This window comes from Ruditapes philippinarum, unplaced genomic scaffold, assembly GCF_026571515.1.
Source record: "Ruditapes philippinarum isolate M1 unplaced genomic scaffold, ASM2657151v2 ctg1049_1_1_1_1, whole genome shotgun sequence".
NCBI lineage: Eukaryota > Metazoa > Mollusca > Bivalvia > Venerida > Veneridae > Ruditapes > Ruditapes philippinarum.
Genome location: NW_026864092.1, coordinates 184,657 through 256,745, shown reverse-complemented (window position 1 = coordinate 256,745; position 72,089 = coordinate 184,657). Strand labels below are relative to the sequence as shown.

The 72,089-nt window shown below is 31.8% G+C and overlaps 2 protein-coding genes and 1 long non-coding RNA gene across 8 annotated transcripts; 1 reads left to right on the top strand and 2 right to left on the bottom strand.

The window, feature by feature from the left end:
- Positions 1–42,445: 42,445 nt before the first annotated feature.
- LOC132724409 (uncharacterized) lies at positions 42,446–50,189 on the bottom strand. Its single transcript, XR_009624902.1, has 3 exons — positions 50,067–50,189; positions 43,191–43,241; positions 42,446–42,986 (listed from the first exon to the last, which is right to left on the bottom strand). It is a non-coding gene; the product is annotated as an uncharacterized LOC132724409 (long non-coding RNA).
- A 4,547-nt stretch (positions 50,190–54,736) lies between these two features.
- LOC132724406 (putative nuclease HARBI1) lies at positions 54,737–61,613 on the top strand. Of its 4 annotated transcripts, none has more exons than XM_060709262.1 (7): positions 54,748–55,089; positions 56,256–56,395; positions 57,524–57,600; positions 57,809–57,927; positions 58,266–58,338; positions 58,566–58,747; positions 59,039–61,613. In XM_060709262.1, the coding sequence occupies exons 4-7, from the start codon at positions 57,818–57,820 to the stop codon at positions 59,256–59,258; spliced, it is 585 nt and encodes a 194-aa protein (XP_060565245.1). In that variant the 5' UTR covers positions 54,748–55,089; positions 56,256–56,395; positions 57,524–57,600; positions 57,809–57,817; the 3' UTR covers positions 59,259–61,613. The 4 variants fall into 4 exon arrangements, 3 of the variants coding, with proteins under 3 accessions (XP_060565245.1, XP_060565244.1, XP_060565242.1); XM_060709261.1 differs by having other exon boundaries at positions 54,748–55,684; XM_060709259.1 differs by having other exon boundaries at positions 54,748–56,395.
- On the bottom strand, positions 60,625–66,460 carry LOC132724407 (nuclear apoptosis-inducing factor 1-like). 3 transcript variants are annotated; one of them, XM_060709263.1, is made up of 7 exons: positions 66,067–66,460; positions 64,461–64,527; positions 63,777–63,875; positions 62,255–62,311; positions 61,630–61,671; positions 61,257–61,295; positions 60,625–60,765 (listed from the first exon to the last, which is right to left on the bottom strand). In XM_060709263.1, the coding sequence occupies exons 1-7, from the start codon at positions 66,255–66,257 to the stop codon at positions 60,712–60,714; spliced, it is 549 nt and encodes a 182-aa protein (XP_060565246.1). In that variant the 5' UTR covers positions 66,258–66,460; the 3' UTR covers positions 60,625–60,711. The 3 variants fall into 3 exon arrangements, with proteins under 3 accessions (XP_060565246.1, XP_060565248.1, XP_060565247.1); XM_060709265.1 differs by lacking the exon at positions 61,630–61,671; XM_060709264.1 differs by lacking the exon at positions 61,257–61,295 and having other exon boundaries at positions 60,627–60,765.
- Between the last annotated feature and the right edge of the window lie 5,629 nt (positions 66,461–72,089).

Genomic DNA, 72,089 nt, shown 5'->3' with positions numbered 1-72,089 from the left:
GAAAAAACTGGGTCACAGGTCGGAGTTAAACATGGAGAAATCTTGTTAACACCCTAGTGACTACTGTTTTGATCAAAATATCCTGAAAATTGGTCACACAGTTCATTTTGTAATAATATGGGTGACCTGGGGTCAAAAACCTGGCCCAAATATGAAAAATAACTTGTTTTTGACTCAATTGTCATCAAACTTGGTCAGGATGCTTGTGAAGATAATTGCTAAGCTGAGTTAAACATGGGTCATCTCGAATGGAAAAATAGGTCGAAGGAGCTAAAAACAGAAAAATCTTGTTAACTCTCTAGTGCTCCTGTTTTTATCCAAATATCCTGGGAAGTCAACTGAAAGTATGTTGGTCAAATTTGAATGTGGAATACGTGGGATCAGAAACTTGGTCACGCTGCCCAAATATGAAAAAAAAACTTTGGTAAGACTCAAATGGTCACATTTTAACTCAATTGACATTAAACTTGGTCAGGATGTTTATCTAAGTAATTGCTCAAGTGAGCAATCTACGACCATCTTAGCCCTTTTGATATTAAATGTGATGTGATAACGAGGAATCAAAAAGCAAATTATTCTACATATAAAAAGAAACGCATTAGACATGAAGATATAAAAACTTTTATATGTATACAACGTGGACATTTCCAAAGTTGCAGATGCAATCTTCACAAAAAAGCGCCTTAAAATATTTCCAAAAAGTAAGAAGTTATTCATTGTTCACATTCAATAATTTTCAATAATCAAATGTTGCAGTCGTTATGTCGTTTTTCTTTACTTTTGTGCATATTATCATTCAAAATGTATTGTCTTTACATATGTTCAATTCATATTAAGCATACCATCTTTTAGTTTGTCTATGTCATGTTGATTTTCTGAAATTATGTTTTCTACAAAGATATCATAAAGTTTAACTTGTTTCAATACCTGCGGAAATATATATAAAATGCATTTTTTTTCATTTTCTTTTTAATTTTATTAAAATTAGTGTGTTAAGCCGGAACTTGCGAACCAAAATAGCAGAAAGATTAATAAAAAAAGTTGTAAACTAAAAACAACTGATACTCTTTTACTTTAACACTTTCATATCAAAAATGCGTATATTGCCCATATGTATTCAACAGAATGCGACAGGATCTCCGTGTAAAGGAAATAAGGAATTTAACAAGCTAATGTAACTGTTTTCAATTGTTTGATGTTTTAGGAATTAAAACAATTTTGAGAAATTATCGATTGCACAGTTTGATAAATTGCCTAAGTTTTTTTTCTGTGATATACCAGTCCGTAGAAAAAGGATACATGATATTTCAATACATATATAATATCATATCATTTTGAAGCGAATGAACATCACAAAACCTGTTGTTGAATAGTTAAAGAGGCAACATAAAATTTTGTCCTGGAACATTTTTTGTGCATATGTATAATGTCAATGTCCGTAGTAAATAACACAACCTTCTATGGTACTGTTATGGCTAAATTTTGACTTTACCATTATTAAAATTGTATATATACATACATTCTTTTCTAAGATAAAGCTTTGTATTGAGATCGTGATCAGACACGAAAAGCCTGCTTGCAGAGCGATTTACAGAAGTTTATTTAAAAGGATTATTGTTGTATGCATTTTATTTTCCGAATCACGCATTAAAACATATTTGCAACATTATTCGTTTTCAGATTTGTTTAGTACATAAACAAGCAATCGAGAAGATGCCTTACTTTACGTCTCTTAATATAGTTGATACTCAAGTCTATTTTCTATGAATATAGGATTAATTTTCAATGGGAGTATGACATATAAGGATTTTCATACAATACGGTGAATTTAAATCCCGCATTTATAGCAAATAGTAAAAATGTCTGTTGATTATACATATTTTTTCTTGTTTATACATTTAACATGGAAAGGTTTCCTTTATTTGTTTTATTACTCTAGCCGATCCTATACTAAATTTGACTATGCAATGATTCCCAGAACACAAGGTAAAAATAAATCAATTATAATTATATTGTTGTACTTTTCTTCTCCATTTTCACATGACAATTTGAAAAATTTCCTCTGAAATGTTGAGTACTGCCTTTATGTAGAAGAAAACAGTCCGGCAACACACCAGTTAATATAGTGATAAAATACTTCACTGTAGAAAACAATCAATCTCTTCAGCACAAATACGAATAAAGAAAATACACCTTTTTGTCTAGCAGATCATATGTTTAAACATTTTAAACATTATAAAAGCTTATGTTTACCTTCAGTCAAACCGTGTTACCTAAAAGAATCTGGAATACCAATTGACTATAAATATTGTAAACGCTTAACAAGCAATTTAAAAGAATATGTGAATGTTTAAATATACAATGCATTGTACTTACCCAGTAATGATATTTTTCCAGCTTTGCTTATTTTGTGTTCTCCAAAATGCTCTTTCAACATACAATCTGCAAATCAATTTGTTTTATTTTCATCCAATTTCATTTAACGTTAAAGTAATCTTCAGTTGTATGTACTTATTTTACAATTTATTTCCGAAATGTAAATTCTGCTCGCGTATGTACATCTTATTGCTATCATAAGAAATTTGCAATTATCTGGATTGTTAGATATTTCCAGATTTGTTTTTACAACATAAAAAAAACGATTGAGAAAAGGCACATCATAATATGTCTCAATATAGTTAAAAGACCTTTTTTAAGGAGATCAGGCATCTACACATTATATTTTTGTTTTTCGTGACTGCTGCCCTGGTCAACCTTATTTTTTTATTGAATTGTGCAATGTTTTGTTTACCATAAGGTGAAAATAAAATCTTATTTTCTTAAAAACAAAACAAAAAAGACAAATTCTGTTGATTCTATAAATAGTTCTTTCTACCATTTTTGAAATTGCAATTTGCAGGACTCCCACTATTATATTGTCTGTTGCCTGAATGTAGAAATAAGAAATCTAGCAAGACTTCAGTGAAAATATTGAATATATGTTTCACAGCATTGAAACATTTTTAGTAGTGAAAATACGGAAAACGATGAATTGCATTTTATGATATCAATATGTATAGGCATTTCATTTATAAGTGTATCATAAGGTAAAAATACATATTTCTAGATAGCAGATCATATGTTAAATCAATTTATCCTATTATAGATTGTGTTTGCTTTACCTTGTTATATTAAATTATCTATTATACCGATTGATTTCAAATATTGTAAACTCTGAGCAACCCATTTGAAAGCATATGTTAAGGTTTAAATATGCAATGCATTGTACTTACATGGTAATAATAGCCTTTTAGGTTAAGGAGCCTGCAACATTTTCAATTTTGCCGTGTTGGGCTTTCTTTAGGGATTCTTATTTTCTCTATTTTATTGCTTATTATGCCATTTTCGACAAGGTTTTGCATAATTTGTAATATTGTATATTTTATTATCATTATCCAATTTCATTAAACCTTCAAGTGTTCTTTAGTTGTCTGTATTTATTCTATTTACTTATTGTCATCATAAGAAATTACCACATATCTGCATTGTTAAATGTGTTTCCTGATGTGTTTTAAAATAAACGATTGAGAATAGACACATTATGTTCTTTGTCTAAATAAAGTGAAAATACATTTCTTAAGTAGATCATGTATTTAATTATTATATTCTATCTACTAAAACGTTATTGCTACTCTCGTCAACCTAAATTTTCATTAGACTCTGCAATGATGTTCATACCACAAAATGAAAATAAATTATTTAATAAAAAAAACAACTGAATTTTCTGTTTATTATATACACATATATTTCTTACTTTAACGACATTACATTTTGCAAGACTTCCACAATGATATTGTGTATTGACTGGATTCAGGAAAAAAGTCCAATAAGACATTAATGAAAATACTGAATATAAAATTCACATCATTACTACAGTGAAAATACAAAAAAATGAACATTTGGATTTTATTCAATCAAAATGTTTCAGTATATCATTTATAAAGTTATAATGAAGTAAAATACAACGTTCTAGCCGATAATATGTTAAATCATTTTACATCTTATTGTCATCATAAGAAATTTACACATATCTGCATTGTTAAATGTTCCAGATTTGTTTTATGACATAAAAATAAACGATCGAGAAAAGACACATCATGATATGTCTGAATATAGATAAAATACATTTGTATGCAGAGCATGTATTTACACATTATATATATATATATATATATATATATATATATATATATATATATATATATATATATATATATATATATATATATATATATATATATATATATATATATATATATATATATATATATATATATATATATATGTCACAGCATTGTTGTACAATAAGTTTTACAGGAATAAAAAACGGAAAATGAAAATTTTTTGTTATCAATGTTTCTAAGTACGAGTATCTAATTTATTAGTGTATACTACTTAATAAAATAAATTAGTTTTTTCCAGCAGATCATATGTTAAACTATTTTATTTAGTATCATAGATTATGTTTGCCTTTGTCAATCTTGTTTCTGAAAAAATGTAAAATAAAGATTGACTATAAATTTTATAGACTTTTACATTTTTACATTGCTCCAGTTAAGATAGCTTTTAAGCTTTGCTTATTTTTTTCTTCTCCGACAAGGTCTTCCCACATATCATCTGCAAACTTATTTTTCATCCAGTTCTGTTTAACCATCAAATTTTCTTAAATTACATGTATTTGTATTTATTTGACAATGTTATTCTTAAATGATAAGTGCTGGTTATGCGTGTACATCTTATTGTCATTATAAGAATTATAAGAAATAAACACATATCTGCATTGTAATGTAATTTAATTCAAGATTTGTTTTGAGAACATAAAAATGAACGATTAAAAGAAGACATATTTTTTTTTTCCAAATATACTTAAAATACATTTGTCCAGCAGGTCATGTATTTAAACAGTATTTATATATTATATTAAATGATTGTGGTCAACCTTATTTTTCATTGGACTATGTAATGGCAAGCTAATTAGCGTTGCACAATATATAAAATCAAAGCGTAAAATCGAATACTAGTATATAAAAAATATCATTTTGTTACCGTGTCTTAATGGTAATTATACAATCTATTTCCTGTAAAAATGTCTTTAAATATCAAAATAGTTAGGGGAAACTATGTCAAATCTTACAAAATTTAGACTATATTTGTTCTTTTTAGATATGAAATATTAATTTCACAAATATCAGTTATTGAAATTACCATTTTCTATTTCTTCCAAGTACTTCTTATCTTTATCACTTAAAAAATCGCTGGCTTCGATGATTTTTCTTATAAATTCATATGCATGCTCTTTATATCCTCCGGGTTCAATTTTATCTCCAGACACACATATTCGTGATAAGCCTTCCAAGGGTTCTGAAATTAATATTTCCTAATTCCTAATTAAGTGACATATAATTCATTATCCAACTACATTATATCTGTTTTATACGCTTGAAATAAATTAAAGCCACTTTTATCAAGGCCATGCGTATAATAAGTTTTGACGTTTTTGAGCAATTTGTGATATTTTAATGACTAGTTGCTCTTTCCATACTAAATTATCTTAATGGTAATTATATAATCTATTTTCTGTTAAAAATGCCATTAAATATAAAAAGAGTTAGGGGAAACTATGTCAAATCTTACAAAATTTAGACTTGTCATTATATTTGTTCTTTTTAGATATGAAATATTAATTTCACAAATATCAGTTATTGAAATTACCATTTTCTAATTTTTCCAAGTACTTCTTATCTTTATCACTAAAAAAATCGCTGGCTTCGATGATTTTTCTTATAAATTCATATGCATGCTCTTTATATCCTCCGGGTTCAATTTTATCTCCAGACACACATATTCGTGATAAGCCGTCCAAGGGTTCTGCAATTAATATTTCCTAATTCCTAATTAAGTGACATATAATTCATTATCCAACTACATTTTATCAGTTTTATACGCTTGAAATAAATTAAAGCCACTTTTATCAAGGTAATGCGTATAACAAGTTTTGACGCTTTTGAGCAATTTGTGATATTTTAATGACTAGTTGCTCTTTCCACACTAAATTATCTTAATGGTAATTATACAATCTATTTTCTGTAAAAATGCCTTTAAATATAAAAAGGGTAAGGGAAACTATGTCAAATCTTACAAAATTTAGACTATATTTGTTCTTTTTAGATATGAAATATTAATTTCACAAATATCAGTTATTGAAATTACCATTTTCTATTTCTTCCAAGTACTTCTTATCTTTATCACTAAAAAAATCGCTGGCTTCGATGATTTTTCTTATAAATTCATATGCATGCTCTTTATATCCTCCTGGTTCAAATTTATCTCCAGACACCCATATTCGTGATAAGCCTTCCAAGGGTTCTGAAATTAATATTTCTTAATTCCTAATTAAGTGACATATAATTCATTATCCAACTACATTTTATCTGTTTTATACGCTTGAAATAAATTTAAGCCACTTTTATCAAGGCCATGCATATAATAAGTTTTGACGTTTTTGAGCAATTTATGATATTTTAATGACTAGTTGCTCTTTCCACACTAAATTATCTTAATGGTAATTATACAATCTATTTTCTGTAAAAATGCCTTTAAATATAAAAAGAGTAAAGGGAAACTATGTCAAATCTTACAAAATTTAGACTATATTTGTTCTTTTTAGATATGAAATATTAATTTCACAAATATCAGTTATTGAAATTACCATTTTCTATTTCTTCCAAGTACTTCTTATCTTTATCACTAAAAAAATCGCTGGCTTCGATGATTTTTCTTATAAATTCATATGCATGCTCTTTATATCCTCCGGGTTCAATTTTATCTCCAGACACACATATTCGTGATAAGCCGTCCAAGGGTTCTGAAATTAATATTTCCTAATTCCTAATTAAGTGACATATAATTCATTATCCAACTACATTTTATCAGTTTTATACGCTGGAAATAAATTAAAGCCACTTTTATCAAGGTAATGCGTATAACAAGTTTTGACGTTTTTGAGCAATTTGTGATATTTTAATGACTAGTTGCTCTTTCCACACTAAATTATCTTAATGGTAATTATACAATCTATTTTCTGTAAAAATGCCTTTAAATATAAAAAGAGTAAAGGGAAACTATGTCAAATCTTACAAAATTTAGACTATATTTGTTCTTTTTAGATATGAAATATTAATTTCACAAATATCAGTTATTGAAATTACCATTTTCTATTTCTTCCAAGTACTTCTTATCTTTATCACTAAAAAAATCGCTGGCTTCGATGATTTTTCTTATAAATTCATATGCATGCTCTTTATATCCTCCGGGTTTAATTTTATCTCCAGACACACATATTCGTGATAAGCCTTCCAAGGGTTCTGAAATTAATATTTCCTAATTCCTAATTAAGTGACATATAATTCATTATCCAACTACATTTTATCAGTTTTATACACTTTAAATAAATTAAAGCCACTTTTATCAAGGTAATGCGTATAACAAGTTTTGACGTTTTTGAGCAATTTGTGATATTTTAATGACTAGTTGCTCTTTCCATACTAAATTACCTTAATGGTTATTATACAATCTATTTTCTGTAAAAATGCCTTTAAATATAAAAAAGTAAAGGGAAACTATGTCAAATCTTACAAAATTTTGACTATATTTGTTCTTTTAAGATATGAAATATTAATTTCACAAATATCAGTTATTGAAATTACCATTTTCTATTTCTTCCAAGTACTTCTTATCTTTATCACTTAAAAAATCGCTGGCTTCGATGATTTTTCTTATAAATTCATATGCATGCTCTTTATATCCTCCGTGTTCAATTTTATCTCCAGACACCCATATTCGTGATAAGCCTTCCAAGGGTTCTGAAATTAACATTTCCTAATTAAGTGACATATAGTTTTTCTAATTACAGTTATCTATTAATGCTTATCTTGTTGTCAACTCAAAGTTTTGTATTATAATTGCATTATTTTAATGATGAAAACTAATAATTCAAAAAACATAAAATTATTCCGCTTTGCTTCGAGTTGCAAACATTCCTATTCAAATCACAGTGTTCTAAATGCGAATTTTACATGTGTCTGAATACCATATCAAATTAACATATTAATATTCTGAATTTCGACTAAATTGCATCGATTCTTTCAAAGAATGATTGAATTTATAGCGCCACAGAAAGTATATTTGAAGCATATATGAATATCTGTGTTTTCTGTAATAATATTTTCTGTAGAAAAAAGGATACAAACAATATACAATGTATATATTTTCATATTCTTTATATCAAATGACCCATGCAAAATCTTGACTGGTTGAATCTTCTTAAGTGGCAACATAATATTTTGCCCTGTTATATTTTCTCTGTTTCCGTATTGTAATGTTCATGTGCACTTAGTAATAGAACCTTCTATGTTACTGCTTTTTCGAAAGGTCATACAGTTATGGCTAAAGTATAATTTTATCATCAATAGTGTTCTAGAAATACATGTATTTCATACGTTAAAGCTTTATGGCAAGTTCGGGGATCAGACCTGAAAGACCTGCTTGCAGATCGATTTACGGATACGGAAGTACATAATACATATATATCTAATTTGACATCACACTTTGAAACACTTCCCCTAGTATTGTGTAAATGAGCTGAATTTAGAAGAAAGTAGTCCGGCTGGACATGTGTGAAAATGTAGAAAATATCTTTAAATTCTGAATCAGTGGACAATAAATATTTACAGTGAAAATACGGACGATAAAAATATGAATTTCATTTTATCAATATTTCTTAGTACTTCATTTATAAGTGAATGATAAAGTTGACACACATATTTCAAACAGATCATATGCTTAAACCTTTTAAATTTCATAATAGATTAAGTATTGTAATGACCGTATATTGATGATTTAAATATTTTTTTAGTTTAAATTTCAGCTGTACAAAAAAGGTGATCAAAACGAAACATAGTAATGATAGCAGATTTTTAAAAAGAGAACAAAGGCACTTATATAAAAAAACTGTAACAAATTTTCAGCAAGGTAATACCTCAACTAGGTATGCGTAATTGCAGAAATGATCTCGGAACACCATTTACTTAAAACAAACGCTTTGAAAAGAACGCTTATCAGATTTATGTGTTCTCACCCACTTTAATTTCTATTGAAGTGTAATAAAATTGTATAATGTATTGTTTTAATAACTTCCACAACCCATTTTATCATTATGGTAACAATGAGTAATGTAAGCGTTATCGTGTCCGAATTTTATTTGAGTATTGTGTGCAATGTTCGTCATAGTTCGACAATATTGATTTATCCTTATATGGCTCTACATGAAATTAGAGAAAACCCTGCTGACGAAGTGATTCACATTCAGTGTACCAATTTTATCATTACAGCCGAGGCACTTGCTATATTTTAAAGTCAGTGCCTGTTTTAAATGTATTAACAATATTTTAATGTTATATGTATCATAATTTACTACAGTTAAAAATGTCGTTTCATGTAGTTTGAAGTTATTTTCTTACTTATATCACACAACATGTAGCATTAACAATTCGATGGATGATTCCATTTAATTTATTTTAGACACTTTCTAAATAAAAAGAAACAAGTTAATGTATAAATCATTTCAATGTCACGTCACAATTATTCAGTACTATTCAAACATTTAGATGGTTTTAATTTAATTTTTATTTACCTTTTTTAACTTAATTAAAACATGACTCAATGAATTTAATATGTGTTTAAGGACAAACATTGTTTATATCAGAATATACTTACGATAACTGGCTTGAACCGGGCAATCCAGAGTAGTATGTTTAACGTTCGATGGGGCCTACAAAATACTTAAAATATTTCAATGATAATATTTAACATAGGAAAATAAGTTTTGGGAATTTCAAATTCTCATGCACATGTTGAACTAGTATAAAGAGATGTCGTTGTAAAGAAAATTAATTGCAACATGCATAAATGAGCGTGTTTTTTTTTGTTTTATTTTTAATTCTTAACAAACATAATTTTTCACATAAAATATAAATAAACATTTAAGGCAATGTCTATGAAATGATTTTTATAACTTAAATTTCGTAAAAGGCCAAATACAGGACTGCTGTTTGGTATAGTTAAATTATTCTCAGGATATACATTTCCATTTCCTAAACTGTTAACTCTATTCTCAGTCCACGTTCTAATCTTTTGCAACATTTTTACCTTTTTATTAGTATGCTCATATATTGTATATTGTTGGTAGCAATGTCCAAAAGCTATCACTATAGATCTTATACCGAGCTAACTAAATAAACCAAATAATAGTACTCATGCAGATTGGACTGCGTAAACTTACTAGCACTGCTATTTTTGCAATGACAGTGATATCCTACGCATTCCAAATGATAACTTAAATATATGTTGAAAAAATAATTAAAAAATAATAGGAAATGATATCGGTGAAAACTTTTATGACTTTTTTATGTTAAGTGCATATCTACGGAGCCCTTAATATGACATTTTCTACACTTTTTGCCCAGAACTCATTTCTTTATTACGAAATATAAATTCGTTTTTACGAAGTCTCATTTCACTTGTACGAAATTTTTTTCTTTTTTACAAACATTAATTGGAGAAATGTGTTGTGTCTACGATGTAAATTCAAAAAAAATATTCCAATGTCTTTCATAACACATTATTGTTAATTTGTTAAGAAACAATAAGTTGCTATTCATAAGTATCTTTTTAATCATGAGAAATGCTTACAAATCCCATATGTTGTGATCGAAAATATTTTTGTATATGGAACATGTATAATTTAAAGACTGTAATATCCAGAGACAAAAGTTGTCGTGTGATCAGAAAAAAGACAAAAGGGCAATGACATAAATCCTTTAAAGCGTGTTTTCATAAACGTTTCATTTTAGGCATCATGTTAAGGTTTTTTAAAAAAAATAAATTCATTGGCCACATAGCTGAGACATCTTTCGTTTCTTTTGAGTTTTAGTAATTAGTGCATTTAGTATTTTGAAGTCAAAATACTACTTTGTTTACATTTAGCTAAGTATATGAGCAATTATTGCACATTCAGTACTAATTTCCTCAAGTTGTGGGCACCTTCTTATTTTATCATTACATTTTAAATCTGAAGTCATTTCGTGGAGGGGAAAATATTATTGACGCATTATGTGCTTTTAAAGTCTGTATCAAAATTTTTTGCTGCCATTAAGTGAGGGAAAAAATAATACGAAAAGGTTGCGGTAAGGTTAATATCAACTTAAAAAGAATAAAATATGGAGCGTAATATGTAGGCAATTGTCATGACAATGACATAAATGAACTTCTGAATTTTGGTTTCGCTCTTGTTGCTGCCATTCCGTTTCCAAGACATGTAGAAGATACTTTAATGTAAATAAATTAGAAACCTATAGGAGTCAAAGATAAGTTATACGACTAAAAAATAGCAATAGCTCAAATGTGAACAGAAAGATATCATCGTCCGTAGCGGTTATAATTTCAATTCTAAGCTGAAATGCTACACAGTTGGCAAGAAGCATTTAATTTGTAAGAGAGAAACCGTTTTGAAATACAAGGACAATATGGGGTAGAAAAAGAACTTACTTTCGGGGGATCTCCGGGTTTTATGTTTAAAACATTTTATTATGACAGTTTATGTCATGACATTTTTATTGAAATCGGTAATCGGAACAAAATTTTATGATGCTATGTAGTATAACTATTAAGCTATGCAGTATAACTATTACAAGTACACTCGTTATGACAATTTCGTAAATTTTCAGGTGTTACAAAGGGTTAAATTCGCTATCTCTAGAGCATTATACGGGGTGTTCAATTGAATTACATGGAGATTCGCGCCATAATCCGCCACGCCTGTTCGAAGTTTGGATCCATACTAGCCATTCACTTTTTTTGCAATAATTTTTCTTAATTCATACTATGGTTGAATTCTTAGCTTTGTAGTATTTTCTGCCATGCATTTTAGAGATTTCAAGCATGTTATAAAAAGAATTGTACGTAAACTATTTACAATCTACTGTATTTACTATTTATAAACTTCAATATGATTGGGATATCTTAAGAACTTAAGAATGGGGATTATAACAAAACTGAAATATTAAGAATTCATTATTTTGGTCAATTTGCAAAGTGTATGAAGAGTAGAAAATGATTTCTGTACTAAAGGAGATAAATAGTTTGCCATAATTATGATCTCTGTTAGGGAATATATGTATATAATATGACTATGTAAGGAAAACCTATGACCCCCGAAGCGAGGTTAATTTTAACACTAGAGGCAACATTTAAACAACTTTGGTAGAGTACCTTTAGATGATATCATATACCAAATATCAAATCTCTAAGCCTTGTATCTTCTGACAATAAGACTTTTTTCTTCACTATATGTACATAATGAAAATCAATGACCTTCGGGACGGGGCCATTTTTGACCCTAGGGCTATAATTTGAACAATCTAGGTAGGGAAAATAGAGAGAAATAAGAAACCCTAAAGAAAGCCTAGCACGGCACAAATATAAATGTTGCAGGCTCGGTTTGATGGAGCCTGTTCATGGGCGGTACTGTAAAGTGCAAACTCCGTCCACGCCCCCTAGCACCGGCTTAAGCAGAATTCAACATTTAACATGTACTGGTAAACTACAGGGTGTTTCATGCAAAATATCTAACCTCTAACTTTTTGCAATTAAAAGAAGATGATTTTTTAAAGATTTTACTAAATACATAAAAGGAAAACCTATGACACCCTGTGCGGGGCTTATTTTGACACTAAAGGCTAAATATCATAACTTTGGAAGAGTACATAAAGATGATATCATATACCAAATATCAAAGCTCTAAGTCTTGTACCTTTAGACAAGAAGGTATTTTAAGTTTTTACTATATGTAAATATAGTGAAAATCAATGACCCCCGGGGCGGGGCCAATTTTGAACCTAGGGCTTTAATTTGAATAATCTTGGTAGAGGTCTACCAGACAATGCCTTATGTAAAATATCTGTGCTTAAGGCCTTGTAGCTCTTCACAAGATGATTTTCAAACTTATTTTTATAATTCCTTTTGGTTGACATTGCAACCAGATTTCTGCATGGAATGAAATTCTTTGAACAAATTAGGAAGCCCTTCACCCAAAGATCAATCCTGCCAAGGTTGATTGATACTGAACTGGTGGTTTTTCACAAGAATATAAGTTCACTATTTAACTTATATAACGCATAAACATGCGCACAAACATACGCACAAACATACGTACAAACATACACACAAACCTCGCTGGGTATAGGCAGCAAACGCACACACAAACACACAAAGCACGCACTCACCAACACACACGTACATGCGCAGATGAATCGCATATGCCACCAAATCGCTGATGCTCCGGTGGCATAATTAAATGCAGCATAAATTGTTTTCCATATATAAAAATGTTCACTACATTAAAGATGTTTTCCGGAGTTTTAATATAGACATATAGGCAAAATTAAAACTGTTCTAAACTTGGCATGTTTTTATAATATGACAACAAAAACATTTTAAACGGTCACCGTTCCCAATTTCCAGTTATCTGCCCTTGAATTGAACTTTTTTTGTTAAATCCAAGGGCAAATTATTTACAATGAAGCGAAACAATACATTATTTTTCTAATTTTCATAAAGCTTACTTTCGTCTTAATGCAAAATTTCAAGAACAAGTTTAGAGTGGCTAGTTTTTTTTATCCCAATTCTTCTCTTAACCTGTGAATTATTTCTTAAAAATTGGCCTATTTTTATGAATTTAAAGTACCTTTTTTCATTGAAAAAAAAACAACAACAAAAAAACAAACAGAAACGACATAAGGAATTGAGTGTAATTATGTTTTTATTCAACAATAAAAGAAGAAACATTATCCAGAAGTTAATACTAGAATTCATTTACGTATGTTTAAGTTATTTTTTTTACCTGCCCTTTTAATGACCTAAAATAAGTAGAACATTCTGATTCAGGGGCAGATAACTCAAACACGAGAAGGGTTTTGTTTTTCGTTTACAATATTTCTGTTATCATATTCTAACAACATGCCAAGTTTAAAGAAATTATATACTACAGTGTAACTTCTGAAAACCGAACACCCATGGGACTTGTCAAAAAGTTCGGATTTTAGAGGTTTCCGGAATTCAGAGGTTCAGAATAATGTGGACAAGACTAAGCCACTAGATGTCACTGAATGTCAAGAAAAATGTAGCCATTACTGTAATATCATATATAATAGTCTTTTCATCAAGATAAAGATTTGAAGGAAAAGAAAACATTTATATTTGACACTTTATTTGATACTTAATAATAATGCAAGTTTCTAAAAAGACCATTATTTAAAGATTGTTCTGTCTTCATTTTAATCAATTAAATTAATTAAATTAATCAATTAAAGTTTGCTCATTTTATCTGGCTTCCAAATGCCTTTGAATTTCTATCAGTTTGTAGAAATGTTGTTAATTTCATAAACTTACATATTGTCCGATGCTAGTTTATTCATTAGTACAACAAATGCAATAAAATCCCTAAAGACGTTTGATGCATACATTGTCCCAACTAATTGTCATTTAATCTGCTAATAAACACTTCAAATTCACTGACCGCCATAAATTACTTTAATTGATCACATCACTTCAAACATACCATTTCACAGTTTGTGATTTTAACGCGTGTCAAATTACACAATCACCGCTAAAAAGTAAACAATCGATAGGAGATTAAATCCCCCTGCAGGGTAAACATTCTCGATTTACAATGTATTTCACACCTTTGGATATTTCCGGATTTTGGAGGTAAAATTGCATTGATTTGACTCTAATTTTACGAAAATATTGTCCGGAATTCAGAATTTAGAAGTTCCGGAATTCAGAAGTATTATATTAATAGAAAATAGAAGGGGAAAAATCGGGACCGAAATAATTGTTCGGTTTTTAGAAGTTTCCGGATTTCAGAAGTGCCGGAATTCGGAAGTTACACTGTATTAGACAAATTTTAATTTTGCCTATATGTCTATATGAAAACGTTCGAAAACGTCCTTAAGGGATTATGCAACAAGAACCAGTGGCAAGGATCCCAGGCGAACCCCAAACAAAAACAAGACAGGGCACCAGGCAGAGCACAGACAGGCTAATCACTTAAATGATAAATAAATTGTAACTGACAAGAATCTCAAAGAAAACAACAATTGATCAAATAATAGGAAATAATTTTGTACTTAATAAGGAATTCAATGATCGAAAAACAGACCCACAAAGTCAAAGGGCAAAGGGGAAGGGGACAGTGAACCTAGGGAAGGGGGATTGGGGTAAATTAAAAAAAAAAGACTAGGGGATGATACTTACCGTAGACGAGAAAACAACAAGGGACACCACAAGCAAAAGTGTCACCAAATCAGTATGAAACAACATAGACATACATCTGAGGAACACAGAGGGGCGCGCGCCTTGGAACGGTTAGCAGCATAATATTGACTGCTGGGGAGTTTAAACTTGTTAATGGTGCACCAATTCACTCTTAGCCCCACCATGTTCCTATAAACGAGACAGTGTAAATAAAATGAATCCTTGCCAAGTGGAATTCTAACAGTTTATATGATTACAAAAGTACAAATAAGTAAAGTACCAAATTGATCATGTAGAAACATATAAAAGTAAACCCAATAACCATAACAAAAGTACTCAATGCCCTAAAGGAAGACAGAGCCACAAGAAAATCACATACAAGGGCCCGACGAAGCAAGGCAGAAGACGAACATTAAGACAATTCAGTCCCAAAGGGCTTTAAGAACTGTCCATCATACAGTCTCCCACTTGGTCCGTCAGATGTAATCAAAAGAGGAAAGCGTAGTGTCCAACTGTAATAAGGTTGAACACTAAGCATGCAGTATGTCTTTAAATAGTAGGGTCATAAACTCTTTTAATAAAACGTTTAATGATTTTAGTAAACACAGCAGAAAAGTTACCATGACCCAAAATCTTACGAAGTTTGTAAATCACATCGCCATAAAAATCTGGCTGGCTAATCCATCGTCGCAGAAGAGTTTTTAAATCACATTATAGAATTTTGAAATTAAATCAAAATTACGATTGTAAAATTTTGTAAAATATTTTCTTAATTTATGATAGCGGTAGCCCTGTTTTAGAAGCTTGCTGGTAATAAAAATATTCCGCTCGTCAAAATCCTTTACATTGCTACAAGCTCTAGCGAATCTAATTAACTGAGAAACATATACCCCGTAAAATGTTGCATGGGGTACGTCTCCATCTAAATGTGGATAATTAACTATACAAAAGTTAAAGTCATCTCTTTTATCATATATTTTCGTGCGAATAGAATTGTTGTTGATAGTAATATGAAGATCCGAAAATGATGTACTAAAATTTCAAGAGTTCGTTTTATTAAGTTGTAGTTCATGGGGATAAATGTCAGACAAAATTTGATCAAAATAAGAATTATCTAAATTAAAAATTTCATCAAGGTATCTGAAAGTATTATTAAATGCAACTATAACATCTTGTTGTTTCTCTTCAGGGATCATGTAAGCTGAATGTGGGATCACTGGAATGCACATTCTCTCTAATTCACCTAGAAAATATATCAAGATATCATGCCCCCTTCATACATGTTCCATTAACAAGAGTATAATTGTGTACATTTACATGTTCCCCTAGATGCCTTACGTGAACCCCTAAATAACAAAGTATTTGTGTCACGGTTCAGAACTTTCAATATTTAGGAGAGATAATGTGTAAGCGGCCGGATAGCTCAGTTGGTAAAACCAAGGTACGGTATTTCGAGGATTTGAGGTCGAGACCTGGTCAGGTTACACATTTTTCTCACCCTGTGATATTTATTGCCCAAAGTATGCGTGACTGCATATAGCTTAGAATTAGTAATGCTATGTAACCTGAGAAATTCGGGGACGAATTTCAATAAAGCGGGAAAGTATGTCACGGTTCAGAACTTTCAATATTCAGGAGTGATAATTGGTTAGTGCCTATATAGGTAAGTCGGTAGAGCCGAAGTACGGTATTTCGAGGATTTGAGGTCGAGACCTGGTCAGGTTACACATTTTTCTCACCCTGTGATATTTATTGCCCAAAGTATGCGTGACTGCATATAGCTTAGAATTAGTAATGCTATGTAACCTGAGAAATTCGGGGACGAATTTCAATAAAGCGGGAAAGTATGTCACGGTTCAGAACTTTCAATATTCAGGAGTGATAATTGGTTAGTGCCTATATAGGTAAGTCGGTAGAGCCGAAGTACGGTATTTCGAGGAGGGTCCCAGGTTCGAGTCTCGGTCAGACTGCAAAATTTTCCTGTGACATATGTACATTTAGATGATCTACTGGTCGTCTAATGTGATTTTCTCATGTAAGCTCCATAATAATTAAAGTATATGTACATATTCGTGATTCCCTAGCCGTCTTATATGATTCGCTCATACGAGCTCGTACATGTTTCATAAACAACAGATTATATAAGTACATCTACACGATCCACATGTCGCCTTCGGTCATCCCCTTTTTTCAGGCTCCATAATAAACAAAGTATATGTACACCTTGAAGTTCATGACCCACTTTCGACTAAGTGATCTCTCATACGGGCTTTAAATTAATGGGGTAATGTAAATTTGCATATGGGGCTGTTCGTTACATGATACCTCAGAATTCCAAAAAACAGCTTTTTTCAGGGACAGATCATCGGTCGCTTTTCAGTATCAACTAATCTCCCGTCATCTCAATGATCACTCATAATGTTCCGAAACGAAACAATTTTTATGACCAAAATGTAAAACAAGATCCCCTCATATATATATTATATCAGAACTAGAGCATAGGAACATTTTTATGGTCCTTTGGTCATTTTAATTGATCGTCTTAAACGTGTTCTTTTAAGGACCAGAAAATATCTACATACAGACTAACATATGGGCATAACGTGTCCCTTCATCTATGTTTAAAAAAAAACTAGAGTATATAAACATCTCAAAGACTTCTGGTCATCTTACGTGATCCCCATAATTATATGTTTAACAAATAAAAAGCGTATGTTTACATCAACAGGATCTCCTGTTCTTTACACGTGTTCCCTTATACATGTTTCAAAACACTTGTGTATATGGATATCTTGGAGATCCCATGGTCAATTTACGTGACCTTCTTATATCAGTTTCATAATATAAATGGTTATCTTAGTGGTCTTCTAATATCTGTTCAATGAAAACTATAGCGTAATGATGTGCATTTAGATTATTCCCTGGTCATCTTACCTAAATAAATCCCCTCGTTCTATTAAAACTAGTGTGTTTATACATCTAAAAGAACGCCTGGTCATCTAAAATGACCCCTCATATATGTTCCATAACAACATGAGTACATCTTTCATTATCTTGTCATACATCTTTTATAAAACATAGAGTATATGTTCATGTAGATGATATATTGGTCCTCTTATGCGATTCCTCGTTTATCATTCATATGAACAAGAGTATATGTACATTTAGATGATCTTTTAGTCATTTTGTAAACGTGATTTCGTCACACAGATTCATACTGTGATGAAATTTTTAAGTATATGAACGAAATACCATTATAATACGAGTGTATGTCCTGGAGACTTTAGGTCATTTTCCATTTTTACTCATACGTATATATTTATATTAAAGATTAAGCGTATGCATTGTTTACCAGTGACATTCACAGTCCATTATTTTATATAATCTACTTGAATCAGGAAGAATTTAAATATCAAAAATGGTGGTTTTACAAAGAAGAGATCTAAAATATTATTTTCGATTTTGAAACACATATCTTCAGCCAGAAATTTGGCTTACTTTTGGCTCATTTGTATGCATCAGTGAAAGCACGTAAACATTAACAATCAAAAACTGTCCGACAATAAATAGTCCTAACATATAAACTACTCTATGCTTTATATAAATGGATCAATATCATTTCCCCTAAACTAGTTGATGTTTTTATTATATGTATTATTACTTTACATCTTTTATAGCTGTTTATATTATATAAAAACTTGTTTTTGTAGTTATAGGTCTTATATGTATAATGCAGTGAAAGAAGTAAGATATTTTTAAAAATAAAATATGTCTCTTTGAAATGACAAATTTGTCAAGATATCAGATATTTACAAGGTACATACACGATTTACGTTTCCAATGGCACATTTATCTAATAACACAGGTAGTGTTTCACGTCTGCAACAAGATAAGATTGTAAAAAGAGTTATTTCATAAAGAAGAAAGCAAACCAACATATCCTTAATTCCTGTCATAAATGATTATAAAATCAACTACCGGTATTAATAATTTTTAATTAATACACCATTCATCAGAATGTTTCAATACATCTGCATCTTTCGATTTTTATCTGCACGTGCCATTTTCCGAAAATAAATATCATCATGAAGTATTTGTTTTCCTTGCACGTTTTTTTAATGAAAGGAATTCAATTGTGATTGTTTTATTGAAACTTTTTCTTTACCTTGAAGTTCATATTTCACATCATACAATCACATCATGTAGATAAGATTTCTTTCGAACAAATGTATAAGCGGAACAAAAAAGGGTGTCAAGCTATGTACAGTAGATGATGCAGTTTCCATAATCGTATTGTCAATCCTCGAAGAAGTTATATGTTATTTTTTGCACATGACAACTGTGCGTAAACAGAATAAAATGTTCTTAAACATAAACGAGTGTGATATTTCCAATAAGTTTTGCAAAGATTATAGTAGTTTGGTGCATGAACCATTCGCTCAAAGAGAAATATACTGACACAATTCTTTCGTACAACCATTTCGAAATTATTCCTTACAAATATTGAATGAAACTTTAGTTTTTATACACTTTACGAAGCGGATTATGCTACTTATAGATTGCAATTACCATGTATCTTTTTCTAAAAAAATATTGACATGTTCAGGCCATACCCACTCTCTATCAGGATACATATGCAATATCATTTTACATATAATTTAACATTACTAAATTTAAGTATGCTATCTTTTCTTCAGGTATACTGTACTTTTTAGGTAACGTTTAAGTATAAACAGTAAGTTATTCTCAGAAATAGCGGGGGGGGGGTAGATTTTTATCCCCCGATGCCTTTTTGCGGAAATAGTCTCCGTCCGTCCGTTTGTCCTTCCGTCCGTCCGTCCGTCAATCCTTCCGTCCGACATTTTTATCCGGAGCATATCTCAAAAAGTATTTGAGGTATCAAATTGAAACGTCATAGGTTGATAGATCATATTAAGGAGGAGTACATAAGAATGATAACTCTACCCTGCATAATTTCTCAGTTATTGCCCTTAATTTTGTCCGGAGCATAACTCAAAAAGCCTTTGAGATATCAACATGAAACTTCATAGGTGGATAGATCTTACTCAGGAAGTGTGCAGTGCTTAAGAATGATAAGTCTATCCTTCATATTTTTTAAGTTATTTTCCTTAGTTATTTCTCATACTTAACTTTTCATCCGAGTTGAGCATCACTCAAATAGTCTTTGAGATGTCAGCATGAAATTTAATAGATGGATAGATCTTAATGAGAAGGAATGCTGTGCGCAAGAATGATAACTATTCCGTTAATAATTTTTAAGTTATTGCCGTTTGTTAATTTTCATACTTTTTGTCCGGAGCTTATGTCAAAAAGTGTTAAAGGTATCAACTTTAAACTTCATAGGTGGATACATCTCATTAAGAAGGATTGCAGCACACAAGAATGAATGATAACTATACCCTGCATTATATTTCAGTTATTGCCCTTTGTTATTTTCATGCTTAATTCTTGTCCAGAGCATATTTTTAAAAGCCTTAAGCTTTGAGATATCAACTTGAAACTTCGTAGGTGGATAGATCTAATTGAGGAGGAATGCTGCGCAAAAAAAAAATGATATCGCTACCATGCATATTTTTTCAGTTATTGCCCTTTGTTATTTTTCATGCTTATTTTTGTCAAGACAGTAACTCATTAAGTATTTACTTTTATTTACTCAAATTATAACTAAGTCTCCATCTGTTTGTCTGTCCTTCCGTCTGTCCTTCCGCCCGACACTTTTGTCCGGAGCATATCTCAAAAAAGTATTTGAGATAACATCTTGAAACTTCATAGGTCGGTAGATCATATTGAGGAGGAGTGCAGTGCACAGGAATGATAACTCCATCCTGCATAATGAAACTTGATAGGTGGATATATCTCACTCAGGATGTGTGCAGTGCACAAGAGTGATAACTATACCCTTTATAATTTTTGAGTTATTGTCCTATTTTTTTCATACCTAATTTTTTCACCTGAGTGGAGCATTTCTCAAAAGTCTTTGAGATGTCAACATGAAACTTCATAGGTTGATTTATCTTATTGAGGAGGAATGCTGTGCGCAAGAATGATAACTCCACCCTCTAAAATTGTTGAGTTATTTCCCGTTGTTATTTTTCATACTTTTTGTCTGGAGCTAATCTCAAAAAGTGTGTGTGGCGGCGTGGCCGAGTGGTTAACGCGTCGGACTAGTAATCTTAGGATTGCTGACCGCGTGGGTTCAAACCCTGTCAGGGGCAAGCTGTTGTTTCCTAGAGCAAGAAACCTTACATACATTGCTTAGTACTGGTTGGTTCCAGGAACGGATTCGAGAGTATTTCAATAAGCTTATAGCTTCCAACACAATCAAACATAAAATAAATTTGTATAAACTAAAAAGTGTTAGAGGTATCAACTTTAAACTTCATAGGTGGATAGATCTATTTGAGAATGAGTGCAGCACACAAGAATGATAAACTACCTTGCATCATTTTTCAGTTATTGCCCTTTGTTATTTTTCAGCCATCAGTATTCACATAGGTTTCAAATCTGTAACCACTTCAGCCATCAGTTTTAATTACCAAAAGACCTCTAAAAACTGAACTATTCTGCTGTACTACATATACATTCTTCCTATGAGCAAAAACATTGGCGGGGATGGTCATGTGATCAAGGCTCTTGTTGAATTGGACTCTGACCCAAGAGTTATTCGAATAAACATGTATCTTGTTATCAAAATGTTTTTATTTTGCCATGACATATGACCAGATTATGAAAATATTTTGAAGTTTAATAAAACTATATGGTATTTGTCAGAACACACAAGACTCCATAGAATACAGCATGACCAACAACTGTTATATGTTTAATAACACATTTAATAAGGATTATCCGCAAAAGATATATAATTATAAATCTTGTATAACTCACTTAGTAATGGTTATAATATATTGTGACATTTCGATCAATAAATTAAGTCTGACCTTCAACTTCAAGGTTTAACATGTTATTTTTAGATAAATAGTTACGTATAATTGTCAAATCTGGAATTTGCCGTCGTAAGAGCACAATAATTATAAGAAAATCCCCTGATAACTCTAATTTACCAGTCATCTCTCTATTTGTTAATTGTTCGTTTACGGATCTTCTATTTTTACAAACGAACGTCACCGTCGTGATAAAAATAGCTCTCAGAATGCTGCGTTGAAGCAGGATTTAAAATAATATGATGCATTTTCCCAAGATAAGTTATTGACAAACTTAATCTTAAACAATACAGAATTGTTTTCCCAACATAAAAATCAAAGCTGAAAGCCGAATTAAAATATAATGTGCATCTATTGTTGGAAAAGACGAAACAAATGAATATCCTGAAAAAATATTTTATATCGAATCTTATATCCGAATTATCAGACTGATAAATTAATAACATGCAAAATAACAGTAACGTGTCATTACATTTGTATCTGTTAATGTTGAAATATCCTAAAATTATTAACAGGATAATTGTACAAACATGAGATACAGTTAACTATGGAAAAGTGAAAATTGGCTTGTCGAAAAGGAATAAACCTACCTAAACTAAGAGTGCAAAAATGAATGTTACTTGCAATGGTCGTCATCATATATAAGTGCATACACTTTGAAGTAATAAGTTAAAAAAGAAAACTTTACTCAGTTTAAAAAAAGAAAAAAACAACAACATTACGACTGTCAAACGTCAGATCAAGCAAACTAATATTCTTTCTGTATTTTTCAACACAAAATCGACCTCTGAGTTACCAATTATCACTCTTTTGTTGATCCATAAGTACTCCGATTCATACTTTTTTCAAACATAGAAAAAGATACAGATTGCGAGTACAATCGGTGCAACATAACGGTTTCGAAACATAACCATTGATTGCATGTTGCGGCGGAAACTCTGTCGATTTGCAAATATAAAACAGATGACATTGATAGGAGTGAACTGTCTTGCCATGATCATGGCTTGTGTTGGCAAATGTATATACATATGGTTTGACTATTAGTAAACTCTTCTTGACAATCACGTAATTTGTTTACAGTGTAGAAAGAGGTAAGAGTTGCTATCTCCAGACATCATAAGAGGTGTTTGATTGAATGGGGCCACACCTTTAGAGATCTATACTGGCCATTAATATTTGCAATATGAACGAGCTATTTAAATTTAATTGCAATTAACAGCAACATGTCGATCTTTTCCTTATACTAATCTGGTTGAACGGTAAACTTTGTAGTATTCTTCGACATGCAAATTTGAGGTTACAAACATGTTCAAACAGACACATTCAATGTTAAGTAAACTATTTACATACTTTAACTTTAAAATGATCAGACTGATATAGAAATCATAAGCGGGAATTACAGTGTTTCAGGTAAACATGTTTATCTTTATATGTTACGGAAGTTTAAACATTCAAATGATAAGAAATATTGTTTAAAACACTTAAACAAACCAACACCATTTGAGTTAATAAAAACAAACTTGGCTCGCATGTATAAAGCTTTAGAATATTACTATAAAACAATTAGGTGGCCCATCATAATCAGTTTTAATGTTATATAACATGCTGAGGTTATGATTAACGTGACATTTTAAATATAAGTTCGCTTTAACCGAGTTTCTTTTTATTTTTTTATAATCACTACCTCCGCTTCGGAGAGTATTCAAACAGTCTAGATATACTGTAAACTGGATTGAAACTAAGGGCCGTGGGTTCAAACTGCAGAAGAGGCATTTCCTTTTTTATTCTATTTAAAATTATTTCTGCATTTGTCATTTCACTTAGCGAAAATATTTTGATTGTTATTATGTAGTTAGTGTACTGATATTTGTTTGCTTAATAATGTAATAACTGACACGGTACACGTTATTTTCAAAGTCTAATTAAATGACAACTACAAGCTAAAGGTATCGATAATTTGCAAGATCAACCAATAAACTTTTAAAGAAATTTTGGCCAACTAAACAATCCCTCATTGTGCTAAATTTAAGGGATATATTGAATAAGGCTTTTTAAATAGGGAACTCATTAAGTAAAAAGTGTTTAAAGTGTGTGGAATAGGGTAACATTTTGTTACATAATAAATAACATTTTGTGTAGAAACATTTATCTTGCTGGTGTTCTATGTTACCTGAATGTTAATATTTTATTCTAAACAATGATCAATCAGATAATATTTTTCAAAATAATGATATCATAGATTGTTTTTTAATATATTTCCTCATTTCTGAAAAAGAGCCCTTCCAAAAAGAATGTTTTAGTTCTGAGAAAGAAGTCCATAACTCATTAACCATAGGGTTCATTTTCTTTTAATGTTGCATACAGATGTCATTAAAGGCATATTACTGTCCTATATTGTCAGTTTTATAGTTCATTATGGTGCCCGATAGGGGATCTCATACCTTCATGGCATATGGAAAGTCATCACCATTCGCATTTGTGTAGAAACTTTTAAACGGTTCTTTGGTTTGTTCCTGCTCAAGTAATATACCAGCACACCTCTGAGACTCTTTAGCTGAATTTGTATCTGCAAGAAACTGTATAATTATTCGTATTGAGAAAAGATAAAAAAGTGATGGTGTCCTGTAAAGCATTGAATATTCTAAACTTAATTTGATAAACAATAATAATCAATGCCAAGAAGGAATAACTTTGAACAGTAATCTCGTGAGTAATTACAATGCAGTGTGACTGTTACCATGATACTTGCTTTGTCAATCCAATCACCTTTATTTTTAAATATGATTAAAACATAAACTAATGCCAATATGAATAGATGTTATTGTTCTGTTTCTTAACCCAATAATTTAAATTTGACAGAACAGTACACATGTTGTACATGCATATCCTTTTCAATACAACAAAGACACATCACAGCATTGCTTCTGGTAGTTAATACTTATACAAAATTATTGACAACAGTTATTGTTTAATTTATCAGAATTTTGATGCAACAAAACCTTGCAATGTCTAAAGTTCAGAGGTACATATATTTTGTTAAAATTGCTTATTAAGTATCTTAATACTGCAAGCCCAAATAACATTGTCCTTTTGATTTGCATGTAGGATAAATCATGTCTCTAATTTATTTTCAAAATGTGGGGCTAAAATGAGATCGAATTATAATGTTCTTGGTTAAAGTACCTTTCTTACATGCAGACGGCTTTCATTTTGAGTTTCAAACAAACATTTGTTCAATTTAGGAGAAATAGCCCAAGATGAAATAAATATGAAATAAAACATTAGAATAGCAAAGCTATGAAAGAAAATGATACAAAGAGAATTACTTCAAGCATCAGTGTTTTTTTTAATTTAAACTTCGCTTCAATTGATCAGATATTTTACGACGTTCTTTATGTTTGAATTTAACTGTGTCTTATTGTGGTTATTTTGTATAGTATGTTTGCCAAGATAAAGTTAATTTTAGTTTTGAAGTAGTATTTTTAAAGTGTAATTGAAATGCAACAGAAATTGATTTCATGATTTCGATATAACTCAGTTAATGTTCACGTTCTGTCGGCTGCATGTTTATGCCCTGACAGAGGCACTGCGAAAGAGATATGGATATACGGAAGTGTACGGAATTCCGTATATCATTAATATACGGGTAAGAATAAAGGAAACTGGAAATACCGAGATGTACGGGACCGTAAATTATTATGTCAGTCCGTATATGACTAATATACGGTGATCTGTGCACTCGTAATATACGAGAACTTTGATATACGAAGTCCGTTTTTTAATGATATACGGAACTGTTATAACAAATCCGTATATTACTAAAATACGAAATTCCGTATTTGTGCAAATACGGATTCTGTTTATAGAAATAGCGAATGAAAATTTACTTCTGAATCGCCTATTTCCTAGAAGAGGAAAGAAACAGTCTGATCAAATATTTGTCAGACATTTGACAAAATAACATAAAACAGGAAAGCTTTTACACAATGTTTCTGGAGGTATTGAATACTAATAATATCGTCAGTGCACAGAACGTTTAAGACATCCACCTGTAGCATGCAGACAAAGAACGCCAACGTATATTGAAATATCTTCTTTTGTATACAACGCAACGCGGTATTCTAGCTCAATACCGCTTGGTTTGCTTTTTAGCATACAGCCGCAGATAAATAGCTAATACTTTACAATTGCGATTGACGATTAGATAGTACTTTTTTATATTCTGCATTTATGGTGAATAATGTTATTTTGTAATTTCCTTATCATTATCAATATAATATTTTAAAATGATAAGCCAAACATGAGAAAATGATAAAATTAAAATTTTGATGTTCAAAACATGAATTAATTATATTAAAATCTTGAATCAGTGAAGTTGAATCTGTGAAAGGTAAAATTGTGAAATCACGAAGATGACATCGGGATTGTCCACACAGTATCTAAATTTTACGTTTATATATATCCTATAAATAATATAATACATGTACTTGTATATGTAAAAAATCAGCAACAATGATATTTCAACAACAATGATATTTCATTCATTCATTCATTCATTCATTCATTCATTCATTCACATTTTTTCATTCATTCATTCAATCAATAAATCAATCAACCAACTATCAATCAATCAATCAGTCAATTAATCAATCAATCAATCATTCATTCATTCATTCGTCACTCATTTATTCTTATCTTTTTACCATTTATTTATTTGATCATTTATTTCAGGAAACATAAAGACTTGCATTTTTGTACACAAGTTTGGAATAGAAATCTTATAAAGTTCCGAATTCCCCAATTTTGATTCTTTTCGCGCAGTCTCATTTCTGACACAATATTGTGTAACAGCCACGTGCTGTATTGCGATAATCGAAACCAATACTGATTAAGCCGGATATTGATCTGGATATTGATCATAAACACAGCAGGGTATCACGAGTGTCGGTTTTCTCCGATTATGTAAGTTAGCGTAATAGGTATTGAATGTCTTAACGGTAATTTTCACTGTTAATTTCTAATATTATTCATGTAAGAAAGAATGGAATTAAATTCTTATAGCCGAGTCTCTGTATGATTTTATTCCAGATATTATAAAGACTCTAACCTGACATATTAAAATGAATTAGACATAACTGTTGTATTCTTTCCAATGTTTTTGCAGCGTCGTGTTGTTGTTATCCTTTTATCTGGCGGAATTCGTCATTTAAACAGGACACAATTAAGTTTTATCTTAAAGTAAATTCTGAAGTACTGTGCCGCCAGGTCCAATTATATCTAATTTAACAAGCTACAATCAGATGAATGTCACTGCGGTGTATGTACATGTATTGATGATACTAGATGATGTCAAATTAATCGAAATAGCATTTCTTGGGAAATATCATCTCCCGAGTTTTTTCGTCTCCCATCAGCCGTGTTTCTGCATAATTCGGTGACTTGAACATTGTCAAGGACAAGGAAACATGGCCGTACTAAGTAAATTAAACATTTGTACTTGTTTTTATAGACTATGTATCTTGGAAACAGTTTTTGTATAAGTAGATTTTTTTTTTTTGTTCAAAACAATCTTTCAGCCGTTGACGAAAAGTTAAAATAAATATGTCTATATTTCCAATATCTTGTGCAAGCCATACATATCCAAAACCATAAGTATAAAGTAGTGATTTTACTTTTGATGCCCAACAATTTCGACCGCTCTCATCTAGGGACTTCAACATTTTATAACATTGTCTGGGATATCTATGATCTGGCATAGTCAACAATTTACACCAGTATTTTATACAATTAACAAAATAAGTTATACACAATGGCAAACGTCCACATTCTCCTAAAACTATACATGTATTTGTTGTCCTTTTTACACTTAAATGCTTTTTACAAAATTTATTTTGAACTGCCTCGATAGAATCAACAAGTTCGTATCCCCATATCTGTGACCCATAGCATAAAATAGGTTTAACCATACTATCAAACAGAATGAAAAAGTTCGTTTGTTGGAAAATAACCATATGGTTTTTTTATAACTATAAATAGAAAGTATTGCACGTTGTGCTTGTGCACATAATTTATCTTGTGCTGCACTCCATGATAAACCTGGTGTAAAAAAAAAAAATAAAAGTCCCATATATTTTGTAAACGGAAGTAACTTTAAGAGTACTACCCCGAAATGCCAATTTTCATATTGTCTGAGCGGTCCCCCATTTCTAAATACCATAATTTCAGTTTTATTTAAATTTACTTCCATCCCAGTATTTTTACAAAATTCATCGACAACATTTAATTGTTGTTGTAATCTAACTGCCGTTTCAGCAAAACTTGCAACATCATCAGCAAACATGAGGCAAATAATATCGTGAATTTCTTGTGTAATAAAAATCCCAGAGTTACATTTATCACGAAGCATATGTGCTAATTTCATCAATAAAGAGAGCAAAAATTGTGGGAACTGGATTTGGTCCCCCCTGTCGGGTTCCTATGTTACATTTGAAAAATTCAGTTATCATAGGCCTATTTCTGGAACTATTTTGTGTATCTAAATCACAACAGAAAGTATTTCGAACCTTTTACACATGAATAGAGCGAATTATACATTTTCTTTAATAAAAACAAAAATCTTCCGTTTATCCTTTTCTTTGTAAGCTTGAAAAAAGTATCTTATGGTTAATCTTATCAAAGGCCTTACGGAAATCAATGTACAAGCAATAAAATCTACCCCCTTTTTTGGAAAGATATTTTTGCCACCATAGCTTGAAGACAGAAAAACATTATCAATTGCCGAATACCCAGCTCGAAAACCTGCCTGAGATTCGTCAAAAACTTATTGTTATTTTCAGCAAATTCATACAAACGCTTATTAACGATGCTTGAAAATATTTTATATAGTGTATTAATAAGAGAAATTCCTCGATAATTACTCGGTCACAGGTTGATCCAGCCTTATTATAGGACATATTATGCTAAGACCCCAAGATTGAGGGAATTCACCTGTTTTCAAATATTCGATATTAAAAAATTAATACTAAATAAGGTGCAATACTGTTTAAACTATTCTTATAAAATTCAGATTGGTATTCCATCCAAGCCGCCGCAGCTTTTTCCGTTTGCTAACTTCCGAATAGCTAACTCGACCTCCGTTAATATGAAAATGGTTCGTTTAAGTTTGATATATCATGTATATTATCAACGATGACGTCATCATTATCATTATTATATTCTAAAGGTGATATATCATTATCAAACAATAAACCACGAAAATATGTATACCAATCATCGGCTCCGATACTTGAATCTATAAATTGTTTTTGTTTTGCTTGTTTAAGTTGTTTCCACATAAAACATGTATCGTTTCTATTATTAATGAGCTTTTGTCGATTTTGAGACTGGTACTCTTACAATAATTTTTAAATTAATTCCTTTTATCTTTATAAATTCTTAAATCAGATGCAAGGTTTGATGTTCGAAACCGTCTTAAGAATGAGTATTTCTGTCTTTTAAGTATTTCACAACGTTCATCCCACCAAGGCGGTTGCAACGTGTTTGATGAATTAGAAGCTAACATATAACGTCCAGCATTATAATATAAAGACTGAATAGTTTCAATAGCTCGGTCAATATCAACATTTACAAGACTTGTAATTAGTTGGTCATTCTCTGAAAGTAGAGCATTTATTTGCTCACGAAAATGGTCACCATGATGATCCCGCCATTTGTACATTTTTAAGTTCCGATAATGTATTATTTACAACATTTGTATTACGATTTCTATCATTTAAATTATAAAATTTTAAACAAACAATGCAATGGAAAATGGTCCGATTCAGTTCGATCAAGTACACTAAAGTTACATATATTTCAAACAAACTCTGACGAGGCTATCATATAGTCGACAACGGACGCTCCGTTGTTAGAAACGCACGTAAAATTTCCCTCTAAATCCCCATTAATTCTTCCATTTAAGAAATGTACATCTAAAACACAGCACAACTGTACTAGTGATTTCCCAAAATTATTTCCCCGTAGAACATCTTTACTATTTAGAAGCAGTTCAAAATAACTGCCTTCATACTCAACTTCCCCAAAAACAAAATCTAAGTTTATCATGTGGAATAAAGTCTAAATAATCTTTCGTTCTAGAATTTAGATCCCCTGCAAGAAATATTAAATCATTAGGAAATTCTAAAGATATTTCTTCTAAATTTGAATTGTAAATAAAAAAATGCCATTTCTTTTTCCTCCCTGGAATCGTAAATAGACGACCCTTCAGGTGATACATAAACAAAGTACATAATAACATTTTTACACTTGAAAACTTTCGAAAAATTACAATATAATACAACACAATCCTCAAAAGTGTTCTTTATACGTGTAATAATATTCAGTTTATATAAACTGCTTTTTATAAAAAACGGCAATACCACCGTTATTACGTATGCTATTAGAACGTTGTGCTCTAACATGTTCATAACAGTTATAAGATTCTAAAAAGGAGCTAAATTCACCAACACACTTTCCCCATGATTCACACAAATGAATGATATCAAAAGAAGAGAAAAAATGTTTAAGTTCAGCATTGTCAACATGTTTACTTAATCCCGCAATATTCCAACTTACAATGTTTATACATGAGTAATCATTGTTTATTTGGCCTTGACCGTATCCCTATTCTATATTAGATGAGTCGGAAGCTTCATCGGACAAACCCGTATCGTTTCCTATTGGTCGGTTTACACAGCGCTGTTGATCGGGATCTACGTCAGCACTCACGTGGTTTCGTACATCCAATTGCTGCGTTACGTGTAAAACATCGCTTGCCTGGCCACGTGGTAAAACACGTTGGCGTGTATTCCTTCGGCGAGCACCAATTGACACAATTGACTGTGTAGTGTCATCGTATTTGTATACAGAATCATTCACTATCAGTTTGTCATACCGAATTACAGCATAGTTACCGTTTCGTCGTTCTGTCAACATCCTTTCACCCAGATATTTTTCTATGCATTCGGATCTTATCACTAAAGTCCGTTGAACTGAATAAGATGTATTTTCTTGAAGCAAATCATTTGAACGTTGTAATATTTGTTCACAATCCTTGTATTTATTGAATCGTACAAGTATAGTACACTTAGTTGGGTTGTGTGATTTAATCCGATGCGCACGATCGATTTCTACTGTGTCGGCTAATTCATGTAAATTTAACGTTTCTTTCAGAAAGGATCGAACTTTCTCCTCAGATGTTGCCCATGCTTCATTTATATTTCCAAGAATTCCATTAAAGCGTAAATTGTTCCTTCGTGATTGGTTTTCTAGGACATCTAGTTTATTTTTTACTTGAGATATTTCTGCTCGTAGCAAATCATTGTCATGCTTTAGCCTTTCATTATCCTGCTTTAACTCGTTAATTGACGAGAATAATGAGTCAATTTTTGAATTCATATCTCCGACTTCAGTAACTAAGCGTTCATTTTGCCTATCAATGTCAGTTTTCATATTTCTAAGGAAAGTAAACATATCAGAGTCTGTATTACTAGTACTAGTATGAGACTTACTTCGTGCATTTCTAGTATCATTTACCGGTCTATTGTTAGGGGACGCCGCCTGTGAAAATGTGTACGAGGATATGGTCCGCTGTCTAGTATATATATTGATAGTAAAATCACTTTTCAAATTGAGCTTTTGAATTGTAACCGATACTCCAAATATTCTTATACTGATAAAGTTTTATTTCAATTATGAAATCCGCAGATAATGTGAAGGGATCTTTAAATCTGTATTCTATGTATAAGTAAGTAAGTAATTTACTTATTTTAGAGACATGTGTAAACATATTTTACAAATCTAATTTTACAACATATTAAATACACCCGGCCCAATGGGCCTATAAGTCACCTCCAATAAACATAAAATATTTACTTAAAGTAATAAGTAATTATATAAACAAACTCATTTGTAGAAATCGTAGCTATAATAGAAGTATTTTATATATTAATCTTTGTGTAATTAATAGTTCACAAGATATGTGATTTATTCTATAGATTTATCTGTAAATGCTTTGTCGTATGACAATGGCTGGGGAAAATATGCAGTCTGACAGAAACTCGAACCGGAGACCCTCAAAATACTAATTCGATTGAGCTATCCTGCCGCTTACAAATATTTTCTCCTAAATAGTGAACAGTTCTGTACAGTGACATTCTCCCCTGCTTTATTGAAATTCACAAATTTACAGAGCAATATGCGAACTGAAACTCAGAGCAATATGCAATCACGGTGCCCCGTTTGGCGAAAAGTATCGAAGTAACGAAGGAGCTATCCGGCCATTTATACATTTTCTACTCTTAATAGTGGACAGTGAGAGAGAGAGAGAGAGAGAGAGAGAGAGAGAGAGAGAGAGAGAGAGGAGAGAGAGAGAGAGAGAGAGAGAGAGAGAGAGAGAGAGATATTTTATTGACGTAAACAGTACAGTTTTTTGTCATACAATTGCATATACTTACATATCATAATTTGAACACAATTTATATTGTCAACATGTTGCTTGTGGAGGATGAATAAGATGTTAACATATATATGAATCAATATCATAAACAAAATTAATGTGAAGTAAATTCCTTCCATAAAATTGGCAAAGTTATCAAAGCAAAGACTTTCTAAGTATAAAAGCATTGTAAATGAATTTGGAAAGATTTCTAATTGTAGCTTGATTATCACTCTTAAAAAGCTCTGTAAATTTAATAACATTTGGTCTTCTATAAAAAATATTTCTATTTTTTCATTATTATAAAATAATGTCAAATGCTCATTTTGCTGTATGTGACCTCTTTTCATAAAAACAACTATTTTTGTTTTGAGGGTATTTACTTCTAGGCCCCATTTGTTACGGTATGTATATAATAAATCTAGACTATTTTGAAGATCGCAAACTGTGTAACTAAAATAGCCATGTCGTCTGCAAAAAGCATTAGAATAAAAGTAATATCATCTAAGGTTAAACCACTGCCATGCCCTCTTTGTAAAAATAGCTCAAGATCATTAACAAATAATGAGAACAATAAAGAGGACATAAGCTTTCCTTGTTTTAAACCTATAGCACACTCAAAATAGTCCGAATATGAGTTACAACCTTTGATAAATCTTTAATATATGAATACATGTCTCCTAAATAATTTTCCATCAATACCTAACTTATGCAATTTTAGCCAAAGGCCGTTTAAATACACACTATCAAATGCTCTTTTCATATAAACCATACAACAATACAAACTTTTATTTTCATTTAAAATCTGATGTACATCGGAGTTTAATATAATTGCTGCATCTACCGTAGAACGATCCTTGCGAAAACCAAATTGAGCATCACTTAGTACATCATTTTTTCGGACCAATCATTCAGTCGTTTATTTAAAATTCCAGTAAAGATTTTCGATAGACAACTAACAAGTGTGATGCCTCTATAATTCCGTACATCGCAAGGGTCGTTCTTTTTGAAAGTAGGCACTATAATATCGTTAGACCAATCAGATGAAAAATGTCCAGAATTCAAAACTGCATTAAAAATATCTACTAAATGTGCCGAAAGTATATCATAACATTCTATAAAGTATTCATTGAATAAATTATCACTACCACAAGCTTTATTTCTTTTTAGTTTTTTAACAATAAATTTAACTTCATAAGTTGTGATTGGCTTATCTAACTATTCAAAACTACACCTATTTGCATCAAAATCATATTCTGAACAAAATTCATCAGCTTCATTATTCACAGGTGTTTGAAATTCCTTTTGTAAACTGGAAAAAAAATCAAAAAATCATCTACAGTTAATGTGCCATTCCTTTCACATTTTTTTCTACGAAACAACTTCCAAAGGTTTTCCAATATATCAATATTGTTTATGTACTAAAGTCAATAATAATTACAATTTTCAATTAGTATTACATGTATTATATATGTATACATCTATTATGATCAACAAGATGCCGGAATTATTGTAAATATTATTTTGTTAGTTTTAAATAACCGATACAGAGTACATGTGAATATTAAATGTTATTTTTTGTAAGTGTTAAGGTTGTGTTCACTAAATCGTCAACATTCTTGAGCAGTATGTATATCATATCAGTCAAAATTGTGATACTGAAGAGGTGTTTTTTTCTTTTAGAAAAATAACGTTGAGTTGTTAGTACCTAGTAAGGACTGTAAGTAATATTTTAATTTGATATTATATAATGTAACTACAATGGAAAATTTTTGGCAGGTAGTTTCTTTATCAATCAAATCGACCATCTCCAAACATGTGACGAGTGTTTATATTACGTATATATGTTAATGTCATACACTGTTGGTTATTTTGTATGTTTTGTGTCCTCGTTGGCTTTAAAGTCTATTTGAATGAAATAAAGTGTCTACTGCATAATAGAAACCGGGACATAATATGAATAAAGTCCCAAACAGAACAGTTATTCCATAAGAGCAGATCATGAATAAAACGTTTCTTTTAATAAAAGTACTGAGCTTTTAACACACATACATTGATTTAATTACAGTTGTTTAACTAAAATATATGATAAATTTTACTATTTATAATTATCAATCCTTTATTAAAGAAATTTAATAATTTAGAATTTTGACAATTCGACTAAAAAAAGAAATATAAAAAGTCCTTTCTCTTGAGAAGTTATTTTCGTATTTTTTATTTTTTACCCGCTTATTGTTGTTGTTTCAAAAATGTGTATAATTTATGAATATTTCTTAGCGCTTATAAAACGTCTTTTATCATCTTTATCATCATCATCATCATCATCATCATCATCATCATCATCATCATCATCATCATCATCATCATAAGTATTATTATTAGTATTATTATTATTATTAGTATAATTATTAATATTATTAATATTATTATTATTATTATCATTATTATTATTATTATTATTATTATTAAAAAATAAATAGCCGATTAACGATTAAGCATTAGAATAAAAGTTTTGCCTATGAAAAAATATCAATGGTTATGTTATACATGTATGCAAAGTTATCGTTTATGGATACATGATATTTCCAATTTAACATTGCATTATTTTTAATCGAATTAAGGTCTTAGTATGCTGGTTTCTTCCGCATTATCACGGACCTTAATTTAAATCCGTTGCATTATTAATGCTAAATGCTTAATTACACAAACGGTATCTAGGCATTTCACGCGTTTTCAAAACAACAAATGAGTTTAAAGCGTTGGTTTTGTATCACGTGAATCCTATCAACCAATAAGAAATAGCGCAGGCGAAAAAAAAAAAAAAAAAAAAAAAAAAAAAAAAAAAAAAACGCGATTGGAAATGGATAGTAAATAAAATTCAGAATATCGCAAAACAAGGTAGGTTAAAAGCTTTTTTATCGTTGTAATATCAATATGAGATCAATAAAATAGTTGCATTTTGTGAACAACAGCTTATTTAAGGGTTAAACTGATTTGTTTTTAGAAAATTTTAACACTGTTTAATCTGTTTCGCTATCCAATATGGCCGTCGGATTAGATAATTAAGGCAGGGATATATGCCAGTTTAGACTGGGAGGTTACGAGTTTGATTTTGATTTCTAAACTGTATCTTGTTTAATTTATAATTTTTTGAAAAATGCGAAAAAAATTTTTTTTAAAAAATGAAAAGGGCATTTCTTAAATTCGTTAATCATAAAAAGACACCACGTTAAAATTTTACGACATTTAAACATCGAAGATGTCAAGGTATTACAGCCCCTGGACATGGTAGTACAAAAGGATTAATCAGTGTGTGTGACACGACCTATGTATGCTTGATTGGCCAACTGATTGGACTTGATAATCTTGAGCGATCTCAATTATCACTCAATTATCCATATTTTGACATTTCACATAAAGCGATATGGTAACACACGCACGCACGCACAAACACACATAACTACACATGCACATAAAAGTGAAGCCGTTCCTACAGTATTAACACTTCGCACATGTGATGACTTATGAAATATTTTCAATATGCTCTTTATCATTTTATGCTGAAGTTATATTATAATTTTTCAGGACGGACAATGTACAGCGTGTTTAAATCTTCCAGAAATGCAGCTGTGCCCTCTTTACAGCAATTATAGATGAAGCAAAGTATGGTGGAAAGTTATATAGATGTAAGTTCACGTATATACATTGTTGAATTTTGTGAATAAAATAAGACAACTACACGGATGTACTGTCTGTAAAGAAGAGTTACCCAGATTCATATATTCCCATCCGTAGTGACAGCATGTGTTTTATTCATTATCAAGGCAAAGGCAAAGTCAAATCCTTAATTACCCGCATTTATTTTGACAGGAATAAATGTGGTTAGTTATGAATACATTGGTTCTCTTTTATATCTTATTAGAATCAATTCTTAGGCGGAATGATGTAACACTTCATACAATGACGTCAATTAAGGCATATAAAATTTATGAAATCTGTATAAAAATGTTACCCAACCCCACCCATGTTTACCACGTGTCTGAACATTTTCCTACTTAGGGAGCCTAATTTAAAAAATCCTTAAAATTTACCCAAATGAGTGCCTGTTTCCAAAGTTTCCCTAAATTTTTAAAGAAGTATATTGGTTTATCTTGTAAAATATGAAATACTTTTACCGTCTAATTTTGATTTTATTACACTTTGAAAATATCAGGTACCATATTTTTTACTAGATTTAGCATAATTTAGCCAATAAATACCTATATAAATCAAAAAATCAAAATTAAACACTTTTTTCTTTCCAAATGGGACATGAGAGATACATAAATAATGTTAAAAGAAAAAAAAGAAAGAAAAAAAAAGGACCCTTCTGGGGATCGAACCAACGGCCCTCATTTTCAATGTAGTTAACAGCAGTTCTAGCCTATTTGAATACTCTCCAAAGCGGAGGTAATACATTAGGATTGTAATACCTTAAACAAACAATAATCCAAAGATTTACGTTTTTATATCAATAAGAAGTATTGCTGGGTGTTCCGCCTTTTACTTAACTGGATATCATTGTGCAAACACGATCTACATCTGAGTAGCAAATAAAGTTGTCCTTTCGCATATCTGTGCATTTTAAACCTTTTTTTTTCAGAACGAATTGACTCCTACTAACGATGCTAATATACATTGTAAAACGATCAAAAAGATAATATCAGCACTTTTCCCCATCACCCAGTACATTGTTATTTTGTATTAATATATTTTTAATCAATAAAGTACCCTTTACATGGAACAAATCTACCATTATATTACACGTGTGAAATAAACATATTCGAAAAGGTTTTATAACAAAAAAATATAACTTATCATCCGTCATAGATTAATCAATTCATTTAAATCCTGTGTAAATGGTTGCTTATAAATGACATCTTTATCCTAATAATATAAAATTATAGTTTTGAAATTTGCGTAAGAAAAACGAAATTGTGTATATATGTATACGCTTAAATAAAATGCTTGTGTATAGTCTTTTTGAAAGTTGTGATAACTATTTCATGACACTGTTTAAACAGGATTTTAAACTTTTTTTTTCAGATACATACATGCCGAAGAAGATTGTAATATCTGGAAAAAACATTTCCTACGTCACAAAATATGTATACATATTGAATATATGTTTATGAAATAATAAATATTTAAGAGTGTCGCGATTTGGTTTTTACTTTATTATTTGCAATACTCCAATTGTGAAGATAAAGTTCTTAAGCATATGACTTTACAGTTCCCATTCACAATGTGTAATCAAACATATTCTATTGTTTAAGCTGCATTTGGGTCATGTATACGTGTAAATCATTTAATGCATTCTTTTGATATTATATGTACCTTCGTTTATCTCGAAAATACAGTTCTGTATACCATATGTACAACTCAAAAATGCAATTTCGTATATCCCCTGTATATATTTTGATCTACGATTCCGTATATCTTCTGTATATGTAGAAAAAACGATTCCGTATATCTTCTGTATATGTAGAAAATACAATTCAGTATATCATCTTTATATGTGGAAAATACGATTCCGTACATCCTCTGTATATGTAGAATATACGGTTCTGTATATTCTCTGTATACGTAGGAAATACGAGTCCGTACATCCTCTGTATATGTAGAAAATACTGTTCCGTATATCCTTGGTATATTTATAGTATACTAGGGATAACAACCTTGTAAAGTCCGTATACGGGATTTTATTCTCCGTATACTTCAGAAGTACGAACAAATATACGTACATGTATATGGGGCAAATACGGAATTCCGTATATGCCGATGCATATACGGACTTCCCGTATACCTGGTGTTCCCTTTACGGACTCGTATACTTGGTCCGTTTATTCGACAAATACACGCCAATATATGTCAAAAATACGGGACCGTACATTCCCGTATATCAGTATATTTTTCGCAGTGAAAACAGTCCCTCATTGTGGTAATTTTAAGGGATATTTTGAATAAGGCTTTTTAAATAGGGAAATGATTAAGTAGGAATTTTAAGCGTGTTGGGTAGGGTAACATTTTTATACATAATTAGAAACATTTTGTGTAGAAACAATTATTGTGCAGGTTTTCTTTGTGATCTGAATGTTATCATTTGTTTCTATACAATGATCAATTTGAAAATATTTTTCATAATCACGATATCATAGATTTTTTGGAAATGTCCTTATTTCTGAAAAGGAGCCCTTCTAACAAGGATGTTTTAGTTCTGAGAAAGAAGTCCATAACTCATTAACAATTTGGTAAATTATGTTTAAATTTTGCATACAGGTGTCATTAAAGGCATATTACTGTCCTATATTGTCAGTTTTACATTTAATTATGGTGCCCGTAAGGGGAGTCCTACCTTTATGAGTAGTAGAAAGTCATCACCGTTCGCATTTGTGTAGATACTTTTAAACGGTCCTTTGGTTTGTTCATGGTCAAGAATTATACCAGCAGACCTCTGACACTCTTTAGTTGAATTTGTATCTGCAAGAAACTGTATTATTATTTGTATTAGGAAATGATGAAAAGTGATGGTTTCCTGGAAAGCATTGAATATTCAAAACCTAATTTGATTAATAATAATAATCAATGACAAGAAAGAATCACCTTTAGCAGTAATCTCGTGAGTTATTACACTGCAGTCTGACTGTTATCATGATACTCGCTTCGTCAATCCAATCACCTATATCTTAAAATATGATTAAAACATAAATTAATGCCATAATGAATAGATGTTATTGTTCTGTTTTTTAACCCGATGATTTTAAATTTGACAGAACAGTACATGCACATCCTTTTCAATACAACAAAGACACCTAACAGCATTGGTACCTTTTAAAGTTTAAATTCTTCAAGGTTCCAAAGTCAATGCGCTGTTTTAAATCTCTTCAAACTTTAATAATGGCAGCCTCAATGACACCGACGATTGATCTGATTATGCTACTGGTAACTAATACTCATACAAAAGTATTGACAACAGTTATTGTTTAATTTGCCAGATTTTTGATGCAACAAAACCTTGCAATGTCTAGAGTTTAGTGGTATATATATATATTTTGTTAAAATGGCTTATTAATATCTTAATACTGCAAGTCCAAATAACATTGTCCTTTTAATTTGCAAGAAGGATAAATCAACGACTCCAATTTATCTTCAAAATGTAGGGCTAAATTGAGATCGAATTAAAAATGTTCTTGGTTACAGCACCTTTCTTACATGCAGTCGGCTTTCGTTTTGTGTTTCAATCAAACATTTGTTCAATTTAGGAGAAATAGATCAAGGTGAAATAAATAAATAAAACATTAGAATAGCAAAGCTATGAAAGAAAATGATACGTAAGAGAATTATTTCAAGCATCAGTGTTTTTTATTTAAACTTCGCTTCAATTGATCAGATATTTTACGACGTTCTTTATGTTTGAATTTAACTGTGTCTTATTGTGGTTATGTTGTATAGTATGTTTACCAAGATAAAGGTAATTTTAGTTTTGAAGTAGTATTTTTAACGTGTAATTGAAATGCAAAAGAAATTGATTTCATGATTTCGATATAACTCAGTTTATGTACACTTTCTGTTGGCTGCATGTTTATGCCCTGAAAAAGTTCCACCGAATTTGCTTTAACCGAGTTTCACTTTGTTTTTAAACTCACTACTTCGTTTCAATAAGTATCCATTAGGCTATAATCACTGGTAACTGGATTGAAACTAAGGGGCGTTGGTTTAAACCCCAGAAGAGGTATTTCCTATTTTTCTTTTTTTATATTATTTCTGTATCTGCTATAACACCTACCGAAAAGATTTTGATCTTTGCAATATAATTATTGTACTCTCATATTTGTTTCCTAAATTATGCAAAATTTAATACCTTATACGGTACCAGATATTTTCAAAGTCTAATTAAATGACAACTTAACGCTAAAGGTATTCGATATTTTGCAAGATTAACCAATATACTTTTACGAACTTTTGGCCAACTTTAAAACAGTCCCTCATTATGGAAAATTTAAGGTATATTTTGAATAGGGAAATGATTAAGTAAGAGTTTTAAGTGTGTTGGGTAGGATACTATTTTTATACATAATTAATAGCATTTTGTGTAGAAACAATTATTTTGCTGGTTTCCTTTGTTATCTGAATGTTATTATTTGTTTCGTTTTCTATACAATGATAAATCAGAAAGTATTTTTCATAATCACGTTATCATATTTTATTTTGGAAATTTCCTCATTTCTGAAAAGGAGCCCTTCAAACAAGAATGTTTTAGTTCTGAGAAAGAAGTCCATAACTCATTAACAATTTGGTAAATTGTGTTTAAATTTTGCATACAGTTTTCATTAAAGGCATATTAATGTCCTATATTGTCAGTTTTACAGTTCATTATGGTGCCCGTTAGGGGTATCTTCATGACAAGTCGAAAGTCATCACCGTTCGCATTGGTGTAGATACTTTTAAACGGTCCTTTGGTTTTTTCTTACTCAAGTAATATACCAACCAACTTTTGACAATCTTTAGTTGAATTCGTATCTGCAATAAACTGTTTAAAAGTTCGTATTGAAAAATGATAAAAAGTGGCTGGTGTCTTGGCAAGCATTGAATTTTCCAAACATAATTTGATAAATAATTATAATCAATGACAAGAAGGAATAACTTTAAACAGTAATCTCGTGAGTATAATCATTACAGTGTGACTTTCACCATAAGACTAGTTTTGTACTTATACTTTTGCACTTATATTTTTAAATATGTTTTAATCATAAATTAATGTCATTATGAATATAATTATGTTAATGTTTCTTAATTCAATAAATGATAAATATGACTGAACAGTATATGCACATCCTTTCAATACAACAAAGACACGTCATATTGAAGTTAAAAATCTACAAAGTTCTAAAGTCAATGCGCTGTTTTAAATATCTTCAAACTTTAATTATGGCAGTCCCAATGACCTCGACCTTTGATCTGATAATGCTAGTGGTAGTAAAAACTCATAAAAATGTATTGACAACGGTTTTTGTTTAATTTATCAGACTTTTTTGCAACAAAACCTTGCAATGTCTAAAGTTTAAAAGTCTAAACACTTTGTTGAAATGGCAAGTTAAATATCTTAAAACTGCAAGTCCCAATAACATTGTCCTTTGATTTGCGTGTAAGTCAAATCAACGACTAAAAGTTATCTTCAAAATGTGTGGCTTTATTGAGATCGATTTATAATTTGTCCTTGGTTACTGCACCTTTCCCATATGTAATCGGCTTACATTTGATCTTCAATCAAACATTTGTTCAATTTAGGAGTAATTGTCAACGAACAAATAAATAAATAAAACATTAGAATAGCAAAGTTATAAATGAAAATTATAGACAAAAGATTTATTTTAAGTATCAATACTCTTTTATTTAAAGCTCGCTTCAATTGATCAGATTTGACGACGTTCTTCATGTCTGAGTCTAACTGTTTCTTTTTGATGTTATTTTGTATACTAGTCTGTTTGACTTGATACAGGTATTACTAATTATAGACTTAATGTAGAAATTTCAAATTGTAATTGAAATGCGCCAGAAATTGATTTTGTGATTTCGATATTAATAATTCAGTTAATAAAATAAAGTAAAAATAAAGAAAACAGAAATAAAAAAAAGTTTACTAAGAAAATTCAATAAATTAAGAGTAGGTAAATGCTTTCGGAAGAAGAAATGGTTCATAATCTTGATAAAAGAGTGATCCCTCAGAAGCAGTTTACATTCTGTCTTTCAAGATATTGACAAGCTTTTAGATTCCGCCTTATGATTCTTTTCCGTAATTATTAGACACTGTTATACAGAATAGTATGCATTGAAACATATTTTTTATTAAATTAAAATTAAGTTACTGATTCTAACGTATATTTTTGCTCATCTAAGATTGGCACTTATAACATATCTACGATGAACAATTATATAAAATGTTTTTATTTTTCTGTTTTTTTTAGTATTATGTCATTAATACCTTGGAGAATATCTTTTCTAATATATCAGTTTTTTATGAAATTCACATATGCCGTTCGTTCCACATCTGTTTCTAAATAATAGACCCTTTTCTCTGAATCATCAAGTATATGAGCAACCTGAAATAATAAAAATGATAAGACTTTTTTGTTAACAATTCAACGATTTATCTATTCACAACATAATAAAAGCATATATCTTGTTTTTATGACAACTAGAGAAGTGTTCAGTTCCGCTAATTACAATTCTTAGGAAAAATTGCGCGAAATACTTTTAATTTAAAGCATATTATATAATAGTGTTATACTTATTTATAGTATTACCTTCATGTCTTTTTTTACACGCTACTTCGTCGGTAATTAGTTTGTCATTTCCTAGAACGAAATACAAACTGTTAAGATTTATATACATTATATTATTTAACTTCAGAAACTGAAAACTTCGAATGACATAGAAGTATGTCATTAAAGCAAGATTGTTAACTATCAAAATTGAAATAAAAAATAAAATAAAACAGTCTTTTTGTTTAGAAATTGAGATATGTTTAATCCGCTGCTGGGGTACGGCCTAGTGGAGCTTGTAAAATAGTCTTAAAAAGGTTAAATCAAACCGAGTTTTAAGCGTTAACAACACAATTTAACTTTTACTGTATTGATGGACCTTAAACGTTTTAATGTGTGTGTGTTTGCGTGTGCGTGTGTGCGTGTGCGTGTGTGTGTGTGTGTGTGTGTGCTTTCTTTGTTCTTTATAGTAAGATTGGTATGTGTCGCATCATTATGTATTGTGCCATGAAATAAATGTAAGGGGTATTAAATACATTTAATAATTATATATACATGTATTATTCATTTCATCATTTGTTTGTGATTTTTATTGATCGTTTTCCCCTTATTTTCTTTCCTACGCAACTTCAGCATCCCTAAAGAAAAAGTGTTTATTATTATAAATATTCTTACGATATGTTGCCTGTTTTTGTTGTTGTTGGTTTTGTGTTTCTTTTAAATTTAGGTAGGTGCATGTTATATGCAGGTTTCCTCACTACTAATTACCTATAAGAATCTATGTTCTAGCTCCTCTCAAGGAAAAAACTTTAATACACGGGACTTTACGGAATGACACGATGGTGTCACGTTTAAAAAGATTGATCACCTTTGCCTATATCTTAAACACTGAATTAAAACCTGTTTTCATATTTAAAAGTCCTGCCTTTCAAATATCTGTGGAAATGGGAGTTACCTCGAAATAAAATGAGAACTATCAAAGTTGGGAATTACAGATACGGTGTGATTGAATCTTTTCACGTGGAATTATACACATTAATACACAATGTACATTACAGCTTCTCACATACCCTCTGACACCGGCTTAAGTCTGAAGGCAAGAGGTATGGTGAAATGTTCATCTCTGACGTCCATGGACATGTACAGTCGAATCCAGGCTACACAATAATAATTTGTTTAGCATGTTGAAAGGTCTACAAGACTTCCATTTTCCATAATCGACTAATTGATAAGAAAATGTAGAGCTATCCTAGTAACGCGAGCGTCGGCATCGGCAACAGCGTCGTTTTGATATAATTATGCCCCTTTTGCCTTTGAATTTACGTTAAAGTTTGCGTACCACCTCAAATATTTTCAATGTTCATTTACATATGGCTTTGAAACTTTGCACACTTGACGTTGTAAACCATCATGACTCTAATCTGAAGACAGGAGGATGTACCTCTGTGAAGTATTTTGACCGGAATATGCCCCCTTTTCGACTGAGAATTTATAATAAAATGTGTGTACTGCCTCAAAGGTTTTTAAAATTAATTTACATATGGCTTTGAAACTTTATACTTATAACCATCGTGCCCTCAACCTCTAGACAGGAAGTGGTAACTCTATCAAGGATTTTGATAGAATTAAACAACAGCCCTTGTTTAAATACGTTATTTTAAAAGGAAACTAAAATTAAATTCTAAGTTATTCAAAACATAAACAAGAAATATTCATGTATATGTACTGATTTTATAACATGGATACTTCTGTAATAGTGTTTCTTCTCATTCTGAAGCATATATTTTTTATCGTCGTACAACAATAAATGGCTAGAATATATAGTGAAGCAAGTAAACAAAATTCCCGTAAACTCATATGTGATACGATTTAACCAGCAAATTGTTTCTATATTGGAAGATAGACTAAATAAAACTAAAATATTTGTAACATGTGTCAACAATCAACAAAATTGCAAAACGGCAAAATTGAAAACGTTGCCGGCTCAGTATGATTAGGCATGTTCATGAACGTTAGTGGTATTTGCAGCATCACAATTTCAAACATTTTTTAAGTAGATTGGTAGAAAATTTTATAAAAATGCAAAATTATGATAATATATTTCTATGAAAAAAATATTGATAAAATTTGTAGTGTTTTAGTATGAACATATTCTATTGATAATATTTTTTATTCAGGTATCAACAGACATCTTTACTATAAATATGCAAACTTAAGTTAAGTATAACGACAATGACATGAACACAGTGCACCGTTTCCTTAAACATTGTTGTCATTAGAATAAAATCAGTAACCGCGCACACAAATAACTCGCAACAACGACAAACATGAACTAAGGATTTTTTGTACTGTATAATTTTTCGACTTTTCACCAAAATTGTTATTTCTTGTTTGTGTGTGCCGCAAAGGCCCTAACGGGATGGCAAAGAAAGGAGTTTATGTACGAGTTAGATGTCTCCAAATCAAGTGTAAGTACTCGTGTTTGGGAAGGAATTACAAAACATTTGTTGCATCAAGTTCAATAAAATAAAAGATTTGAAAGGAGTACTAATGTGAAACAAAAAGTGCAATGACGTGAAAAAGGTAATAAGAGGGAAATAGAGGAACTAAGGCTACGAAGTGCAAAAAGGGGTATTACGCAAATAAACACGTTATAACGCAAATAACAGCGTTTTAATGCTGACGTCATTATATTTATTTATTAAAAAAAAGTATTAAAGGGCCGTTATCGCAAGATCTTTGTTGTTTTGCTATTTTGGCCGCCTTGCTTCAAGGCATTTTTTTTACATTAGTGGGCAACTGAAAGAGCGATATCAACCCTCAGTGACTTTCAAGATGGATACACGGAGGTTTCTTGCAAGTTTGTTAAACTGAATGACAAACATGTGTTTTCATTGACAATAGTTCGCTTCACCAGACTAGAACCATGTAGCAACTATGTTTAAAAGCCGAATTTCTGGCATAGGTATTAAAGACGTAAGTACTTGATTGCCCTACGCCATAATGCGATTTCTAAATGCCGTATATCCGGATTTGATATTTAAGACGTTAAAACTTGTTTTTTGCTTGCAATTATTGCTTGCAATTATGCGACATTATGCGATTATGATAAAATTTAATATATATAAATATTTACAGTACATATTTTACGTTTTCTACGATGTTTGAAAATTGTTAAATTAGCATAATTATATACATATTTCACGCAAGAATGGAATTACCGCAATTACTAAACATACAGTATCTTTAACTTGATACTATTTGATATACATCCATACGCGTATAAGCAGAAGGGAGAGTCTCGTGTCTTTTAAAAACCTAGTACATGTTTCTAATTATATTAACATATGTTTTGAGCAAACAAATAGAGGTTTACCAACGCCGATCAAAAAGCAGACAATTCATAATCAAGGTGAAAGAAGTCTAGTTTTTCTGTCTTGCGTGTAGATTTTGACTTTCTGTTTATCTGTGTGAAACTTCAAGAATTTGTGAAAGGTGTTCTGTTACTTTTTTAAAATATATTTTACTGAAACCTGTGCCCTTTTGAATGCATACTTTAAAGAATTTTCTGTCTTGAAAATTAAAACAAACAAAGGGAATACAACTGTTACATAGATGGCTAGTTTTATTTTTTATCAAGACAAAACAGGGAAAATATCAGACTTATGTGTATTTTACATGCCAATGAAATGACCCGAAATCAAGAAATCACATGCAAAGGCAAACAACTCATTGTTGTTGTCTTATTCATGCAATGTTTTGATACATTCTGTTATTATAACGTTTTTGTTCATTTATATTTTTGTAACTTAATCTTACGCCATTTTTCAGTTCCGACAGTATAAACACTGAAGTCGTTTACAAAAAACAAAGATACGGCATACCAGTTTAGGTCAAAATGTAATGCAATGTAGACAACAAATTTCACAAAATATTAAAAACAAATATTTTACAATTTTCAATTTCAACTTTTCGAAATAATTTCCTTACACATTTAAAAGTTTCAGACGTACAATCCCATTTGAAATGTATCAACACAGTCCTCTCAATAATTGGAAAATGGCCGACTGAAGTCCATTTTTACACTTGGAGCGATGTTATTCTAAGGGGGCAGGGGACCTAAAAATGAACAATTGTGTATTTCAGTGTGACCAGAAACACAATTTAAAATATTTCCAAATCTGTTTCACAGGCAGATAACCAGCTGCACAGCATTATTCAATGATATATGACATATATTGAAGAAAATAAAAGTTTGCATGCATTGCTCCTTAAAAGAATGACTGACAGCAATTTATATTTACTCCCACCCAGCCAAATTCACACCTAAAATATACCAATCTGGGCAATCTTCATGAAGGTGCAGCATACTCCAGTGTCCGATTCCCTTAAAAATATCACTTACACGCAGTGCAAGCTATGGCATTTCCAAAAATGACCAATAAAGTGTCTGTCATACGTTTAAATTTTTCACAAAATTTATTCGAAATTTCTTACTTGTTTGGCGCCAACTGTCAAAGCTTGATTTTTAACTTTTTCACCTCTATTCGGAGAGCCAGAAATACATACAAAGCTACCAAAATGCTTAGTTTTGGGTAAAAACCCCAAAATACTTGTCATTTCCTACACACAAACAAGAAAGAATTACAATGCCAGAGAAATATCAGAAGTTTCCATTACCTTCAAAACACCATGTCTGTGTTATTAAAAAATGTGACCGGGGCCATCATTCGAATATGTCCCCTGTTCCGTAAACGGATTTTCAGTCTAGTAAAGAGGTAAACATTACAGGATGCAAAGCTTGAAGAGTACGTTGTATATTAAAGGATTGTCACTCGTTTTACAGTAACACCTTTGTGTACAGGAGTGTTACACGTCATGCAGAAAACACCGGGGTTTCAAACCAGCAAAACACAAAAAAGTGTTGTTTTTTAACACAACATCTGTTAAATATTTAGATGTGACATAAATTAACCTACTTTAAACAGGAGTTTAGCGGGTTTTGAGAATAATTTACTTTGTTGGCATCTGTCAAACGCTATACAATGCAAGGTCGACGAACATCTTTGGTGGCCCAAAACAGTACACTTGCATACTGAAATCAACTTTCATTACCAGACAGAAGATTATAAAAAATGGCGACTTTCCTATTTTCGAAATATGTTGATAACTTTTCAAGAGCATTCAAATCGCTCCTTCATTTGGTCATGAGTTTGCAAAAAGAGGTTTCCATCCGGTAGCTATTTGTACAGTTTTCATGTAATTCCTTAGAATCATATATCGTTTATATCCCTATGATAATGACCATCTCGGTAAATAAAAGTCAGGCATTTTTGTCAATAATAAGCTATACTTTACGAATTATATACATTGACAGTAATGTGGGAGTGTTATTTACTAAAGTTGCAGGCATCTTAATCGACTCGAGCCCATTTTTCAACCTATGAATCTTCCTCGAACTGATACTCCATTGTTGCTGTCATAGGGTACAAAGTACTAGATTATATTTGTTTTACATTAAGTACATTACCTAGGTAGTAAATCTTCAATATGATCATCGTTTTTATACCATGCTGCTTTAATTAACGTAACGTTTAATTTGAACACCTAAATGAAGTAGTCAGTCTGTTAAGTAGTCGTAGCTGTAGTTAGGAAGATAGTGAATTGTCTTAACAGCAGCTGTCACGTGCCGTGTGGCGGCTGTAAAAGTTGCTCCGTATTTCACTTCAGTGTTGTTATATTGTCTCGTCTTTCGTTATCATTGATGCCAGCACTATTAAGTGTTGAGAATTGTTTACTACTCAAGCTGGTGCTACGGAGCATGAGGGATGTTGCACTTATTCATTATCCCTCATGTACAGACTCAATCAAACCGAGTCTGCAATTCTCTTGTAATTTTGTTGTTATTAATGTTTCCGAGGGATCACTTTGTTTCCATTACTTCGATTAACCTCTTCTCTGTTATTAATTTATTGATAACCGATTACAACACCATGCAATTCTCCGCAATATTTAAAGACTGTAAACGTAAAAATAGCCTTATTGTGCTGAATATTGTATATGTTTTTCTTTAAATGTGAACAGGTAATTGTGATCAATCTGAAACATGATAATTGTATTTCTTGTCATTTTTGTATTTTGTATGTTGCTAATTCTGTAATGTTGATATGTATTACTTATATATTAGTGTGACTATCATGAATCATTTATTACAGGACGTATCTGTCGTGATTATACTTTTCTACTTACACGAGAGCTTGAAGATCCTTTCTACCAAAGGCATGGCGTGAGAAATTGCCATAAATAAAGCAAATATTATTATAAGCATTTCTAGCAAATAATTCACATTTTCCTGGAGCTTAAACATGTTATACATTTGTCCGTATTTCAGGACTTGTAACTAAGCGTATTCTAGCAATTTTGACGTAAAGTTGCTCGTGTAAGGTATGTTTAATTTGTTCAAAATTTCTTATCGGTTGTCTACACATATGATTTAAGAATCATTTAAAAACAGATGATTTGAATTGTGGGAAAGTTTTCACATGAAAATATACTACATATTTCATTACATACATTGATCCACCCTCGTAAGTTTATTAATTTGAACTGAAATGCAGTGTACAAACAGATCGTGTGTTTTACAATATAACTGATGCTCAATACCGTGATTTAACATTACATGTTTAAAATACAAGAACACAATCTCTTACAAAGCTCCTATGCACTTTGGCACCGATACTATATATCTATATTTAAAATGTTAAATGACAACAAGCTGAAAATGGTTTGCGGCTCTTTGACCTAATATCTCTAAATATCCAACAAATATGGCGTAAAAATCTAAACTGTCACAAGCTTTTGACAGATAATATATTGCTTGAAAATAAATGTTTATTATAATAATGTTTAATATCTTACTTGAAATCTTATTCATTCGACAGCTTTGGCATAATTAATTGAATTATGTATTCACCCGATTATTGTGTAAAACAATGACTTTAGTTATACTCCAGTTCCCCCAAATTCGTATCTTCATATAAGCTTAGCTATCTAACCGATATGTTATCAAAATGAACCACTTATGAATTATATATCTGAACGCATGTATATTGCTTTGTTTAAATAAGCTGTAATCTAAGATGTAAATGTTTAAAGGGTTATCGACATAATCATAAAACCGCAATCGTATCCAATTAAACACCAGCGTTCCCCGGTTGTATAGTTTTTGTTGTTGTTGTTTTTAATGTTTTTACACTGTATAAGGAAAGAGACCTTGCTGAATACTCGTTTGCCAAATACATTATTATTATGTAAGTTATTATTATTATGTAAAAAGAGATGCGAATCTATATGTTTGAGGCCTGGTTTTAATTTCGTACTTAAATGTTCACTCATAATATTGTACCCGGCGATTGTTTTTAGTTTTTTTTTACAATTCAAAACGTTAATAATCATATATTTGACATTCAAATGCCCGATTTTTGTTATTTTTTCAAGATACTGGGTTACCATTATTTTTCATCCAGCCAATCGATTATGATGTACGCATAATTATGATCAATACTGTTGACATATTTGAGAATATAATCATTTAATATCTTTTTAACGGTCATAGGGTACTAAATCCGTTTTTTAGGTCTCATACTTGTGTCAAAATTTTAATTTTGAATGTGTCGCTAACAATGAAACATTTTAATGGCAATTCACTTGAGGTCATATAAAAATTTTTGACAAAAGTATGTCTAGAAAGTGCTCAAGGGCAAACAAAAACATGTTTTTTGAGCAGGTGCGTATGATGAGACTTATATTGCATTTTTAAATTAAAAATAAAAATATATATTCAAGATAGTGAAGAGATACAAAGCAAGAGTAACTATTTGGGTCAGTATTTATCATTACCATAGCATCCATCTCAAGACGTAAGATATTGCTTTTACGTGCATGACGGTTTACACCATTAAATCATATTTTAATTTGGTTTAAAGTCCTTTTTAGTACAATTTGGACTGAACGATTGAACATTGTTGAACAACTGTCGGCCGCTCTATCAAAGTGTAAAAATGAGCTTGCGTAAATTGACCAAATGATCCTTTGTAGGCCTTTAACATGAATGTAATATTGTAAATTCAAATCACATAAGAGGAACACAGCCAAATATCGTGAACTATCAACAAACGTATGCGTCACTTCCGGTTTGAGATTGCACCTGCACAACGGTTAGCAACTCTTACATATGTGTGATACTGGACTTTTTAAGGGTAATACTGTAATGATCTAGAAATTTTACCGGTTCACTTTACTCGTTCATTTTCACTTTCAGTCATTAATTGATTCTACTTTCGTTTTAAAGCTTTTACTGGCAAAAGCACGTTAGTTGACTGGTGTCTTGGTAAATTTTCACAAGACATCAGATCAATGTCAAGTATCATGCCAGACTTTATTCTAGTCTGTAAGTTTAATTTGAAATCCCTGTATGTTTTCTATGACAGAATCGTGTTGAGTCAATTGTTTTCACGACTTGTTTATCTTTCCTTGTAATTTGAATAATCCATCTTATAAGTCACTATTTACGTTGCATATCAAATAAATCCATGTTTATGAATGTTTCTGCAATATATTCTTTCAAGAAACTTGTTAAATCCTTCGCATTTTTAATATTCAATATTTGACCTCATTTTGCAGAATGCAGATCTGCCATCTTGATTTTGACTGTGAGCAGTTGCTACCAGCAACAGTCTGAGGCGGACTATTTGAAATCTTATTTTTTATTGTTTAAACTAGCGTATTTTTACAAATAATGAGGTTTAACTCAAGAAAGAGAACCTTTGAGGTAAATGAGTGTTTTATATATTAATTATGTCTTTTTCATATATATTTAAGTAAGATATTCAATTGATGTTTTTATTATATAGGGCACCTTGCACTTTGCACACAGTACACTGTTGTGAGTTGTGAGCCGCACATCTCACACTGGTGAGCCGTGAGTCTCACAGTACAGACATGTAAACTGTGAGCCCCACATCACATATAATGAGCTGTGAGCTCTGCTAGTATATAAACCCTGCTCTCACAAGTAATCTTGGCTTCACACATTTTTTTCTTGCTCCGAACTTACGGACGTTTTCGGCTATATTTTAAATTTAATGTGCGCTCTAGATTTTTGAAGATAAATATTTTTCAAAAATGATAACTTAACAACAGTCATTCTTAATTGGTCAAAAGGGTTACATTTACTCATTATATAGTCTTTTTTCATTCTTGTTTATAATATAACAAAGAATTAGTGTTTGATATAGATATTTTTACACTTTGTTAAACTGGTATCGCAACTAGGCGAATCTATCAGTCTTAAATTAAAGACTCGTGTATTTTCTGGATACCGTATCATCTCGTGCATTTTCGAAGAAATAATAGGGAGTATAAGAATTGATTTACTTACATTGCTAGCTAATGCAAACGTTTATGTATACATATTTTGATCTCAATTATTAAATAAAACGTCAATGAAGTCTAGTTATTCTATGTTGAAAAAATAATAAATTTTTATATACTTGATAAATAAATTCAAGTGAAACGCCAAAATTAAAACAGACTTTTTTGTTCTTTTTATTATTATTGAAACATTTGGTGAAGCCCAGAACCCTAGCAAAGTTCAGATCCAGTGATCGGACCTTATCTCAACAATTTAAGTAATCCGTACTAAAAATGAATGATCCGGCAGCCGTAGATAGGATAGTGAAATGTTGATAAGCTTCTCGAGTATTCCTGTAGAGGTGAATGCACATGTTATACCATCATCCAGAACAATGATTGGTGATGATATCTCTAAAAATTGTGCAGTTATGAGTTCGAGCACAAACAATGATGATCCCCTATCACAGCAGAACACCAATGATAATTCGTCCAACCAAATAACACATTGAAGACAGATATATCTGTCGTTTTGAAAGATGTAATGAAAGAGTTAAAGGAACTTAAACAGGTCTCAATCAAACAAACCCTAACGCTAACAGTTATGTTCCAAATGATAGTACCACTGCTCAACCTAACACTTGTCATGTACAGTCTAATGTAAAGGTAGAACACCACAGTTCCAGTTGCCAAACTTACAAAATCTACAAAAAATCTAATGAATTTCGGTATGACTCAATTCAGCCTGTAAGTCAAAATGCTCGAGTCCCAAGTTATTGTCACACACAGCATTATAATGCAAGTAGCCCGTTTTGTAATCCTGCTCGCAAAGTAAATCATATCGAAATGCCGTCTTTCTCTGGAAAGGAATATTGGCCGAGTTGGATTTCAAGGTTTGAACCAATAGCAGAAAGATATGCATGGGGTATCAGTGATAAATTAGACCAATTATTGACTAGACTAGAAGGTGTAGCATGTGAATTTGTATTCACTCAAATTCCATGACATGTCTTAAGAGTCTCTTCAGAAATTGTTTTAAAATTTAACTGTAGATACAGATAAATAGAAACAGCTCGCTCTTTTGCTGCAAAGTTCAGCAAAAGGTCTTAGAAAACATGCATAAACTGTCGAAGATTTTGCCGCAGATCTGAAACGATTATACAATAAGGCAAATGGGTATAGAAACAGCCAAACCCATGATAAAGACCTTGTGCAAAGGTTTCTCGATGGCCACTTTGATGAAAATGTTCGAATCGAAGTTGAATACCACAAAAAGCCATGAAATATAGATGAGACTGTTTTCCATGTTGTTAAATCTTATCCAAACAAGAAACTCTGCAAAGTCTGATAGGAAGAAATTCACAAGAAGAGCTCAGAAAGCCGATGAAGGATACAATGAAACTTATATAAATAGAACACCATCAGGTTATACTTCCAAAAATGAAGGGTCTATTGTCGTACATGACCTAACTGAATTAATGCAGGATCTTTTACAACGTATGGTACTGTGTGAAAAGGCTAACTCTACACAAAATGTAAGAGATCAAAGTCATAAAGGAGGTAAACGTACATTTGAATGTTTAAATTGTTATGAACAGGGACACTTTTCCCGGGATTGTCCTAGAAAGAATGAAAATCCAGCCATTAGTGGCAATGTACCCCACGGAAATTTAAACTTCAATGGACCAGCCCAAAGGAAGGTCCAAAAAGATAGTAAAAAGGCCAATTACATAGGTTCGAACCTGGATAATGGACTTGAAAATGGAGAAGATATGTTGCATGTATCACATAGAGACTTAGCAAAAGGTGTGTATATAGATTGCCTAATTGGCAAAGAACCTTTTGTTTAATGCGGACACAGGGATGTCAAAACTATTCTGTCGCCAAGGGTGTATGACAAATTGAGTGATGAAGAGCATCCGAAGGATCAACTAGAAAAGTGACAGTAGCAGATAACATCTCCATAACAGGGAAGTCTGAAACCTTAGTAGATGTCTTCATTTAGAGAGTCGAGGAAGACGACTTTGATAATCGGGCGGATTATATTCTAGAGCCATCTGAAGGTTTCAAAGACAGATATCAATTGGTAGGGCGTCCACTTTAGTTGATATTAATAGAGCAGCAACTTTCAAGGTCAGGGTCCTGGGGCCCGTCTTATCAACGGTCGTACGACCGTTTTTATCGTACGATTGTCGTACGTCGATCGTACGATTTTGGCGCGGTGTCTTATCAAACGTCGCAGATTTTCATAATCGTACGATTATCGTAAGATCATGCATTTTTTCTGCGATCGCTGAGAAGCAGTCGCAGATCAAACAAAATGGCCGCCTTACTACTTGTAAACGAACGCCGCCGACGAAAATCACGCTGTTTTCGGCAACGAACGGTTAATATTGATGACTTAACCGATCGAGAAGTCATTTCCCGATACAGACTCAATAAAGCAGCGATTAAAGAGTTGGAGGAGCTCTGTCGGGCTGATCTTTCCCCTAAAACGGGTAGATCGCAGTCTATTTGCAGCATGACGAAGGTAAATGTATCGAAGTTTCACTGTATTTATTACTCTCTGCATTGTGTTTACATTCGCAACTAAGCAGTTTGACCTTAACCTTGATTTATTTTTAGCCCAAGCATTATGGGTAAACATGGCGCTGTGTTATGTGTATACATACAAAAACATTAGACTTGGATCCACAATAACACGGCTTTAATTAGAGCTTTGATAACAATGCCGTTGTAAAAGAAAGGAAAAGTGATGTTATTAACAAATTCAATAATTCTTAATACGTCAGAGGAGAGGAATTTCGAGGAATTTGGCTGAATTTGTAGATATTATGATGCGTAAACAAGGAGTGCATAACTCCATAGCCATAGGCATAGGATGATCTGATGATAGGAGGATTATTTAAACCGGTTTCATTACCTGTAAAAATGGGCAAACGTGTTTTGTTATGAAATGTAAACACTGTTCATTTTACATTTAATGGCTGGCAATATCAACAGTTGCTGAAGTTACGAGAAATCAGTAATAAACGATAAAGGATTAATAATTATCAGCTGTTTATGACATAGCACTCGTCCATGTCGTCTATTATTAAAGCTTATCATAAGTATAGCACTAGCAGGTAAGAATAATTTCTTTACATGATAGCTAATAAGTTCTGAGTTTCACAGCCCATTGAATATAAATGTCATATTTTAGGTATGTATAATAAAAGCCAACACTTGTTAGTATTCTTTTTTTTCTTTACATGTGTGTGTTTTTATTTATCTCGTTGCCACGAGATACTATGTCGTGGCCACGAGTTACTAAGTCACAGTGACGCTAAGTGTTAAATTAGCACAAGTCAATAAGTTGTATAAATTGCACTTTTACAGGCCGGTGAAGTAGGGGTATCCTTGTACTACAGCACATGTCTAGTTAATTGGGGAAAGTAACATAAATGGTGTAATCTGATTGGTTATTTATCACGTGACCACAACTTAACTATCTCGTGGCCACGACATAGTATCTCGTGGCCACGACTTAGTAACTCGTGGCCACGACATAGTATCTCGTGGCCACAAGATAAATAAAAACACACACATGTCACATTTGTGCCACCGTAAAAATCATATAAGATCTAGATATATTTTTATCAAAGTAATTTTATTTCAAGCACATCAATAAAGCAATTCGACTTTCATTCTTTGCAGGTTCTTATTGGACTTTGATACCTCGCAAAAGGCGATTTCATATCAGAAGTTGGAGACCTCCACGGGGTGTCTAAAGCCAGAGCTGCCATTTACATTCACCAATTCATACAAAGTGTAAACCTTCGATTAAAGAATATTAGGTGAGTATGTGGAGCTGTACATATATACAAGTAATTTTACTTACTTATAATAAATTCTATAATAGGACAGGGTTATATTGAATCTAATTCAATTTAATTTCTGAGACACTTCGTCAATTAGCATCCATTGATATTTATGTGATTACATTCATACACAGTAGTCTATTGCTCAATACAAATCTGTGCAAAATTTTATCTATTTTTACTAGATATATTATTTGAAAAAAACTAAGGCAATCCTGTATATCACAGGTAAATATGCACCACATGTTTGCTGTATGTTTGGTACCCCATATGTAAAACATATGTGTTTCATGTGTTTTGAAAAACATGTGTTTAAAAACATGTGTTTTTCATATGAAAGATTAACATATGTAAACAGGACCATATGAAAAGCATGTGTCAACAAGCATATGTTGAACTCATGGTTATCACGTGTTTTTATATGAATAAGTTTTCATAATTATGTAAAATATATGTGAACTTTCGTGTGTTTTTCATATGATAAATCTATGTATTATATATTCTGCAAACTTTACACTTTTTACAGTCGCTATTAGATTCTAAATGATTGTACAAAAATTCTGTTCATGCATCTATGTGCAACTTATGGTTCTGGGAAAATAATAATTTTTTGTGAAAAACATAAGTCTATATCATACATGTAACAAACAGTGACCTTTTCTTGGCCCACCATATGAAAAACGTGTTATTCATGTGTATCCATGTTTGCATCATATGTAAAACATATGGAGCACTTTTCTGGAAGAAACCATATGTTTTTACCATATGTAAAACATGTGTGTCACATACATTTAACATGTGGTGCATAATTTACCGGTGTACTTACATGGGTTTTGTCTGATATAATCAGGGCCCTTTCTGAACTTTGAAAAAAAAAATGCATTATGCCAGCTCTTTTTGTTTTAAGAATAGTTGGCATTCACTGTCTTATGGCTCTAACTTGTTCATAATGTTTTATATATTAGATAATAATGGTAGCAATATGATATTTTATGGGGTTTCATATAGCAAAGGAAAACCCTATTCCTACCACTTCTTTAATCAGTACATATACTCTTTTCATTTAACGTCTATAATTAAATACCACTTATACTTTTATTTCAGATTTCCAACTGAGAGGTCAAGATTACATCATTTGAAGAGGAAATTCTATGAGAAATGTAGAATCCCAAACGTAATCGGTAATTGATCATTAATTACTGAACATTAGTTTCATATATACATATATATTAAAAGCAATGTTTTAAAATATAATAATTATGCTTTTGGAAATGCTTGTTACATTGTTTTATGTTTAAAATCATTTGATATCATTTCTACAGGCACAAGTGGCACTTCTTTGTATACAATCCTTACTAAGAAATATCAATTCAGCTTCTTTTTTTGTAGGAGCAGTAGATGGAACCAGTCATCCCTATTCAGGGTCCATCACAGGATGAGGCAGCTTATGTCTGCAGAAAAGGGTTCTATGCTCTTAATGTTCAGGCAGTAGTCAATGCTGAAATGAGGTACACTATTTTATGTCAAACATTCAAGTCCTGTGTTAAATTACAAAAAAATTATAAAATAGAATCTAATTTAGTTTCTTAATCCAAGAAGTGTCCCAGGAGGAACTTATTTTCATTTGACAACTGTTTAAATCAGTATAATGAAGATGAACTTAACATACACTTTTATAACATTAAAATGCTAAGGAGAAAAAAGGGAAGCATACTACTGGCAATTTATAAAAAAAAAAGTACAACTTCAGATAAATTTATTAATTCAATATATTTCCTGTAGATTAATGTATCAAATTGATGTAGCTGTTGTAGATTAACTTATCAAATAAATATACTTCTTGTAGATTCACAGATGTTGTTTCAAGGTGGCCTGGTTCACAGCATGATGCGGCCATTTTCAATGCTTGTGGGTTAAAGGTGAAATTTTTCACAATCAATTTCTCATGACATGAATTAAAGCTGCATTACCCGTAATGGACTATTAATTATATTAGTAAATGCTTGTGCTAACATCATACTAAATGATTAAGGACAAAAATATTTTTTCTTTCTGATTTTATCTACCGGTAGCTTTTGTGAATTTTCTAAAGAAAACTATATGTCATCTGAAAATAACTGCTTTATGATAACCTATCATTTTTCAGACACATTTAGAACAAAGTAATAATGGGTTGTTAATGGGGGATAGTGGGTACCCTCTTAGGAGGTACCTCTTGACCCCAAAGGTGAATCCGACAACACCACAAGAGGAAGCCTTCAATAAACACCATAGCAGAGGCAGAATGGTGGTAGAAAAAGCCTTTGGTATACTGAAGTCACGTTTCAGGTAAAATATTGCAAATCATTCAAAGTAATTATTGTATTAGTTTAGTTTATACAAATTTATTTTAGTTCGATTGTGTTGGAAGCTATAAGCTTATAGAAACACTCTCGAATCCGTACCTGGAACCAACCAGTACTAAGCAATGAATGTAAAGTTTCTTGCTCAAGGAAACAACGGCTTGGCCCTGACAGGATTTGAACCCACGCTGCGTTCTGGTCTGGATCCCTGCTGGTCGCAAACCCATTATGTTGGTTATGTCATGACGCGGCTCATATATTTATGCCTTTATTGCAGATGGCTACACAAAAGTGGTGGTGTTCTACCGTTTTCACCAGAAAAGAGCAGCCAAATTGTGGTAGCATGTATGAGGCTACATAACTTTTGTAAAACTAGAGGAGTACAAGAGCCTGTGGAGATCATCACACAGGATGATGATGATGATGATAATAATTTACCAAATGGAGATGACAGAAGTAATAATAACATTAGACAGGAATTAATTAATTTATTCTGAAAAAATGTTTTTAAGACATAGAAATTAAAATATAATTACTTGTTCTGGTCACTTGAAATATAACATTTCACTCAATTAAAACAATTAAATCTATGTTTTGATCTCAATTTAGCACCCATGTATTACTTAAAAGAATTACTTTGTATTTCACATAAACCAAAATTAGCACAGTACAGTAGTTAACTTATTGTCAGAGTCAACGATACCTTTGATAAGAAAAAATTATATTTGTAATGAATAATAAACATTAAAGGGGTTAAGTAGTAATATTAAATAATATAAGTAAACTATACATGTGGAAGCTATTCAGTTAATCTGTTGAATATTAATTTGTGATTTCATGAAAAATACATTAATTCATTGTGAAAAATAACTACTAAAAATATAGCTTTCAGAAATATCCCCTTGTCTTACAACTATACCTGTTAAATATTAATAATTCAAATACTGCACATTTTTTAACATCATTTTTCATTGGAATACAATGATGTTTAAATTTATGATTGAAGAATTTTTTTCCCTCTAAAAATGTTGTTTGCTGTATTATGACTTTGTTACAAAGATTTCTGATAAGTTATATGGCCATTTAAAAGAATTTGTTTGCAAATTATAACCCTCACCTTGTGACTAGGTTATATAAGCAAACAACCATTTAAATGGGGTAATATAACCTGTCAAAATTCTTTTTTAACTAACAGTATAACAAGTTTCATGTTGATGTCTTTTATAGCTTTTAAATCATTCTATATTACAGGCAATTATGTTAAAAATTCTAAATTGCCTAAAATTCTAAGTTTAAAAAGGACTTAACTCTTGCAACTATCATAATTGCTCAACTGTTACTTCAAAACAAACATGGTTAAAACAATTCAAAATACAGATAGGACAGAAGTGTTTCCTGATAAAAATAGACACCAACACTATGTTAGGGAGGGTGGGTGCTTAAATGAAAATTTTACAATGACTATAAATTAATGATTAAGAAATAATATATCCTAAATTTTGATTTTAGTGCTAAATAAAATCACTGTTCGGAGTCCAGATGTAAGAAATTACATCACGGGGGCAAAGCCCCGTTGATATAATGCTGCACATCTGAAGGACAAACATTGATTTTAATTTATCAATGGTTAAATTTACTGATTGAGATATATTATTTCAATCCTAACACATGTCAACTAATAAATGCTGCAGTACCCGATATTAAGCTAACTTGTGCCTGTAAAGTTTCCATATTAATATTCAGCTCGTAAAATTTTTAATGGTTTCATCAAATGTCCAAATTAAGAATGTCAACATTGATTTTATGACCATTATAACACACAATTTCGGTTCTTCTGAGTTCATAAGGGAAACATACATGTCGTGTTAGAATTTTAAATAAGTTTGTCTAATCTTTTTTTTATGCCATCTAAAGACTGATTTAATGTTTTTAATGTTGAATTCAATTCTGTCATAATTGCAGTCTGTTGTTCAACAAGTTGATATATGTCATCCTCTGTTTTCTCTGAAAAATGAAATCAAAATAACTCAGTCTAAAAGATTGATGTATGTACAATTTTCATGTACATACTTAGTGGAACAAGTTTAGATATGGTCAATTTGCAAAAAGTGCATTTAAGTTACAAGAAATTACTTCCAAAACACACTGCATTATATAAATAGTTTATATTCTGATTCAATGTGCAAGTACTGTATTTCAATGTACTAATAATGCCTCAAATCAAGTTATGGGGGTTTTTGTGTATGAGTAGTTAAGGTTGTTTTCTTCACATCACCTGCCCCACACGGCTGTGTGTTTAAAACCCAACAGAGACTTTGGTTTTTTTTTCCTTTTGTGGAAGCTACACGTATCTATATCTTATGGGTGATCTGTGGTTCTACTCAAGTGCATGCTTTTCAAGGCCTCAGTTCGCAATCACTAGTATGTTGAATCATGCAAGTTAATAAATGAATAATAATAGAATTGGAGTAATACTATAACATAATAATACTTACTGTCATATTTTGCCTTCTTTGGCACTGGCTCATTATCACCTACAATTTAATGTGCATGAGTATTATTGAATTATTTCAAGCTTGAATAAGAAATAAAACGACAGTTGTTTATGTTAATGAAGGTATTTTTTCATAAATATATATGTATACAAGTTTCCAGAAGATTTTAGAAAGTTTTTCTTTTTGAGTTTTTGGCACACTTAACCTCAGTTAAATAGAATGCAACAATCCTATCATTTTTTATAAAAAGTGACATGGTGTGACTATAAATAATTTCAACAATACATGTCAACATATATTATTGATAAGACATTATGTACTTTGTTAAATTGCTGAATAAACATTATGTAAAGTTAAGTTATGTTATTCTTACCTTCAAATCCTTTATCATGCAAAATTTCCTTTCTTCCCAAAGCTAAAAAAAGAAGCCTGTATTAGTTATTACATAACTTAAAGTACAAGTCACATGTCCATAAACTGCACAATGTGACATGCTAACTAATAAATGTGAATCTTAAGTATGTAACCTTCTGGTATAAGTATGTAGCCTTCTGATACGTAAAATTATGTAGTCTATGGATTGCTGCATAATTCACAATATTTGTGTGTCTTTTCTAATTGTATATTTCTGCTCATGACTGTATACCTTACATGTATATAAATATGTATACATCTACCTAGATACCTATTATAGGAAATGACAGCTTAGTTTATGTAACATTATAATGTTAAATCACAGAAAAACAGATACACTAATCTACTATCATCCATAATAAATTCCAATATACATAATAGCATTCATGACTGAAAACATTGACTGCTTGACCAATGAAAGAGGAAATATTAAACTAATTTTGAGTAATTAGCTTTTGTCAATTAAGGATATTTGGAAACTTGATAATTACTGTAACATTGAAAATAATGAAATTTCCTAACAAATTATAATAAATGTATTATCAACATGCTCACAACAATAAAATTTATATACATGTACTTACAGTTTGTCTCACTTCCAACAGGAAGGTCTGGGATTGTAAGGCCAGGATCATTATTTTCTGAAAATGGAATACATTATACAGTTTTATTTCATGCTTTCCAGTGTTTTATTGTAATATATAGATGATTATATTCTGATAAACCACTAGTGAAATTTATAAAATATAATTTTCACTGTAGCCGGACTATATCTGAATGCGGATGAAAAGAGAATCGTAACTAAATGGAATGACAGGCAGAGATAAATGCTGTCATGCGTAAATTTTGCTTCTTAAGGAAAAGAAAGTCGATGTCACCATACATCATGTTAAAAATGTAACAAAATTAGAGAAATTTAACAGAACTATATTTCAAAATTGATGATGTGACGTCATGATGTGATGACGTCACAAAGGAAATGCGCGACGTTACACAGCAAAATCAGTAAAGAATACTTAAAATCACTTAAATAGCATGAAATAAAAAGAAAATTTATTTGTTTTACATATAAGATTGAAATATATTTCATTCGTGAACACCAGCTATTATATTTTCACTCATGGCTACGCCACTCGTGAAAATATTGCATCTGGTGTTCACTCAGTGAAATTATATTTCAATCTTACATGCAAAACAAACAAATATCCTCTATATATCAGTAACAGAAGTGAAAGTGTGAAGAATTCAATCTATGTTTATCATAATTAATTTTATTTATTCTATGTTTAACTTGGGAACAAATGTCTTAATTTTCTTAAAATAGTCTATTCATTTAATACTGTTAAGATGTTTGGATTAAGTTATTGTGCTTCACTTATAATTTATTTTAAGTAAATTTGGTCATTCATCATGAAATTCATTCACACTTAATGACATGATCACAGTATCATTCTACATGTAGTTATAAGTGCAATACAAAACTTTACCAAGAAAGGTGTCTGCACCATTTTCTATCCCTTCTACACTGCATTAGGGTATTGTCTGTAGAATCTGTGTAGAAATAGCCATGTATATAGAAAATTAGTGAAAAGTCAGGAGATTTGAAATGATAAACTGGTGTGTAACCCTTTACATATAATCTTAAAAAAGTAAGTTTATAGCTTCACTTGTTTCAGAAACAAAAAAGATATGCAGGATACTTTTTAAGTGGACATTACATTTTTCAAAAAGCAATGATGATGATATTTGTTTGTATGTAACATTTATTAAAGAAAAAATATAGGGAAAGGACAATACAGATCACATATAAATTATAGGGAAAAATATTTCCATACTAGCCATTCTACAACAATTTTCTATCATACATCTTCAACTTAGTCTATTAATAAACTTTACATATGAGATATTTGTATATAAGACAATGTTGATCTTAAGAAACTGTCAATGTCAATGTCAGAACAGTGTTGCAGAAAAAATGCAATTATTAGGAGGAAATTTGCAATGGGAAGTAATTTAAAAGCTGGAAAAACAGTTTATGTATCTTCAGACAATGTCTATTTTTTTCTATGATGGTTAGACCATACTAACTATTAAATCTATTGATACCTTGCTCTCCCATGCCTTCAGGTCTAAGATAGGGGCTGGGCCACCACCTGTTTTTCTGGTTTCCGCAATATACTGTATAGTTTTCTTCTTGGTTTGTGACTGAAAAGATAATCAATCATATGTATTAGCCTTAAATAAAATTCCATTTGTGTCTGTAATGAATGCAGAAACTAAAAGTATCTAGAAACTGTCAACACCTAATCTCACCTTCTTGTTCTTGTGATGTAATATAAATACATCACTTCATGAAAATATGTAGAAGGGCAGAGTATTTACAGGTAGACGGGTGAAAAATAACTCCTGCTTTTACAGCAAAAAGGTACATGTTACCCTTTAATATGAAATGACTTGTTACTTATAAATGTGCTGTATGTTAAAAAAATTGATTACAGCATGAACATTAACAATTTTGAAACATCTAAATCTTTTACAAATTAGGGTCAAAATGTCATGCAATGAATGAAATGTGGGTGTTGAAAAAATTCAGCAGGAGAGAAAGGTTGACATTCAAAATACTTTAGTTTGGTAAAAGATCTATTTTTGGTTAAATATTCAGCTAAACAAAGCTTTCAAATTACAAATTATCAGATTTTAACTCTTTATTTAGAATTATTTTCACATGTTATTTAAAAAAACATGATAGTTAAATAAATTTAAAAGAAATTTTAGCATTAAAATACAAACCTTCAAGTCAATCCATTTCTTTTTGACTTGTTCAAGCGTCCTTGAACACCCGCTTACACTGTTCACACTGAAATAAATCAAACTTAAAGATATATAATATATGCTTAAATTTGACATTAGAAAATATTGATAACTGCTACATATATGTAATATATACATATATATATAAATATATAACAAACACATTCTGACTTCACACAAAGTAGATAAGTTATATTTAAAATTCTACATGTTATAGGTGGTCACAATGTAAATATTAAGAACCATTAAAAAACTGGCAGTTTTTTTAAAAAAGACCAACTTCACTTGTCCTGTTTAGGGGAACACAGCTTCCCATACATACTTCATTCATTATTTTATTCATTCAGTAAATATTTCATTGATTTCAATAATTTTCTGTGATTAAAATATTATACTTAAGGATAAGCATATACATAGTATATATTTAAGGATAAGGGAAACATGAAAAGTTATAAGTGACAAGTGTACACTATTTATTTGCAAATACAAAAAAAGTTAAGAACGATTAGAAAGACGATTGATAACGTAAAGGCACATTATGCATATTTGTTAATTCTTTAGAAATGTCAAACATGTGTTAAATAATGTTTTGATATTGATTTAGGAACCTGTAAAATGATTAACAACTGAAGAAATTTAACAGCACTAAATGTGCAGTGATGTGTTGTTAAGGTAGCAAAATGTAAACAAAGTACACATGAAGTATTTTGACTTCCATCACAGGACCTTGAACTTATGTCAATAAAAAATGTTGTTTTTTTCTCGAGACATTAATGCTGTTATTGAATAACATAATTTCAAGGTCCTGTACAATTTACCAATTCACTATAATTATACCAATTACCATCATAAGTATTTGTTTAAACTGTAACAAGCATTTCTGATGCTTAATTAGGCTTTAAGTAAGAGAAGTATATTGAAACAATAACAGCTCCCTTTTATTGATTATACTTAAACAATAAAAACAACCTTGTTTCCTCAAAACAGAAGTAGAGTTGACATGTACTGTACATGTTCTAGTCCTATGAGAAATATACAGTTGCTGTGTAATATGCTGGGCTAGCAAATCATACATGTGATTTAACAGATTCAAAATTGTTGGATGCAGAAAACAGAGCCCCAGAAGTATTAAATATACAAATGTGACAATGAGTGGCATGATTCATTACCCTAACTAACAACTTCACAGTGGCCAGTGTTAATTTTATACTATAATAATCCAAACCAGTCTATTTTATAGAATTGGTCAACTTATAGAAAGTGGCAATTGGTCGAATTTATTTTATGTCAAAAATTTGTAAAATTTGCTGAAAAATGAATGAAAGAAATAACATAAAATATGGGTCAAAGTAGTTAAATACATGTATATATCAGATATGTCATTCTTTGTATATTGTGAAATAGAACTAATCCGAGAGTAGATCGAGTGACATTGAATCAGTACCGCTACAGACCACGGCTTTCATTTAAGCCTTTTAGATGTTTTAAAGCGATATATAAAGTTTTGCAAGTACAATTTATGTAAATATACATGTAAATATCGCAAATGATCGTAAATGATCTATTAATAAAAATTGCTGGTTACCTTTCCACTACATCCGCCCAAAACCGGGCTTTGTCCGCGGCCGTAAGTGTCTGTGAAAACTTGCCGGTGGCCACATCAGCAGTTTCACATTTGCTAATGAGCATATCACGCTCATCAGTTGTCCAATTAACTTTTCTTGCCTTGTCAGACATCGCTGAATTGTAGCACACGTCGTATTTCAAGTTTGACATTAAAATGCGCGTTACCTCCTTTTTTGAAGAGTACGTGTTAGTGCGCAGGCGTAAGAATCGTACGCTTATGAAAATTGTAAGATTTTAGGTTGAACGTACGACCGCGTTGATAAGACAGTCTTACGATCGAGCGTACGACAATCGTAGATCAAAATCGTACGCTAAGATTTCCAAAATCGTACGATCGTTGATAAGACGGGCCCCAGAATCCGTTCTCTACAGAAATCTAGCTTTGACGAGATGCAGAGATTGGCAAGGCAGAAAAAATAGTAACTGTCATAACTGATAACGAACATGAGCAGGAATCACAATATATGAATATGTTCGAAGAGAGCATATTGCGGAACAGGGAAATAAAAGGAAAACACTTATTGAACAAAAAAAAAAGAACATGTTTCGAAGCATTTAAGAGAATTGTTTGAGCGGTCTACTATTGAACGGTCAAGGGGAGAGTAGAAGATTGGGACCTTGGCGTTACAAACTTGGCGAACATGAAATTAGGACAGGGAATGCAGAGCCTACCAAGCAGCGTCCAGAAGGTTTCCGTTAGCCTATGTCACGGTGGAAAAAAGAGAGCGATAGACGACTTACTGAAAAAAGTGGTGATACAAAAGTGCACATCGCCTTGGGCAAGCCAAATACTACTCGGGAATAAAAAGGCAGGCGCCATCAGACCATGTGTTGACTACCGAAAAGTTAAGAAAAGTTAATGCATTGGTCAAACCAGATGGTTTCCCCTTTCCTCGTATCCAGGACTGTTTAGATGCAGTAGCTGGTGCAAGTCTCTTCAGTAGCTTTGATTTAACGAGCGGTTATTTCTAGATTCCCTTGAAGAAAGAAGACACACCAAAAAGCGCGTTTGCATGGAAATGTGGCCAATTTGAAATTACCAGAATGCCTTTCGGTATAAACAATAGTAGTAGCACATTCCAACGTACCATAGAGCTAGCACTACAAGGCCTTCAATGGGAGACCTGTCTGGTCTATATAGACGATATCTTTGTGTTTGGTTTTACTTTTGATCAACACATTGTAAGAGTCGAAACTGTCCTTGATAGAATAAAGCAAGCAGGTCTTAAGTTACGCCCTGATAAATGCCATCTGTTTCAGACTGAGGTTACCTTTGTCGGTCATATTGTATCAAAGATGGCGTACGCCCAGACGCTAACAATATATCCAAAATAGGGAACTGACCCAAACGCATTCTAAACAGGTCAAGCTATTTGTTGCCACAGGTTCGTACAATCGCAGATTCAAAAAGTCTACGCTCAGCTGGCACGTTCCTTAACGAATCTTACTAAGAAAGGGGTGGAATTCTGCTGGGACAAAGATTGCAAAACGCCTTTAAACTAATTAAAGAAGCGATAACTAGCCCAGACATTATGACTTTTCCTTTGAATGAAGGCGATAACTATGCTTCGGGTCTCGGCGGAATACTATTGTTTGTTTGTTTGTTTCATTTTACGCCTTTTCCCAACAGTATTTCAGTCATATAGGCGGGTAGTTTCCTAACCATCGTTCCTGGAAAGTTACACCAGTACTAGACTACCTTCCTCCGCGCTAAACTACCAAAGCATCTCCCGGGGTCGAATCCACGCCAGAGAGGTAACTGGATTAGAAGGAAGTTATCGACTCTAACCCCTCGACCACGGTGGCGATACAAGCTCAAATACAAAATTCGCATGAAAGAGAAGTAGCGTATGCAAGCAGAGGCTTTAATAAAGCAGAGAAAAATTATTGCATATCTGAACAAGAATTGTTAGCAGTTGTGTATTTTATACAATACTGTCGTCAATATCTGCTTAATCGCAAGTTTCTGGTGCGAACTGACCATCAAGCGTTCGTTTGGTTGTTTTCACTAAAAGAGCTAAGCGATAAAATCGCGCGATGGCTGGAGATCCTGGCTGACTTTGAGTTTTCCATTGAGTATCGGCCTGGAAAGAAGCAACCACATTGTGACGCTCATTCTCGATGTCCACAGCCGAGAGATTGTCGTTGTCAAGAAGTCGATATGTCAGAAATAGAGAGAAAAACAGATCTAGAATCCCCAAAGAAAGCCCAACACGGCAAAATAGCAAAATATTGCCTGTTCATGGACGATACTGGAAAGTGCAAGTTACCGATTACGCCCCCTAGCACCAGCTTAAGCAGAATTCAACATTTAAACAGAAAAAAATGGAGAAATTTTGAATTTTAAAACATCCGCAGATGCTTTCATACGGCGGTTATCATGGAACCTTCTATGTGACACAGAAGTGTCATTCCATGAAAAGCGGCGTATGGTCTCCAAGTAAAAGAATGCGTGTGCTCTAAACGAGAAAACAATGGGCTGAACTAAATAAAATGGAATTTTGAAAGGGGAACTGAGGTAATGAAGCCTGCATATCACAGGCAAGACGTCCAAAGACAAATTCAAAAATCAGGCAATATATCCTAAGGGCGATTATACAGTATTCAAGCAGGAAATATGATCAACAAGATCAACAAGGAAGGGCGGCGTTCAATGAACGCAACCCCCATATGACCCAGCAACAAGAACCAGTGGCAAGGAGCCACTGGAACCACCCAAGTTGAAAAAGGCCAAATACAAGAAACTTCAAATACCATCTAAAATGTGCTCACATCGCGCCTATAGTAAAGGCTAAATCTGGAAACAAAGTGATCCCTCGGAATCATTAATCACAACGAAATAACGTAAGAATTGAAGACTCGGTTTGATTGTGTCTGTACATGAGAGATAGTTAAAAAGTGCAACATCCCTCACGCCCCCAGCACCGGCTTAAAGCCAGCAAGTAATGAAATGCAAAGAGAAAGTCGAATATCGAGACATTACTGGTTTTTGTTTGACACCCTAGAAATACATAATGGCATACTTTATAGGAAATTTATATGGTTAAATGAATGAGATGCAAGGTTTCAAATGATTGTTCCTGAATTTTTAAAAAATGATATACTTTTATTCTACAGTCGTATAATATTCGATTGTCAGGACATTAAGATACCGAGAAGACTATAAAGACGGTGTTACAGCATTATTACTGGTTTGTATTAAAAAACAGTGTCCGTCTGTATGTACAGTCATGTCATACTTGTGCTGCAGACAATATACCCAAGTAAGCGACCAAGGAGATGCTTTTGAATGCAAACTCTTTCAAGAGCGCTGCAATATTTTATTTGAAGTTAGGAAAAATCATGTAAGCCCAAAGAACCCGAAGGGTAACGGACAAACTGAGCGATATATATCAGAACCTTGATGCGTATGATCCAAGCATACATCGTCGAACAAGATGAATGGGACCTCCAATTAGGTTGAATTGCTGCAGCATATCGGTCTACTCCTCATGAAGCAGAAAGGTTTACGCCGAATATAATGTGCCTCGGTAGAGAGATTCTAATGCCAGCAGATCAAGTGTTCGGCTATGTTCGTGAAGCACAAGTTGCCTCACCTTCAGAGCATGTAGAAGTGATAAGACAAAATATGATGAATGCGCATGATGTTGCTTAACTCTATCTTAAAACTTCCGAAAAAAAAAACAAGAAAAGAGCGATATGATTCAAACCTACAATTTGCAGTGTACAATATAGGTGATTTTTATGGCCTTTGCATTAAAGCAGAAAAGAAGGTGTTACTACGAAGCTGGAACATAAATGTGATGGACCATTGATGATTCAGAAAGAGATGTCAGCAGTTACCTATGTACGTATTGCAGCTAGATCGACAAGAACCAAAAAACGTTGCTCATCAGGATAAATTGAAGAAATATGTAGCTTGCGAGATACCAGACTGGTTGAAGAGAGCTCAAAAGTTGTTCCTAAAAGATGCAACTCCAGCAATAAATAATCTGTATTTATATGCATCTCAAAAAGCATTATAATTATATATTAATCGCATATTTTATGTATCTGATGTCTATTTTTATTATCAAAACTTTACTTAGTTTATGTGCTTTTCTCCTTCATCGGCGGGACCTTTTCGAACACAAAGAAACCGATGAACACGCAGTCACAGCGGTCGAACATTTTGTACAAGAACATCGTAGCTCTGTGCTGACGATATATTAAGTGAACCTGTTAATATAGAGGATATTTGTTAAATTCAGTGCGCCACTCGTGAAATATACCTTTTGGTACTCATTCGGTGAAATATATTCCGATTTTACACTAAACTAAACAAATTTGCTTTTTTATTATATGCAAAGAAACGTTTTAATAAGACATTAAACCTAATACAGAAAGAAAAGCGCGCCAAATAATAATACAACGTGACGTCATTTACGAATCACGTAATTAAAATGGTACCCAGTTCTGTGCACGCTGGTATTTCACTATAACAACGTAAGGGGGCTTAACTTCAAAACAGTGAAATTATAAAAGTGGTAATATAAAGGTTCTAACAGTGAAATTACCCGTTTTATATCACGGATATATTTCTATAAACCACCGAAAAGCATGTAATAAACAAGTTTAACTGTAAAGTATAAAGGGTGTCCCATTATATATATTATCAGATGATGGAGGCTCAACAAAGGAGATGTCATTTTTACTCCTGTCTGCATTGTTTTGGCAATAGGGTTACGTAAGTGGCAGAGAGATATAGGCTTATGGACCACTTCCAGAAGCACCACTTTGCACTAGACCAAGCGGCGTTCTATTGCAATCTCTGCATATTCAGATGTCTCACCAGAAAGCAACTAGAGAAACACCTGACAGGCTACAAGCGTCATGTGATGATGGCCAATACACCTGTCATTGGTGACCAAAGGATAAACTTCGTGGCGAATCCAAGACACCGTTAGATCACAGAGGGTATCGACTACAGACTGGATAACCTGGAAGACAAAGTAGGTCAGCAATTCAAACATGTTGACCCATTTGAGGAGTCTCCGACCCAGTTGCTAAGTGTGGCCAAATCCCAGGATCTTGTTACTGTCAGAGTGACACCAGACGTCCTGGCCACACTGATCTCTATCTACTGTCACCAATGTGAGTGCCAGCAACTACATCAGAGCTCCCAAAGTATCATCCTGTGAGGCCTGGGCTCCATGACTTTGACGACCTGAGCTACCTACCCAGTCTGCCAACTTCTCAACAGCCTCACAATCAGCCATCCAGTAGTGTATATGTCCCTACGCCGCATAACAGTACTCTTTCTGTGGCGAAGCGGACGTCTCTTCGTACAACAGTGTTGCGCATGAGGATGATCTCCACACACAGGTACATCATCAGGCCAACAGAGAGGAGAATGTCCTTGACCAAATTTTGGGCAACAGCATTCCCATGACGTTCTCTCCTGTAGGCGCGGCATCTGTCACAGAAGCAGAAAACCTTGTGATCCAGACCACGTGTGAGCACGCAACGCAAACGAGACCGATTAACGAAGAACTGGCTCAGAGGTACCAGCACTTTACAGCCACAATTGGTCACTTCGAAAATACCCTTCAGGTGTCGTTGTGAAAGGTTACCTTTGCCTTGGACTTGAACACCAATACAACTCGCCACATAGGGCAGACCCTTGAATCGATGGCTGAATCACTAAGAAACCTTTCAAGGTCGATGGAATGGTACGTTGATGACCAACGGAGGTAACGACGTGACGAGAGCACCACAAGACCAGAGAAGAAGCCTCGCACAGATGACAAGGAAAGTTCGCCAACACTGAAGTCCGTAGTGAACAAGAAGTATAACAGAAATTAATTTGTAATACATATACTAGTAATTAATGTAAACTCTGAGATGCATTTTAGGATTAATGTTTAATATTTTGAATTTAGACATGTATATATATATTCAGATTAAATTAACTTGTGATGTAAAAGTATTTCATTTTTAAGG

Coding starts and splice junctions, on each gene's coding strand:
- LOC132724406 (XM_060709262.1), top strand. CDS start 57,818: ATGGAACCAGTCATCCCTATTCAGGGTCCATCACAGGATGAGGCAGCT. Junction 57,928..58,265: donor GTAGTCAATGCTGAAATGAG/GTACACTATTTT, acceptor TACTTCTTGTAG/ATTCACAGATGTTGTTTCAA. Junction 58,748..59,038: donor ATACTGAAGTCACGTTTCAG/GTAAAATATTGC, acceptor CCTTTATTGCAG/ATGGCTACACAAAAGTGGTG.
- LOC132724407 (XM_060709263.1), bottom strand. CDS start 66,257: ATGTCAAACTTGAAATACGACGTGTGCTACAATTCAGCGATGTCTGAC. Junction 64,528..66,066: donor TGGGCGGATGTAGTGGAAAG/GTAACCAGCAAT, acceptor GATTTATTTCAG/TGTGAACAGTGTAAGCGGGT. Junction 61,296..61,629: donor GCATGATAAAGGATTTGAAG/GTAAGAATAACA, acceptor ATTAAATTGTAG/GTGATAATGAGCCAGTGCCA.